This window comes from Bos grunniens, chromosome 4, assembly GCF_055505025.1.
Source record: "Bos grunniens cultivar Pamir isolate PY7600 chromosome 4, Bosgru_T2T1.0, whole genome shotgun sequence".
NCBI classification, from domain to species: Eukaryota; Metazoa; Chordata; class Mammalia; order Artiodactyla; family Bovidae; genus Bos; species Bos grunniens.
Genome location: NC_141168.1, coordinates 58,735,125 through 58,807,213, shown reverse-complemented (window position 1 = coordinate 58,807,213; position 72,089 = coordinate 58,735,125). Strand labels below are relative to the sequence as shown.

The window sequence follows — 72,089 nt, the reverse complement described above, 5'->3', positions numbered from 1 at the left end:
GGAGGACAGCTGAGATTGATCCTCTCTCCTGTATCAGCAGTCAGATTCTTTACTCCCCTCTTCTTCTGCAGGGAAATCTGTGAATTTCATATTAATTCAGAAACCTAGAATCCAAGACCTACCTTACTTCATCTATTTGAAATACCTCATCTATTTGAATACATTTTAAATGATGTATTCTCTAACTCATGACTGTATTTTTTCCTGATAAGGTGAACTTGACATTTAAATTCTACTCACTTTAAATTCTACTTTCTGTCGTCTACACCAAGTTCTGGTTTTAGTTACTCTATTTATAGTTTACAATCAGAAACATGCTCTCTAATTCACTGTTGTTTGAATTCAAATGTTTTTCATCTGATTCTACCATTCATGAGTTTCCCCCAAGGACATAAGGAAATTAGTTATACAGCTAATTTATTAAAAAATAGTGATTACTAGCTCAAATATTTAATTGTATTCATATTTAGAGGCATTTCAATGTCTGAGCCATTTATGTTAGATTTATGGAATTTCCTTCCTCTAACAGAATGATTCAGGTCTAAAGCAAAATTTTAAACAGTAACTGTCATTCAAAATTTATGCATTCAATCTCGCAAATGAAAAGGGACAGGAGAAAAAAAAGATATACAGGGATAGGGATTACAAAAGGAACCAAGAACACAAAAGAAAGTAATAGGTTTGGGCTAGAAAAATTAGACTAAAAGAAGACAGGATGGAGAAAAAGTTTATCATGAATACACAAAATGCATGGCATCCAGAAATACAAATTGAGGTCAAGTTTTTAAATTGTGATCAGTCCCAAGGTATAGATCTGTGACCCCAGGAAGAGTTAGCTGTAGCGATCCCTTCTACAATTCTACATCTTTGTGGGTTATTTCTATCTTTTTTCTATTCACCAGCCCTTACTGAAACACAATGACATCTCTTAGAGATGGAAGCTATCAGCAATGTAGCTTTCTACCTTTCCAAAAGGAGAACATAATATACTCCTGGTCTAGTGGTAATTTCTTGTTTTCCCTCGAATTATTTTATTATAGGACTCTTTATTATTATTTTATTATAGGACTCTGAAAATGATAGCTACGAAAATAGACAAGATGTCATCAATGAAGAATTCTTGATTCTGATTAAAAAATTGGAATAGGAAATGATGCAATACTAAGGGGGAAAAAAATAGTTTTCCTTTCCCCTCCTTGGCAAGTTAAATGCCCAGTTATCAAAGAACACAAGAGAATATTGCATACATAAGCAGAACTGTTTCTAAATAAAATGTCTAGAATGTAAATGCTGCATCAGTTCCTAATTAAGCATTCTGCAAATAAAGCCCTGCTCTTGATCTCCTGTTTTCATTGGAAACTTCCACTATCAGAGACAGTAAATGGAACGAAGCAGTGGAGCCACCCAGTGGCTAATGCGGTTAACCGCAGCAATAGAGCATTTCACGGTGCGTTTCGTCAGTTTCCTGTTTTACAAATGAGAGTATTTCCTCTTGAGAATATGGCACTGCTGCTGCACTAAGCACCTCTAAGAAGAAATTTAAAAGTGTAATAGTAAAGATGAAGTTCATAACTTGACTATCACTCTCAAATGAGGCTTTTGTCTAAACGATTGAAGAATCTGTGAGCAAAATAGTTTAAAAAATAGAATAAAAGAAAAATACCATCTAATTCTGTCTGAAATAGCTTTTTAAAACTACAGCTTCTAAAAACATCAAAATAGTTTTTTTTCAGTACCAATTTTGATTTCAGAATATATTTCTTATAGAAATTAAAACTTAAAACATGAAATTACCTTAACACTTAAAAGTGCCTGATTCTACTCAACTGTTAATAATACATTCATATTTAAAAATATAAGGATTTATGAAGAGAACTGATCATCCTTTTAAAATGTTTATTTATTCAAAAAATTTAAAAAGTCAAAAGTGAGAATAATGCCAACAGGGCTTTCTGCTGGCTCAAAGGATGAGATTTTAAAAATTAAAAATAATTTTTCTTATCAAAATAGTAAAACAAGTTTATTTAGAAAAATTAGAAAATAAAAGTAAGCAAAAAGAAATAAAACTCTCACCACAATTCGACTATTAATCCTCTGGTTTATATATTTCCAGAAAGTCTTCTTTACATATGGACTATGTAAGTGAAATGGGATATTAATGAACATAGTTTTTGCAATTTGGTTTCACTTAATGTCATTCTATTTCCATACTTATTTACCTGTATATAATTTTTAAAAAGCTGTATAATGTTCCAATGTGTGGCTATGCTATACTTTAACCAAACCTTCACTATCAGATTTTTAGCTTTAATTTTTTACTATTATATATAATAATATAAAACTACTCCTACATCTTTTTTTAAATTTGGGGAGAACTATTTAAAGTGAATAATCTAGTAGGTATACTTTGCAATAGTTTTGAAATTCTGCAGTATACTTAGATGAACGCTTTCAACAGTTATAAAGTAAGTTACAGTGTATCCACCACTATCCAAGTCAAGAAACAGAACATTACTGGCCCCCAGAATACATCCTCATCCCTTCTCAATTACAATCCTCTTTTAAGATTCTGACAAGCATCATCAAATTGTCCCTTTCCCCCAGGTGTCCATCTGAGAGAAGGATTGGGAAGTAACTGCAGTCCGTTGGTTCATGGACTTAGTAGAAAAATATTAAATTGAATTACATCAAATGACATGTCGGCAGTACTAAAGTTGTACTTTTGATTCACAGACAGTATTTGAAAATAAAATTCAGTTTTGAATTTCAGTTCACTGTGACTGACATTTCACACAGTTGTAGGCATTTTGGCCTCTACTGACCTATAAGGGAAGCTCCACCCACCCCAGTAAGTGTCCAGCAAAAGTGAGACACCACTTGGGTCTCATTACTACACAATTGGGCTGTTTTTTCAGTTCCTTGTCCTTTTCTTTGGGTCGATCATCTCAGTGTTTAGACAGATGCCGCGCTGGACTTTGATGTGGGTTTAAGAAGAAAGGGGTTGGGGGAATAGGAAAAGGGCCTGGGAAGGAAAGGCAGTGCAGCCTAATATTACTGGTACAGGACTTGGTTCTCCAAACTATCTGTATGAATGTACAACTGACCCTTGAACTAGGAGTGAGGGGTGGTGATTTAGAGTGCTTCTTCCCAGCCCCCACCCCACGCAGTGGAAAATCCACTTACAATTTACAGTTAGTTCTTAGTATCCACACTTCTGCATTCTTGGATTCAACCAGCCAGGAACTGGGGATTGTGTGTTTCTTTAAATTTTATTTATTTATTTTTCGTTGCACTGGGTCTTTGTTGCTGCGTCTCTGGAGCTATTCTCTAGTTGCAGCGCACGGGCTTCTCATGGTGGTGGCTTCTCCTGTTGTAAAGCACGGGTTCTAGGGTGGGGGACTTCAGAAGTTGCAGCACTTGGGCTCAGTAGTTGCAGCTTACAGGCTCTAGAACATGCAGGTTTCAGTAGTCATGGCACACACGCTTAGCGTGTGGCATGTGGAATCTTCCTGGTCCAGGAATCAAATCCCTGTACCCTGCATTGGCAGGCGGATTTCCAACCACTGGGCCACCAGGGAAGTCTGATCATGTATCACTGAAGTGCGTGGTTACTGAAAAAAATCCGAGTGTCAGTGGACCTGCAGTCCAAACCCATGTTGTTCAAGGGTCAACTGGGTATATATACCTGATACATGTGTATATATATAGTCTTTTACTTAGAATTCATTTCCTTTCACTTTTCTAGAGAAAAAAATTATCTGATGGCTTTGTAATTAAATTATATAACAGATATGGGTCATGAACAAAATGAGTGACATCTGTAGCTCTGAGATTTTCATGAAAATATATTTTAAGCATATGGTAATGGCAAAAGTGTAGTGAAATTAACAAACTTAAAATTTCCTTTTCTGACTCTAGTAGATTAAATAAGTTACTGCCAAGTGAAAGAAAAAGAGGTGTAATTAAAATTTTGATATCTTGTTATAGGCTTGGGAACCCTGGATATTAAGAGAGGGAATGACAGTGACATAAAAGTTTGATTTGAAAAAGTCACTATTTGTAAAATGCAGGAATATCCTTTGTAACTATTTAAACTCGAAATGAAAACCTTCAGATATCAATCTAAAAATAGAGGAGGAAGTTCATAGTTTAAAAAAAGTATTTCAGAGGCATAAGGACAACACTTTTGAAGACCATTATCTTAGGTCCTAAGACCAACTTGCAGCCAAGTGAAAAGAAGGTTTCTTTGTGATTTGTTTGGCCTTTCAGGTAGGATGGCGAGGCCTTCTTCTTTCTCCTCATCTTCTTCCGTCTTCTCTTCCCCCTCCTTTTCCTCTCTTCTACCTCCTTTTCATCCTTCATCATCAACAGTATCAAATGATTCTCACTTATGGAGGGATTACTATGTGCCAGTCACTGAGCTAAGTAGTCTGTATGCATTATTTTTAAAAAATTCTAACAGCATCCCATGAGGTAGAAATTACTATCCCCATCATATAGTGAAGGTACTGACTCCCAGTAATAAATGATAGAGCCACTTTTGAGCACAGATTGGGGCGATTCTAGAGCTTATGCTCTTGACTATTTCTATTTTGTTAAATAGTGGGGTTTGGGCAAAAGCCTCACTGTAGCATTGGCTAGCCTTGATTTCTATATGTGTATCTCCTATGGTGCGTGTGTTCTCAGTTGTTCAGTCATACTCTGCAACCCTATGGCTCCTCTGTGCATGGGATTCTCCAAGCAAGAATACAGAAGTGGGTTGCCATGCCCTTCTCCAGGGGATTTTTCCAACCCAGAGATGGAACCTGCGACTCCTGAGTCTCTTGGATTGCAGGCTGATTCTTTACCATCTGAGCCACTGAAGAGGCCCATATCATACGATGAAAGTGTTAGTCGCTCAGTCATGTTCAACTCTTTACAACTCCATGGATTTTCCCAACCCAGGGATTGAACCCGGGTCTTCCACATAGCAGGCAGGTTCTTTACCATCTGAGCCACACAGGGAATGATAAATAGATAGGATTTAAGTTAAAGATCCTGGGTCCTAGTCATTTCTTATATTCTTTCCACTAAAGATATTACTAGCAATTGAAGGGGGAAAAAATGAATTCCTAGTAGAAGGGGATTATTTGAAGGTGCTCAGATGTCTCCTTCCTCTGCAAATTTTACCTTACTTAGTCTTATATGATTGTCCTTGAAGAAAAACTAATCAGCTCTATGGAGGATAGTAATTTGAACCCTGAATCTTAATTTGATTTTTCTGGATTCTTTTCAACTCCTGTTAGCTGAAAGTAAGTTTTGATGGGAAACAGAGAAATCCTTAGGTCACTGGACAATCAGGGTAGGTCTGGGAGAAAAGGAGAAGGATGCAGAAAAGGGGAGATAAGACAGAAAGAAAGTAAACCTTCTTACTTCACAGTCTTAAATAGGGTCAAGTCCATATTCACATTTATAAATGTGAAGAAGTTTAGAAACAATATAAAAAACCGCATATAATAGATACATTGTTTTTGTCTGCTAATAGCCCATCTAAGACCCCTTACCTCTTTCCAAGTTCATGATTTTTCAGGACTGTCAGTCACTGTACCCTGCCTTCTACCCGACATGGTCATCATGTGACCAAGATGGGCCATTCAGAGTACTATGTCTTCAAGGACAAGATGATTCCTTACTGGTTTTTTCTTTTTTTGGCTGCACTGCACAGCATGTGGGATCTTAGTTCCCTGACCAGGGGTGGAACCTGTGCCCTCTGCATTACAAGGGCAGAGTCTTAACCACTGGACAGCCAGGGAAGTCCCCACAGACAAAATGATTAATCCAGGGTGGGCATCAGAGCCAAGCAAGGATAATCAGAATCCTTTAATGAGATCTGGTGTGTGAAAGTCTTAAATAAATAGATGAGATCTCTGTGTTGTGTGCTTAGTCACTCAGTCGTGTCTGGCTCTTTGTGACCTGGTGGACTGCAGCCCGTCAGGCTCCTCTGTCCACAGGGATGCTCCAGGCAAAAATACTGGAGTGGGTGCCATGCCCTCTTCCAGAGAATCTTCCCAACCCAGGGACTGAACCCAGGTCTCCTGCATTGCAGGTGGATTCTTTACCATGTGAGCCACCAGGGAAGCCCTTGAAATCTCTAGTGGCCATTTTTCCTACTATGGAGAAAGCCCAACAAGGAATGATATGGATAATATCAATGGTAAAATTATGTAGAATGGGAAAGACGATTCCTGAATCTATTCATGCCTTTTTGATAAACTATTATCACTTGCAACAAATGGACTAAATGATGTATTTTTGGCATATTTTAAGATGTTGGATGACCCCACATAATATATTAACACCAGGACTAAAGCAAGTTAAATAATAATAAATTCATGGGCTTCCCTTTGTGTCTCAGCTGGTAAAGAATCAACCTGCAATTCTTACTTACATTTATTTTCAATTGATTTAAAAATATAATGGGCCAATGTATATCAAAAGTTTAGATCCTTTGACTTAGTAATCATTCTTCTGGGACTATATTTCAAGTATCAGATCAGATCAGATCAGATCAGTCGCTCAGTCGTGTCTGACTTTTTGCGACCCCATGAATCGTAGCACGCCAGGCCTCCCTGTCCATCACCAACTTCCGGAGTTCACTCAGACTCACATCCATTGAGTCAGTGATGCCATCCAGCCATCTCATCCTCTGTTGTCCCCTTCTCCTCTTGCCCCCAATCCCTCCCAGCATCAGAGTCTTTTCCAATGGGTCAACTCTTCTCATGAGGTGGCCAAAGTACTGGAGCTTCAGCTTTAGCATCATTCCTTCCAAAGAAATCCCATTCAGTCCTTCAGAAGGGACTGGTTGGATCTCCTTGCAGTCCAAGTGACTCTCAAGAGTCTTCTCCAACACCACAGTTCAAAAGTATCAATTCTTCGGCGCTCAGCCTTCTTCACAGTCCAACTCTCACATCCATACATGACCACAGGAAAAACCATAGCCTTTACTAGACGAACCTTTGTTGGCAAAGTAATGTCTCTGCTTTTGAATATGCTATCTAGGTTGGACATAACCTTCCTTCCAAAGAGTAAGCGTCTTTTAATTTCATGGCTGCAGTCACCATCTGCAGTGATTTTGGAGCATAGAAAAATAAAGTCTGACACTGTTTCCACTGTTTCCTCATCTATTTGCCATGAAGTGATGGGACTGGATGCCATGATCTTCGTTTTCTGAATGTTGAGCTTTAAGCCAACTTTTTCACTCTCCTCTTTCACTTTCATCAAGAGGCTTTTTAGTTTCTCTTCACTTTCTGTCATAAGGGTGGTGTCATCTGCATATCTGAGGTTATTGATATTTCTCCCGGCAATCTTGATTCCAGCTTGTGTTTCTTCCAGTCCAGCGTTTCTCATGATGTACTCTGCATAGAAGTTAAATAAACAGGGTGACAATATACAGCCTTGACGAACTCCTTTTCCTATTTGGAACCAGTCTGTTGTTCCATGTCCAGTTCTAACTGTTGCTTCCTGACCTGCATACAAATTTCTCAAGAGGCAGCTCAGGTGGTCTGGTATTCCCTTCTCTTTCAGAATTTTCCACAGTTTATTGTGATCCACACAGTCAAAGGCTTTGGCATAGTCAATAAAGCAGAAATAGATGTTTTTCTGGAACTCTCTTGCTTTTTCCATGATCCAGCAGATGTTGGCAATTTGATCTCTGGTTCCTCTGCCTTTTCTAAAACCAGCTTGAACATCAGGAAGTTCACGGTTCACATATTGCTGAAGCCTGGCTTGGAGAATTTTGAGCATTACTTTACTAGCATGTGAGATGAGTGCAATTGTGTGGTAGTTTGAACATTCTTTGGCATTGCCTTTCTTTGGGATTGGAATGAAAACTGACCTTTCCAGTCCTGTGAGGGCTAAGCAAACCAGGATGTTTACAGAAGCATTCTTTATAATAATGAAAAACTATGAATCTACATATCTAAGACTTAAGAAATGATTAAATAAAAGTATGGCTTGTTGATACAGTATTTTATTTTGAAACTTCAGCACTGATAAATATGACTACGTAGAAATAAAAAAATAATCAAATGGAAATTAAAAACTTATAAAAACACTCATGAAAAAAGGAATTTCTAAAATTGTGTGTGCATACTATTACAACTTTATAAAACTACATACGTATGAATTAATTATAAATATGCACTCAGAGATAGTGGAAATCAGAGGAAATAAAAAATAATGATAGGTGCTAACTTAGCATGGTGCGGGTATACAAATTAGACTAGGATTTCCTATAAAGTTAAACAATGTTTTAAATAAAAGAAAACTGAAGCTGATAAAAACCCTATAAAATCATTTTTTAAAAAGGTCTCTGTTGCTAAGAAGACAAAACGAGGCCCGTATGTGGCTTCCCAGGTGGTGCGGGGTCACGAACCCACCTTCCAATGCAGGAGACTCGAGAGACGTGGGTTTGGTCTCTGTGTCAGGAGAGACCCATATCCAAAATGGAGGTTTCTAAATAAATTTTGGAAAAGAAAAAAAAAAGAAAAAAACCTTGGAGAACCAAGACATAAATGGTGGGGAGCAAAGATGACCATCTCCCACGTGGAACCTGAGAAAAAGTACTGATGTACACTGAACTTTGTTTTCCTTCATTAAGTCTATTTTCTCTCATACATATAAAATAAAATGCCACAAGAATATAGTAATTATAGGAGACTGTAGTCATATGTGCAGTGAAAAAAAAAATATTGATTAAAATCCTGAGTTTGGCAGAGGAGTTAGCAGGAAATGGTATGGCTAATCATTAAATGACAGAGGAGAGCGTATGAGATAAGAATTAGTACAATGCTGACATTTCTGTGGTTTTTCTTTCTTCTTCTGGGCAGATAACAAGCATGCTTATAGTTAATCAGAGAGGTTGCTTTTGGCTCCCTGGGATTCCTAGCAGATGTCTGAAGGGTGGTGTCCTCCGATCACTTAGGAACTTTGTCCCTGTGATGATTCTGTAATCCTTTTGTTGACCTCATGGGACATCTCAATTTGGCCCAGATTTTTGCCCTGTAGTTCTCTTAGACACTCTAGTGTCTGCTATTGCATACATGAAAGAGGACATAGACGGTTACTCCAAATCCCAGAGATGTGAAAGCCAGAAGTGGTGTTAAATAGAAACAAATAGGAAACACCATAAAATTCATGGGCTTTTGTATCAATAACTTTATCAATTATTACCTGAGTCACCTTGAACAAATTACTTAACTCATTTACATTTTCTGTAAAATGAATATTATAATTTAGTCAATAATATTCATTGTTATTAAAAGAAAAAGGCGTTGTGCTAGGCAATAGTGATAAAAAATTTAAGGCATAATATCTAGCCTCAGGGAGCTCACAGATTTATCAAGAGATAATTATCACATGGTAAGCGCAACAAATTTCACATGGAAGCACAAACCGTCTAAGGACGGGACAGGGAAAGTCTGAAAGTGAGGCCTCAGGGTTTATCTTGAACGGATTCAAAGAGATCACTAAAGAGATCACTATATAAATGCATCAAGCATACCCCACTCGATTAATTTGCTGTCCTCATTCTGGAGTGATCTTAGTTACAAATTCTTGCAACAGAGCTGAGCATTTTGTACTGGGCAACATCAAAGTTGTGAAACATAAATTCTTTCAGGGAGATAAAATCCTGCATTCTTTAAGAATGAGCGTTACAAAGACTATACTCAAGAAACTGTCTTATTACTCTCTAAAACCTGGAATTCAACAAATTGTCTTAGTCAAAGCTAGTTTGCTCTTTCAAAGACTCGGCCTTGTTTACAAACCCCAGGGAGTCATGACACAAAGAAAGAAACTAAGAAGGAGAAAAAGAAAAGTGAACTCAGACAAGATTTTTCTCAAGAACTTTGACCTTTTCTATTGACCAATTATGAAACTATTTAAAAACTGCTATGCATGTTTTTGGAAACACTTTTCAAGATAAGACAAAAAGTACAAAACCTCTGCAATGTGAAATACTTTGAATGAATGAAGTGGGTTTCCAGCACACAGTAATTGAAGTACTTGACCTAGCTGTCATTCCCTTTCCTTATCCATGTCAGTTAAATCAGTTATCCTGCTGATCCCAGATCTGGCCTCAGAATCTTAACACAACTGCTTGGGATACCACTACCAAAATAGAAAAATTGCTGTAGTTGCTGGAAGTGAAATGGGAGGGATGGTAGAGAGGATGATGAAAAAGGATGAGGTTGTCCTTAATGGCACAGTGAAAAACAGGCCTTAATAAGGGGGAAGTGGACATGCATGCCTGGCAGTGAGGTCCATCTTACCTCCTGGGGCATAGCTGGGCCTCTCTGAACTTACAGTCTCAGCTAGGCCTGAGGAAAGGCAGTGGATTGGTTTTAATGAACATATAAGCTGCAGGAAATGTGAGAAAAAGTTGGGAAAAGCTGAGGAAAGGAAGAATCATGTCAAATTACTGTTTACCTCTTGCCCTCAGCCCACTTTAATACAGCAGATCATAAACTCTTCCTCACTTTCCCCCCTTTTTTTTTGGTTGAGAAATAAACTGGCTGGGTTGTAGAAGGGCCTACTTCTCTTACTCTGTTTTGTTTTACAGTTATTTGTGAGTGTCTTACTTTCTTTTAAGTTGTAAACTCCTTGCAGGCAAGTACATCTTACCATTTCTTGTGTCCTTTATAATAGTGAGTAACACAAATATTACTGCAAAGGGTGAACAGTAAATATTTTTGCAGTTGAGCTAAGAATTGGTATTCATCTGCATACAGGGGTCTCTAATCCTACAAAACAGATCCTCATCCTTTCAGGGGAGGGTCTTCCAAATAGCACTATGCCTAGCGAATTCATCTCAGTGGCAGTGTCTCCTTTAGTCAGGCCAGGTCTACAAAAAGAGCAACAGAGAGCTTTACAAGGAGGTGGGGGCTCCCCTCACTCATGCATTTCTCAATGCCTTAGAGAAGTGAGCATCTTCTGGGCCTTCTAATGGAACGCTGAAGGGGGCAGGTGGGTGTGCAGGTAACACATGATACAGGTTAACATTCCTATCTTCCTAGGCCCTTGGATTCCTTTATTTACATGATGTAGGTGGCTGTGGTATCTCAGCTGCATTAAATGTAGGTTGAGTTTGAGTCCAGGTTTCAGTCATCCAATCAGTAAACTGTGAGAGCTCCCTTCAGCTTCATGAACTAACACATTAAACCTGGAATCTCTACAAAGTGCACTTATATCCAAAATCTGGCTTAATCTAGTGTTATATTTCAACCTCTGAGGTCTAACACCCTTAGGATATACTTCCTGTTTCTACTGATCTAGATTAGTTAAGTCTTGCAATTACTTTGGTGTGTAAGCTATTTCTTCCTGGGTCAATGTGTGTTCCTGTCCCCATGGAGCAGGCTGAGATCTAACCTGTTATAGGTCTAGGGGCAATAGGGGGTGGTTATGGTGTGTCTTGTGGAGAATGCTGCTGCTGCTGCTGCTAAGTCGCTTCAGTCGTGTCTGACTCTGTGGGACCCCATAGATGGCAGCCCACCAGGCTCCGCCATCCCTGGGATTCTCCAGGCAAGAACACTGGAGTGGGGTGCCATTGTCTTCTCCGCTTGTGGAGAATAAGAGGCCCTATTAAGACCTCTTCCCCAGGTAAAGTTATCACAGGGTTTTTAAGCAAAGGAAGGCTAGTCTCCAGAGGGCAAATGTCTTTCTTGAATACAGGGAGCTTAGAGTGACTTGTAGTTTCAAGATGTCAGCAAAGCGCAGTTCTTTATCTGTGTGCTTTAAGGCACAGCAAAGCTTTATCTCTAATAAAGCAGCTGCCCCATGCCAATTTTCAGAATCCTGTTGTTTCCCATTGCTTTAACTTTTATGTAAACATTTAAAAATTAGACACTTTATTTTAGTAATAAGAATAATGATGATAATAATAACATTAAAAAAATGCAGGTTGCATCCACTTTGGTTTTTCTTTCTCTTCCTTGGTACCCTTTTTCTTTTTGCCCAGTATATTTTGTTTTGCTCTGTATTCCTGGTCTTTCTTCTTTGTTCATTTTTTTCTGTTTTTACCTTTTTAAATTTTTTATACAATTTTTAAAGTTTACACTCCATTTACAGTTATTACCAAATATTGGCTATATTCCCCATACTGTACTACACATCCCTGTAGCTGATCTTTAGCCAATAGTTTGTACCTCCCACCCCCCCATCCCCCACTGGTAACCACTGATTTGTCATGTGAAAAATTTGATGGGACCATGAGTACAACTATCACTACAATTCAGCGATCCTTAAAATAAAATTTTGTGCTTGATTTTTTACAATATCACCCCTATGTCTGAAAGAACCAAATGATTCTTTTATAGTTATCATAGAGGCTTTCTGGTCATAGACTGTGACTTGCCCTGAGAGTTGAAAGACATGAGCTTGTCATTTTCTTTCTGTAAGTGCTAAAGGACACTCAGAAGACTATCCCATATCATCGTCCTTACAGACATATTAACTGCCATTAACAGTCAAGTGTAGCAACTATTTGGGCACTCATTTGCTTCAAGATTAACCACAGTTGAAAGTCTGGTTATTTGTAATGCCCTCATCTTACTTCTCAACAGGGAGGAGCCCAGCCAAAGGACCTGACCAAAGCAACCCTCAAATTCTTTGTGTGTTTATCTCCTGGGATCACTACTGATATCAATTCTGTATCAGTTAGGGTCCATTCAAGGGACAGAAATCAAACAATATTTTGAACACAGAAGGTTAAATATAAAGAATCACCACTTATAACAGGGAATTGAACTGATAAGGAGATGGCTAGTAAGGAATTAAGAGAATTCTAAAGATTACAGGAAAATCAGATATAGTGATCATCTACTGCCCTTAGGGCTGAGATAGACTCTCCTGAAGAAGAGCAGTAACTGTGGCTCATTTCACAGAGAAGTCTGCTGAGGATGCAAAGCTGCCTAAGGGGTCTGACAGGAAGCTGTTCAAGGACAGCTTTGTACTGGTGGTGCTCCATGTGAAGCCATTTGATGGGGTTCCAGGGACAGCTGCTCATGGCTGTTGCCTGCAAAGGCTCCTGGAGAAGCTATTCATGGGATATGCTACACACTGCTGGCCACAGGACATTGCTGGGATTGAGGGCTTCAGAAGCCACACACGCTGAAGAGCCTGTCTAAAGGAGCATACTACACTACACAGGTAGAGAAATCTCTTCTTCCTCCAGTGTCCCTCCAGTGCGCTTTGCTGACAAAGCTTAATATGATGAGAGCTGGAAAAGGAAAAATAAGGCGTGCCAAGCATGCACACTTCTATTATCTTAAAACAGTCAATGAAGAGTGTTTGGGGCCCTTGAGGCAATAACTGTGTAATTGGCTCAATAAGCCACTTCCTTTAATTGAAAACACCTTACAATGAAGACTAAATTTTGTGGTGTTTCTGAAAGACGTTACAAAGGGCCCCTTCAAGAAGCTGATAAAAACTGTGGACTCTCCCTCTGAATAAATGAACGTGTACACAGTACTACAGATAATTCAGGGTACATCTCTAGACTCAAATTAAGAATCCCCAAGTTAGGCCAATGACTACTCTCCATGTTCACTTTAGTAATTATTCTTAAAGTTATTTGAATGTAGTATAGCAAAGTTAATAATCCCAAACTCAGTTAAACTATATTTGTGTTTAGCAAAAAACATTTATAAACATTTGATAAATAAGCCAACACAGTTATGTGTATGTGTGTGTGCTCAGTCATGTCTGACTCTTTGTGACCCCAAGGACTGTAGCTCGCCAAGCTCCTCTGTCCATGGAATTTCCCAGGCGAGAATACTGGAGTGGGTTGCCACGTGCTCCTCCAGGGGATTTTCCCGACCCAGGGATTGAGCCCACATGTCTTACTTCTCCTGTATTGGCAGACAGATTCTTTACCACTAGTGTCACCTGGGAAGCCTGGCCAATAGAATTAGATAGTTGTGATTTTGAGGAGAGGAAACTGGTGAAAGAGCTCTGAGAAGTGAGAGCCTAAATGCCAGAGGAAAGGTACGCAGTTGTGAAACAACTGCCAGGTTATTGGGATTTGGACTTGGATGGCTGCATATAGGGAGAAGGCAATGGCACCCCACTCCAGTACTCTTGCCTGGAAAATCCCATGGACGGAGGAGCCTGGTGGGCTGTAGTCCATGGGGTCGCTAGGAGTCGGACACGACTGAGTGACTTCACTTTCACTTTTCACTTTCATGCACTGGAGAAGGAAATGGCAACCCACTCCAGTGTTCTTGCCTGGAGAATCCCAGGGACAGGGGAGCCTGGTGGGCTGCCATCTCTGGGGTCGCAGAGTCGAACACGACTGAAGCGACAGCAGCAGCAGTAGCTGTGTGACTTTGGGCAAGACACTTAGGCTTTCTGAGCTTTACTGCCCTCAATACCTCTCAGGGCTGTTCTGAAAATTCATTAAATGACCCATCACTCAAATCACCCATTTGGCATTTAATGCATGTATGGTTTTCTTCCTTCTTTTGTCTACAATATGGCTTATAATCAAACATCTGGAGCCAATTAAGATTTTGAAAGTGCAATGTTGAAATGAGCTAATTTTCCTAGGCTTCAAGTGTAGGATTTCACTTGTTTTTAAACAATAAATTTGATTGAGATTTGATTAGATGCTTTATGGCACAGCATCTTAAGGAAAAAGACAAGTCTGGTATAAGTAGAAATAGAAGGAATCAGAAGCCAGATGGCCAATACCATTTTTGAAATCTGTAACTGCAAGATCATCACTTAACTTTCCTCCCAAGAGGGTTATCAAAAATAAAAAACCAAAACACTGAAAACTACATTATTCAACATCATAAAGTATTTTAACTTCCAGAAAGGTATTCCAAGTAAGAAAAACTTGGTTAATAAGCACTTTTCTTTAAAATTTTAAAAGAAAGTGGAATCTCACAGGAGTCCATATAAGCTTCTCAAGCTGACCTCCTTCTCAATGAAAAGAATTGGAAGTAAATATCTCACAAATACTGGAAATTAATTTTATTACTTGCAAATAATTTTAAGTGTTTTGCTTGTCAACAAAGAAAATTACTCCATGGGCAGAAATCACCCTGAATTACTGAACTAATTACTAAGGTTATGTCTATTGAACAAACAGTTAATATTGTTAAGGTGGATTTGGTTTTAACAAATCACAAATCCAGTATTACCTATTAGTATCCCACCCTTAAGCACCTGAAAGTGGAAAAACTGACTGGCTCAAATTTGGGAAAGAAGTATGACAAGGCTGTATACTGTCACCTAGCTTATTTAACTTCTATGCAGAGTACATCATTCAAAATGCCAGGCAGGATGAATCACACGCTGGAATCAAGACTGCCAGGAGAAATGTCAACAACCTCAGATATGCAGATGATATTACTCTAAAGTCTCAGCAGGTAAAGAATCCGCGTGCAAAGCAGGAGACCTGGGTTCAGAAGATCTCCTGGAGGAGGGCATGGCAACCTACTGCAGTATTCTTGCCTGGAGAATCCACAGGGACACAGGAGCCTGGCGGGCTACAGCCTAGGGGTTGCAAAGAGTTGGAAACGACTGAGCAACTAAGCACAAGAACCACTCTAATGGCAGAAAGCAAAGAGGAACTGAAGAGCCTCTTGATGAGGGTCAATGAGAGTGAAAACGCTGGCTTAAAACTCAACACTGAAAAAAAATTAAGACCATGGAATCCAGTCCCATCACTTCATGGCAAATAGAAGGGGAAAAAGTGGAAACAATGACAGGTTTTACTTTCTTGGGCTCCAAAAATCACTGAAGACAGTGACTGCAGTCCTGAAATTAGAAGACGCTTGTTCCTTGGAAGAAAAGCTATGACAAACCTAGAAAGACTATTAAAAAGCAGACACATCACTTTGCTGACAAAGGCCTGTCCAGTCAAAGTTATGGTTTTTCCAGTAGTCATGTATGGATGTGAGAGTTGGACCATAAAGAAGGTGGCGTGCCGAAAAACTGATGCTTTTGAATGTGCTAGAGAAGACTCTTGAGAGTCCCTTGGATTGCAAGGAGATCAAATCAGTTAATCCTAAAGGAAATAAACCCTGACCATTCATTGGAAAGACTGTTGCTGAAACTGAAGCTCTAATACTTGGGCCACTTGATTTGAAGAGCTGACTCACTGGGAAAGACAGTGACACTGGGAAAGATCGAAGGCAAAAGGAGACGGGGGTGGCAGAGGATGGGATGGTTAGATGGGATCACTGACTCAATAGACGTGAATTTGAGCAAACTCTGGGAGATAGTGGAGGACAGAGGAGCCTGGTGTACTGCAGTCCATGGCGTTGCAAAGAGGCTGACATGACCTAGCAACTGAATAACGAGTAGTACGTAAACACTCTCACTGCACACTGTCTTTAGCAAATGGTAACTGAAATGTGTAGTTCTTTCACATTTCCCTTTCATATCTGCAACATGGACAAGGAACAAACAGCTCATAGCGGCCTCTAAGTAACTGCTGATTTGTATACATTCCATGCTAACTATTTTTCCTATTCCAAATACCAAGTTAAACACCACCAATCAATATTCTGGGGACTAACCTTTACTGATCAATGAAAAGAAATAGAGGAAAACAATAGAATGGGAAGGACTAGATTATCTCTTCAAGAAAATTAGAGACACCAAGGAAATATTTCATGCAAAGATGGGCACAATAAAGGACAGAAACAGTATGGACCTAACAGAAGCAGAAGATTTTAAGAGATGGCAAGAATACACAGAAGAACTGTAAAAAAGAGATCTTAACGACCCAGATAACCACGACGGTGATCACTCACTTAGAGCCAGGCATCCTGGAGTCTGAAGTCAAGTGGGCCTTAGAAAGCATCACTACAAACAAAGCTAGTGGAGGTGATGAAATTCCAGCTGAGCTATTTCAAGACCTAAAAGATGATGCTGTGAAAGTGCTGTACTTAATATGACAGCAAATTTGGAAACCTCAGCAGTGGCCAAAGGACTGAAAGAGGTCAGTTTTCATTCCAATCCCAAAGAAAGGCAATGCCAAGGAATGTTCAAACTACTGCACAATTTCACTTATCTCACATGCTAGCAAAGTAATGCTCAAAATTCTCCAAGTGAGGCTTCAACAGTATGTGAACCAAGAACTTCCAGATGTTCAAGCTGGATTTTAAAAAAAGGCAGAGGAACCAGAGATCAAATTGCCAACATTCATTTGATCATCGAAAAAGCAAGAGACTTTCAGAAAAACATCTACTTCTGCTTTAATGACTATGCCAAAGCTTTTGACTGTGTGGATCACAGCGATCTGTGGAAAATTCTTAAAGAGATGGGAATGCCAGACTACCTTAACTGCCTCCTGAGAAATCTGTATGCAGGTCAAGAAGCAACAGTTAGAACCAGACATGGAACAACAGACATTCCAAACTGGGAAAGGAGTACAACAAGGCTATATAATGTCACCCTGCTTATTTAACTTATATGCAGAGTACATCATGCAAAATGCCGGGCTGGATGAAGCACAAGGTGGAATCAAGATTGCCAGAAAATATCAATAACCTCAGATATACAGATGACACCACCCTTACAGCAGAAAGTGAAGAGGAAATGAAGAGCCTCTGGATGAAAGTGAAAGAGGAGAGGGAAAAAGCTGTCTTGAAACTCAACATTCAGAAAACTAAGATCATGGCATCTGGTCCCATCACTTCATGGCAAACAGATGGGGGAAACAATGGAAACAGTGACAGACTTTATTTTCTTGGGCTCCAAAATCACTGCAGATGGTGACTGCAGCCATGAAACTAAAAGATGCTTGCTCCTTGGAAGAAAAGCTATGAGAAACATAGCATATTAAAAAGCAGAGGTATTACTTTGCCAGCAACAGTCCATATAGTCAAAGCTATGGTTTTTCCAGTAGTCATATATGGATGTGAGAACTGGACGATAAAGAAAGCTGAATGTCAAAGAATTGATGCTTTTGAACTGTGGTGTTGGAGAAGACTCTTGAGAGTCCCTTGGACAGCAAGGAGATCCAACCAGTCAATCCTAAGGGAAATCTGTCCTGAATATTCATTGGAAGGACTGATGCTGAAGCTGAAGCTCCAATACTCTGGCCACCTGATGTGAAGAACTAACTCATGGTAAAGACCCCGATGCTGGGCAAGACTGAAGGCAGGAAAAGGGGATGACAGAGGACGAGATGGTTGGATGGCATCACCAAAGCTGTGGACATGAGTTTGAGCAAGCTCTGGGAGTTGGTGATGGACAGGGAAGCCTGGCGTGCTGCAGTCCAGTCCATGGGGTCGCAAAGAGCTGGACACGACTGAGTGACTGAACTGAACCTTTCATACATTGTTCTATACACATATACACATAATTAACAAAAATGGGATCATATTTACATACTGCTTTTATTGTGGCCAAGTTCAACAGCATCAAAAGCATTTTCAGGTATTTAATTTAGGTGGCTGTACATTTCATGCAAAGATGGGCTCGATAAAGGACAGAAATGGTATGGACCTAATAGAAGCAGAAGATATCAAGAAGAGGTGGCAAGAATACACAGAACTGTACAAAAAAGATCTTCACGACCCAGATAATCACGATGGTGTGATCACTGACCTAGAGCCAGACATCCTGGAATGTGAAGTCAAGTGGGCCTTAGAAAGCATCACTATAAACAAAGGTACTGGAGGTGATGGAATTCCAGTTGAGCTATTTCAAATCCTGAAAGATGATGCTGTGAAAGTGCTGCACTCAATATGCCAGCAAATTTGGAAAACTCAGCAGTGGCCACAGGACTGGAAAAGGTCAGTTTTCATTCCAATCCCAAAGAAAGGCAATGCCAAAGAATGCTAAAACTACCACACAAATGCACTCATCTCACATGCTAGTAAAGTAATGCTCAAAATTCTCCAAGCCAGGCTTCAGCAATATTTGAACCGTGAACTTCCTGATGTTCAAGCTGGTTTTAGAAAAGGCAGAGGAACCAGAGATCAAATTGCCAACATCCGCTGGATCATGGAAAAAGCAAGAGAGTTCCAGAAAAACATCTATTTCTGCTTTATTGACTATGCCAAAGCCTTTGACTGTGTGCATCACAATAAACTGTGGAAAATTCTGAAACAGATGGGAATACCTGCCTCTTGAGAAATTTGTATGCAGGTCAGGAAGCAACAGTTAGAACTGGACATGGAACAACAGACTGGTTCCAAATAGGAAAAGGAGTACGTCAAGGCTGTATATTGTTACCCTGCTTATTTAACTTCTATGCAGAGTACATCATGAGAAACGCTGGACTGGAAGAAACACAAGCTGGAATCAAGATTGCCGGGAGAAATATCAATAACCTCAGATATGCAGATGACACCACCCTTATGGCACAAAGTGAAGAGAAACTAAAAAGCCTCTTGATGAAAGTGAAAGAGGAGAGTGAAAAAATTGGCTTAAAGCTCAACATTCAGAAAATGAAGATCATGGCATCGGATCCCATCACTTCATGGGAAATAGATGGGGAAACAGTGGAAACAGTGTCAGACTTTCTTTTTCTGGGCTCCAAAATCACTGCAGATGGTGACTGCAGCCATGAAATTAAAAAACTTACTCCTTGGAAGGAAAGTTATGTCCAACCTAGATAGCATATTGAAAAGCAGAGACATCACTTTGCCAACAAAGGTCCATCTAGTCAAGGCTATGGTTTTTCCTGTGGTCATGTATGGATGTGAGAGTTGGACTGTGAAGAAGGCTGAGTGCCAAAGAATTGATGCTTTTGAACTGTGGTGTTGGAGAAGACTCTTGAGAGTCCCTTGGACTGCAAGGAGATCCAACCAGTCCATTCTGAAGGACTGAATGGGATTTCTTTGGAAGGAATGATACTAAAGCTGAAACTCCAGTACTTTGGCCACCTCATGGGAAGAGTTGACTCATTGGAAAAGACTCTGATGCTGGGAGGGATTGGGGGCAGGAGGAGAAGGGGATGACAGAGGATGAGATGGCTGGATGGCATCACTGACTCGATGGATGTGAGTCTGGGTGAACTCCGGGAGTTGGTGATGGACAGGGAGGCCTGGTGTGCTGCGATTCATGGGGTTGCAAAGAGTTGGACACAACTGAGCTACTGAACTGAACTCAAAGCAAAATAATAAAAAAATCATTTCTGTCAGATACTGTTATCATCTTTACAGTCATATTTCAATCTCTTGAATGTTCATTACATTTTAAAATGGTTTTGTCCATGTTAGTCAATCTTTGATGAATCCTACTTTAGTGTCTATCACAGTAAAATGTACAATCTGTCTTAATAAGCAAGGTATATTTCACTAATAATGTACACCTCAGTGTGCCAAGTGAGATGATCACATTACTCTAAAAGATTCCTGGAAGTCTGAGACATGAGCATTAGCGATATGAGCTGCAGGGTTGGATAGCAGTGTCCAAGCAGTTGTGTCAGGAAGACTTCCTGGCTTAAAAAGGAATTGGACATCAAAGAAGACTTACAGCAGTCACTTGGGACTTAAATGGTGGCTAATTATGCCATAAAGAATCCAGTCTCTTTCAACTGTTCTGGTCCGCCATCTTTGTATTTATAGGCCTTTGTTCTATCTGTTGCTTCATGACTGAGCTGTGGCTGCCCCACCACTGGCATCATATTCCTCCAGGAAGAAAGACAGGGGTAGGGCAAGGATGAGCTCTAGTCTACAGAACATGTTCACCTGAACACTCTCCTAGAAGCCCCAGTAGCAACTTCACCCTTCTTCTTATGGGCTATAATTGTGTCAAAAGGCTGCTGCTAGATGAAAGGGAGCCTGAAAAAGTATTTGAAGCTAGAATTAAGTTAAGGTTCTATTAAAATGACTAGATACCAGGCAGAAAAAGACCTGCTACAGAAAATACAAGTCCTAGCAAGTTGTTCTCATTCCATGACAAGAAATAAAAGAAACTTCACTCTTGAGGTGGAGGAGAGGATGTAAGGGATCCTGCTGCATCAGCCGTTGAGAGGAAGAATCTCCTCTTGGTCTAACTTTCCTGAAAGTCTTAGGAAGCTGAGAGGATTGGACCAGGTCTCCAAAGCCCCCTGCATTATGTTTGTAATTCACCTCTAAGTGGACGCCTGGAGCTGAGCAAATATGCATCTAACAAACTTAACTTACTGCACTGACTCTTAAACCTGTGCAGAGAATAGAGAGTAAGTCAGCTTGGGGCAGTAGCCTGAACCTTCGCGGTCCCAACGTCTCAGACATAAAACAGAAAAATCTGTCTTCATCTCTCACTGAACACACAATACCTGCTCAGTAAACATATACTTGTCAACTTCTGAGAAGATGAAGAGGAAGGACACGGAAATTAATATTTAGTTGACAGACTGCCATACGCCAAAACTGTACCAAATGGTTTACATAGCTCATTTACTCAACAGCACGCAGTCAGGTAGGCATCATCCTCCTCATTTAGAGAAACAAACTGAGGCTCAGAAAAGTTAACTCGGATCACAAGGAAATTACAGGTAGCCTTCAGGTTTAACTGAAAGCCTTCCCCATAAGCAACGTACCCATAGTCTCTCCTCCACTAAAGATCCAGGTACCGTGCCTTGCACACAGTTGACACAAGAAATTTTGGGCAGAAGTTTGATTCAGCATTCGACAACTCTAAGGATGGAGCAACACTTCCCAAGTCTTCGAGGTGTGGTCAAACCAGAATGTGCTAGTGCTAAGGCCCAAGTGCTGCTGGAGAAGCGGGGCGGAGGGAATGGTCTGCCCTGGCGGGCTCAACGCACCCACGCGGCCTCCGGGCGAGCCAAAATTTGGCCCAAGGTGTCGGGAGCCAGCCGTGGTGGGCGGCGGGCTGCGCCGACAGGACCTGGAAGGCCGCGTGCCGGGGCGAGCCGCCCGTGACGCATTTCCGCCCTGCGTTTTCCGGCTTAAAGGGACCCGGACCTTCTTCACAACAACAACAAAACCAGCGCGCTCGCGGCCGGCGCCCCGACTCTAGTCCCCGCCCTCCTGCCACCTGCCGCCTTCTCGGCCGCACCCGGCAGTGAGCCGCGGCTCCGCTGCCCGAGGGGTCGGGCGGAGAGCTGACCGCGCCCTTCGGCCAACTTCTCCAGCTGCCACCGCGCCGCCTCGCGAGACCCGGGGCCGGACCTTGGGCGCCGCCGATCAGCAGGAAGGGTGCGGCCGCCGCGGAGGACGCCCGGCCAGACTGTGCGATCGGTGGCCGTGCTTGGGCGCGGAGGGCAGCGGTGGCGGGACCCGCGGCCATCTCTCAGGTAGCCTTGCCTGTCACGGCTGGCGGCCCTGAGCGGCCCGTGCCCTTCTCTAACCCGCGTGGAGGGACCATCGCGTAGGGGCCTTGTTGCGTTTCAGGCTGGGGGTCGCGGCGGGGGCGGGGCGGTGGCTCGGGTTGTCTCGCCCTCACCCCTCCCTTCTCACCGCTTTCTCTCTCACCCGGGCCTCCTTCTGTAGTCCGGAGCCCGGCGGAGCCCGGCAGAGCCCGGACCTGGCGGGGAAAACTGCACCCACGGCCGGGCCCCCAGACCTCGCCGCCGCCGCTGCCCATCATCTTCGGTACCTGCAATGGCCTTTGTATCGCCCGATGACTGACTTGGACAAGGAATATTAAGAACACACTCGCTTCCGCTCCATCCCAGCTGCGCCGGCAGTAACCATCTCGGCTCATTTGGGCTTAACTGCTGCTCCTCTTGACTCTGTAAGACTTTGGGGGCACCATGGACCAAAATGGGATGGAGATTCCTGTGACCCTCATCATTAAAGCACCGAATCAGAAATACAGTGACCAGACTATTAGCTGCTTCTTGAACTGGACCGTGGGGAAACTAAAAACGCATCTGTCTAACGTGTACCCTAGCAAACCAGTAAGTGTCTAAAAGCTGGGCACAACTGCTCTGGCCAACAGCTTTTCGTGTCCTGTACTCCCTTACTCCCTGCTTATCCCCTCCCCTTTTGAGTCAAATAGGTCTCTTTTTGACTGTGAGGTATTTTGCATCCCGAGGTTATGTGTCTCTCTTGAGTGTCTGAACCATCATTAATGTCTTCCTGATGAGGTTCAGTTAATTAGTAAAGAGTATACAGAAATATCAAGGGACGTGAGAATTGGCAGGCATACAGTAGGACTGTTTTCCTTGTACTCAAAGTCATCAACCTAATGTGCGAATGACAGATGCATCCTTTAAGAAAAAAGATAAGCGCTACAACCCATATTAAAGCTTTTATTACTTATTAGAATAAAATTCCTTTTTACTTTAAACACCTGGCCCAGAAATTTGCTTTCTGCTGAAGAGCGAGTTTTTTCTTGGAAATAAGCATGTGACCTCTATAAAAGTTATAGTTTCCACACTAGTATATATGTTTTAAGAAGCAAAGAGTTTTTAGTTTGACTTTCTCCTGCCCCTCCCTCTCTCATTTTTCTCTTGTAGAGGACACAGAAATTTTCTTAATTTAGAAGAGAACAGTCCTTCCACCCCGCCACCATTTGGTACATCATTGTATTCCGTTCATATAGCCATTTGTAAATCAGTGTGGCAGTGTTTTCCATTCTGAATCATATCTGGATATTGCAAACATAATAAATAAAACAGTGCACCTCCATCTGTTCCCAAAGTTAGATTTGAAAGTTATCAACATAGTTGATAATTAAGTCTTGGAATAATTTAGAGAAGTATGTCATGTACAGTGTGTGAAAGTGAGGCTTTCTTGTTCTCCACTGTGTAAAAATTTCATTCCTGAATAAGTAGTTTTCAGCCATTACTAAACTTTTTTTTTTTTTTAATTAATGAAGAGGCTTGGATTTTTAGGGTGGCAAATATTTTTGGCATCTGGCAAATTTAAGCCAGCAGTAAGGATGTGTTGGAAGGCAACTGTGCTTTCCAGGTTTTACTTAACACTTGTTTTATGCACACAAGTAAGGAAGACACTTGATCTATATTAAGATATTAATGAATTAGTACTGTTTCAGTGTTACAGTATTAAGTTTAGTTAGGCGTTTAGGTTTCTAGAACAACTATAGAAATAGGGCAGTTATTGCAAAAACAGGAGATGTAGAAAAACAACTGTTAGTTGGCATTAGCTATGTTTGTCAGTATTTTTTCATACAAATATTCTTAGAAGGAAAAGTAAAAACCCTAATGTATTTAAGTACTTGAAACAAAATTGTTGGAACTCTTAATTCATTCACATCTTGAAAGCAAAGATTTACACAGGGGTAACAATTTCTTTTTAAAAATTTCTGTTTTGCGAAAGATTTCCTATTGCATATGATGAAGTAGAAAATAGCTTTTTAGGGTAGTTGGAATTGAAAGTCATGGATGTCCATAGTACTGTTCATAAAAGAGCCATTATTGAGCATATATCTTAAGTACTTACCTAAGATATATGCTCAAATATATACTTATGTGAGGATCTTTATGTGAGTAAACCAAAAGGGACTTGGTTTGTACTGTGATAGAACAAGAGTTATCACTTTTCTGAAACTTTTTCTTTTTAAGGAAGTGTATAAGAGAGGAGTGTAAAACACGTTTGTCTTAACCTGCACCTGAGATAAGCCTGTTTTTGCCAGGAGTTCTGCCCTCTTAGCACTAATCTCCAGTGGAGGGCTGTCAGTGCCCATCTGGATCAGTCAGCTGCTGGAGGATAGATAAGCTGCAAATTTCTCTACACCCCTCTCTCCTAACCCGCTTGCTTCTACGACATGCTGGAGGCAGTTTTGGAAGCTGTACCAAATAATATGCAGCCTGTTAATTACCTAGCCTTGTGGCAAACCTTTTTTTGTCCTCCAGCAGGTTTTCTCCAAGTGAAAATATCTAAAGTTTATTTCTAGGTTAATGAGAGTGGGGATGGTGTACATGTGTTTATTTTCATAGGACTTCACTGAAAACTTTGTAAGGTTATTAGATTTGACATACTTAACATTCTAACTTTTTTATCATCTAGAACTGATTTGAAGTATCACAGTTGTTGAACAGACCAACTGTTTAATGATACTCCAAAGCCATAGTTAGTCCTCAGCATAGGAATTGGAGTTCTTAAAGTTTACTTGTAAAGTTGTTATTTAGAACAGAGAAATTTAACAATATAAACAATATTATATTAATGATATAATATAAAGGAAGGTTAGGTTCTTATGACCACCCACAATGACTACTTAACATTGATTCTGTTTTAAAGTGTCTCAGGTGCTAGTTGGTGTTTAACAGATCATTTCTCATGCCTAATTCTTTGCATCTCTGCCTGGTGGAGGTGGGTGGACTTTGAAGCAGAGAAGAGTTTAGTGCCTGGTAGAAGCAACTGTTTCATAGCAAGAAGTAGAAAGTTTGTAGCTCTCGTCATTACTGCTCTTCCTGGGTCTGGTGGGTCAGGTAAGGTAGAGGCCTTGGTCCCTGTGAGCAGTGGCTTCTAGGAAAATAAATGAGAGCTGTTGGAAGAAGAATGGAGATTTAAAGTTGTTCTTTTAGGATCTCTACATGCTATTAATGGAATTCTGGCTAAACTTTGCAACAGTGTGTAAAATCTTAGGATTTTAGTTTTGTGGTCAGATACTGACTTCATTTAATTCAACCTCTCCTTCCCTCAATAAACCCAACCCACAACAAATATACTCCTCCTTCCAAAGCACATGTGCTTGGGCTTCATTGATTTATTTAATCAGGATTTATTGATCTGGCATATGAAGGTCTATATAGTAAGCAAAAAGGCTATACGAGTCCTTTGCTCTTAAGTAGCTCAGGTCTAGTGGGGGATACAGACATAGAATATCATGTGGCTAGTGTCATACAAGAAGGAGGTACTGAGTGCTGTAGGAACACAGGAAGGGAACAGTTCACTCGAGCTGAGATAAGGGAATGTGAAGCTGTTTTAGAAAAGATTCACAGAAACATTTTTCTTAAAGGATTGAGAACAGTTTTAGGGAGGTAAGATGATAGTTTCTTTTTTTAACTGTTCTTTCAGAGGTGTTGTTGCCCTGATGATTTTGAATGCTTTATATTATCTAGTACCTGGTAGTATAGTACTGTGTTAAAAGATTATGCAGAAGTTTAAACAGTCATTACAAAAAACCTCAGATCTGAAATTGAGCTCTGGTGGAGATTTATCTAACTTTGGTGTTGATACTTGGTTTAGAACATGGTTTAAGACCTGGTTAGTGCAGCAGTTCATGTTGATAGTGTATATAATTGTGAATCATATTCTAATATGACATTTGTCATCACTTAATGATTTTAGGTTTTCAGTTCTTAAACTTGGCCTGTAGTGTGAGATAATTACTCTGAAATTTAGGTAATTGCTACTAGTGGGTGAAGATAACCTATCAAGAGGACTTCTTTTACTTGAGCAGTTTCAGACTTTGATCTAGTTTAGACCAGGTATGTAAATATCAAAATGGTTGAACTTAAAGTTATTCAGTAGAATGGACTGTCCTAGACAAAACTTTAAAAATGGGAAATAAAAAGTAAGAATCTCTAAATCCAATTAGGCACCTTTTTCATTATCTTGTTTCTTACTGTTTGCTCTTATACACAAACTAAGATGAACATGACTTACCCTGAAATCAATTTTGAAGGGACGTGTATCTTTTTGTTTCCCATTTTTCTGTCTTGAACTCAGAGTGCCTGTTGAACATGTCTCTCAGTTCTGGAGAGATTTCCCCACTCTTGCTGCCTTTTCAAATTGTGCCTTTGCTCTGATTCTTTTAGAATTAAAGAAATAGGAATAGAACTAGTTGTATAGATTCTATTCTGAGAATGTAACATTGCATAATTGCCTACAGTTCAGATAGAAGTCTTACTTTCATTGTCAGTGGGAGTAGCTTTTATAATATAATTTGAGGTTTATATCTCCCTTATTTTTGTAATTCCCTATTACCTTACTTAGGAAGGTCATTTTTTATAAAAAAAAAAAAAAAAAAACTTGTAAAACATTGGCTATATTTCCTGTGTTGTACAATATATCCTTATAACTTAAATTTTATACATTATAATTTGTATTTCTTAGTCCCCTACCCTTTTATTACCTTCCCCCTTCCCTCTCTTCACTAGTAACCACTAGTTTGTTCTGTCTGTGAGTATGTTTCTTTTTTGTTATATTCACTAATTATATTTGTTATATTCACTAGTTTGCTATATTTTTAAATTACACATATAAGTGATATCATATAGTATTTATCTTTCTCTTTCTGACTTACTTCACTTATCATAACTAGACAGGTCATTTTAAAAATCTGCTTGCTTAATCACCTCAAAACTATTGATTTAAAGGGGCTATAATCCACCCTAATTTTTGTTTTATAAGATTTTTATCAAAGGTTGATGGAAAGTTAAAAGTTTTGAATGAATGATGACTAAAGTTTGTTTTATTATGCTCCTCTTGTAGCCTTTTTCTAATGTCTTTCTTGGAAAATAACAGTACTGTGAAGGTGATGTTTTGTTTAATCATGCATCAGTGCTTTTAAAAATAGAATTTTTCTAGAACTTTATTCCTTTACATAATAATTTTTTGGTGTGTGTGTGTTTGGGGGTGGGGTGGGTTGCAGTGGTGTGTTGGTTGTGGGATTTTAGTTCTTTGATCAGGAATTGAAACTGGCCCTCAGCAGTGACAGCATGGAGTCCTAACCACTGGACTGCCATGGAATTCCCATACATAATAAATACAGATTTGCTGGTCTTGAATGTTTTACTTAACTGTCATATTTGGTGCTCTGATTTTAAACTGACATTTACTAAGTGGTTGTTGTGTATACCAGTCATTCTACTAAGCATTTTATATATTTATCACATTTATTCCTCATAGGTTATGCTGTAAGTTTTATTATCAGCTCTCTGTTACAGATGAGGAAGCTGAGACTTGGTTATTTTTTTTTTTTGCCCAAAGTCATACAACTTTAAGTAGAATCAGAATTTGTATTTAGGTTGGTCTGGTCTGATTGCAAGCCTCAGATCTTAAACATATGTGGTTATATATAATAACATGAAGAAAGGCATTTAGGGCTTGGCTCTATCAGTTATATACTTGCAAATTAAAAAGAAGTAAGTAAACTGTAAAAAGACGTGTGTGTTCAGATGGTTTATCATCTAAAGACTACAGGTGAATGGGTAACATAGTTTTAATACTGTTCTAATGTATCAGTTTAGACTGTGGTTATTTTTGTTATTTTGATAAATTATAAAGAAGGTATAGGAACATAATATCTTAAGACTTCACAGTACATAGCTTTGCCTGTCTTTTCACATTCCTGCTTGTTTGTGTGACCCACAGCAGTCATACATTCTGGCATCTCTGTTGTATGTATACCTAATTTGGCCTTTGAGTAGAAACAGCTAAACACAGAATGTCCCTTTGGAGTTCTAGAGGAAATTATTGTTTAAGCTCTGTGAGCTTTTTTTGTTTACTGTCGTTGTAAGAGGATAAGAGGTAGAGGCAGTTTGATTAAGCTGTGCTTCCATTTACAGTCTCTCTAAATTTCCTGAAGCGTTAGATTGGGTGGATCTAGTGGAAATAAGAGGGAGATACATTTCAGTACAAATTCACAGAATTCATTTCCCATAGAAAATGATATTTTGTGCACTTCCTGGGAACTAGCTCTTTAAGGCTGTTTGACATTTGCAGCTGAATTATATGTAAGTACGGAAATGTTAATAGTCAACTGTTTTCAAAGAAATTGGACTGTAGTTCTTTGAACCAACATGTAAGTTGACTGTTGCATTTGCTAAGCTGTTTGATTATGTTGAAGTTGGATATACTAAGGACATGATTTTTTTAAGCCAAACATAATCATGAGAGACCCATTGAGTCCTTCACATAAAAAATCTAATCTTTTGATACCAACTACATGACTTTCTGGGCTTCCCAAGTGGCTCAGTGGTAAAGAATCTGCCTGCGAATGCAGGAGACACAGGTTTGATCCCTGGATTGGGAAGATCCCCTGGAGAAGGAAATGGCAACGCACTCCATTATTCTTGTCTGGAAAATCTCATGGACAGAGAAGCCTGGCGGGCTACAGGCCATAGGGTTGCAAAGAGTCAGACATGACCTAATGACTGATGAGCAAGCAAGCAACATGACTTGCCAGAAATAAAAAAGTGTTGTTCTCTTAGTAAACTCATGTTAGACTCTTATGAATATTTTAAATGCATTAGGGATACGTAGTATTTCATTTTGCTATCTAGTTAAACATTAAAAAGTCAGACACTTCAGATAAAATATATGTAAACCTTTTAGAAAGAAAACATCTTTTCCCAGTTTAGGATTTATTTTTGTATATTATACTAGCAGATGAACTTTCCTCACCTTGGTTTTTAGCAATCTCTGTTAATAGGTAGCTAAGTTTTGGGACCAGCTGATTAAGCAGCTGTTTATTTGGAGTGGTATAGTTCTGTCTCTGGGCTACTCAGAGTGCCAACAGGATGTTTCCAGCTTGGTAATTTAGCTGCCTCTGCTCTGCCATATATCACCAGGCTTCATCTAGGGTGGAGCAGTGGAGATGGTGAGAGTATTAATAGTATGTTGTACTAAGTCACTTCAGTCGTGTCCACCTCTGTGTGACCCTAAGGACTTCAGCCTGCCAGGCTCCTCTGTCCGTGGAATTCTCCAGGCAAGAATACTGGAATGGGTTGCTGTGCCCTCCTCCAGGGAATCTACCCGACCTGGGGATAGAACCTGTGTCTCTTATGTCTAACCTGCATTGACAGGTGGGTTCTTTAGCACTAGAGCCACCTGGGAAGCACTATTAATAGTATACCTGATAGGACTTGCTGACTATTGATGTAGGGTGTGAACAGAAGGAAGAATGGTGGTGCTGTTAACGGAAATAGTCAAGTGTATTTATATGTTACTCTGTGTAGACAGTATCTTAACAGAAGAAATTTTTAATTGACAATTTCATTAGTACTTTATTTTAAATTTACCAATCCTGAGTCTTCTGAATTCTTATATTTAAAGGACACCATGTAATGTTGTTTTAATTGAGAGAAAAATGAAACTTCTATTGTGCTAAGCTACTGAGATCTTGAGGTTTGTTATAGCAGTTAGTGTTACTTACCCTAACTAATAGAGAAATGAATTTTTAATCAAAGTAAAAAATACTGTTATTAGTAGGTCTGGATAAATAAAACTGTGTCACTTTTACAAGTTAAACTGAGTTTGAATTGAGATCTCAAAATCCATTCTTTTCCTAATACTGTAGCTTATAATCCAAACCAATTGAAAATTCAGTTGATGGTTGTGTGGTTTGTTACTGTGTCTAAGCACTGATTGTCCAGATATTTAAATTAAATTACTGATATTTAAACTGAATTTTTTCAGTGTTTTTTTTAGTGGAGAAAATGTCAAGTCTTATTTAATTTATGCATCTGAAAACTTTTAATCTATTATCAACCACAGTAAAATTAAATAATTCTTTTTCCTTTTCCTTCTGATTATCTGAAGGCATTTGAATATTCCATTTAAAGCAACAGTTTTAAAAATTGAGATATAATTCAGATACTATAAAATTTACCCTTTAACACGTACAAGTCAGTGGTTTTTAATACTTCACAAAGTTGTACAATCATCACCACTGTCTGGTGTTCTAATGTCCAGAACATTTTCATCACCCCATACTCACTAGCCATCACTCCTCGTTCTCTCTTTCCTCAGTCCTTGGTAACCACTAATCTACTTTTTGTCTCTATGTATTCACCTATTCTGAAAATTTCACATAAATGGAACTGTAATACATATGATCTTTTATGTCTTACTCTTACATTTAGCATGTTTACATGATTCATTCATGTTATAACATGTATGAGCTCTTCCTTACTTTTTATGACCAAATAATATTCCATTGTATGTATTAATCAGAGAAGGCAATGGCACCCTACTCCAGTACTTTTGCCTGGAAAATCCCATGGATGGAGAAGTCTGGTGGGTTGCAGTCCATGGGGTCGCTAAGAGTCAGACACGACTGAGTGACTTCCCTTTCACTTTTCACTTTCATGCACTGGAGAAGGAAATGGCAACCCACTCCAGTATTCTTGCCTGGAGAATCCCAGGGACGGGGGAGCCTGGTGGGCTGCCGTCTCTGGGGTCGCACAGAGTCGGACACGACTGAGCGACTTAGCAGCAGCAGCAGCAGTATGTATTAATAGATGTCACATTTTGTTTGTCCATTCATCAGTTGGTAGGCATTTGAGTTGTTTCTGCTTTTTTCCTCTGTGCATATTCTCTTACAGGCTTTTGTGTGGATATGTGTTTTCTCTTCTCTTTGGTATATACCTAGGGATGGATTGGATGTGTACTGAGTCATATGGTAGCTTTCTGAGGAACTGCCAAGCTTTTTAAGAGGCTATGCCATTTTATATTCCCACTAGTAATGTAAAAGGGTTCTTTCTTCACATTTTCATCCATACTTGTTTTTGCTTCATGTATTTTTTGGGTGGGGTACAATGTAATTTTGTTATGTTCTGCTTTTTTGAAAATTGATGGTCCCTTGCTGTGGAAAGATAAAAGTTTATTTGAAATAGACTATTTATTTAGAGAAAAGTTAATACTAAGATACCAACACACGATTGTTCCTTGATAATAACATGGTAATATCAGTACCATTTGCAGAAATGAACCAGATGAATTTAGCACCAGCAAGTATTTTAAGCTAGTATTGTGATTCATAGAGTAAATACTAACTAAATACTTCATTTTCTTTCTTAATGATTACATGTAAAATAACTGATACCATGAATTTCAAATAAGTTATGTCTTCCAAATCTATGTAAATGCTTTTGGACTCATAACACTTCATTTAATAGAGTGGCATTTAGCATCTCCTCTGCAGGACACATGGCTAGGCTATGGGAGCAGAGGGATGAGCTAGACAGACATGGACCCTCTTTTGTTCTTGACAGTCATATCCCACTTAGGGAAATAAACTCGTGCACATAATTACAGATTATGGTTTGTGTTATGAAGAAAACAAACTGGGTGTGTAAAAGACAATACTCTTCTTTAAGTTTGTAAATCAGGTAAGGCCTCTCTGAGAAGGTCATTTTAAAGTTAAGACCCAAAAGATGATTAAGAAAAAGTTAGGTGTGCAAGAGCTGGGAGAGAATACTACAGGAATGGTGTCTGAGTTGGTGACGAGCTTAGCATGTTTGGAGATCTAAGTGATTGCCCATTTGGCTAATGAGAGAGGAGGAAAGAATAAAATCAGAGGATGTGGGAAAGAGATGGAAAGCAGATCTGCTGGGACCACCTGGTTATGGTAAGGAATTAGAATTAAATCCAGACTGGTAGGGATCTACTAGAGAGAGACAGGAGTGATTCACATTTTTAAAAGATCACTCTGTTTACTGACTGTAGACCAGAGTGTGTGAAGACCAATTAAAGATGCTGTTTATTAATATTACAGAAGTTCAGGCAAGAGGTAACAGTTTAGATTAGAATAATGACAATGGAAATGGAAAGAAATGGACTGAGAGGGGCTTCTGGAGATAGAGTCCGTGAGATTTGCTGATGGTTAGATATGTTAGACAAGGTGAGAGAAAAATTGAGGATAACGCCCAGAGTTTTGGCTTAAACAGCTGGTGGCAAGTTGTTTAAGAAATAGGGAACAAGTAAGGGGAAAGATCTGGAGATTTGGGAACTGAGAACTGTTGTAGATGTTTTGACTTTGAGTTGCTTACTAAGATATCTGAAGGTGGGGACTTCACTTGTGGTCCAGTGGTTAAGATTCTGCATATCTTCTGCAGAGGGCATGAGTTTGATCCCTGGTCCTAGAACTAAGATCCCATGTGCTGCCCGGTGTGGCCAAAGGCAAAAAACAAACAACAACAACAACAACAAAAACTCAAAAAGATATCTGAAGGTGTTAGATGTCTAATAAATGGGTGGATATATGGATCTGGGTCTGAGAGGGAGAGAGGCCTTTGATAGAGAAGCAAATTTGCATCTCAGCTGAAGAAGCTTTCTTCACTTTTAAAATTGGATGAAAAATTTAGAAAAGGACTCTGGAGGGACAGTGACCAGTGATATGAGTGAAATGTACAAATGCCTGTTAATGGATTTTGTAAACTTTGATGGCTCTTCCAGAGGTGCACATGGTGAAAGCCATGGTCTTTTCTCCTCGCAAATGTCAGAAGCTTTTGCTAGGCACTTTTGGCCATGCTCTTCCTCATCCTGCTGAGGGACTTGCTTGGCCATTACCCAGCTTTTCTGTTCAGTGGGTATGAAAGAAAGAAAGTGAAGTTGCTCAGTTGTGTCGGACTCTGTGGCCCCATGGACTGTAGCCTGCCAGGCTCCTCCATCCATGGAATTTTCCAGGCAAGAGTACTGGAGTGGGTTGCCATTTCCTTCTCCAGGGAATCTTCCTGACCCAGGGATCGAACCTGGGTCTCCAGCATTGCAGGCAGATGTTTTTACCGTCTGAGCCACCAGGGAAGCCCGTGGGTATAGGCTTTAAAAAAATAGGACTTGGCAGTAAGGGATTATCAGTCTCTGGGCTTTTAGTAGTACTATTTCAGTCAGCTGTATTTTGGGTTAAATAGATTGTGTGCTGTTAGGTTTGAAAGTTTGATGAGTATTTGTATGTATTTCTGAAACTAGGACTCATAGTTTTAGGACTAGGAGTTCTCAAAATCTTTAATTTGGAGTTTTTAATTTTCACACAAGAATTATCATTATAGATAACTGAATGATTGCTTTATAGCTGACTCTCATGAGATTTTAGTACCTATATTCTAAACTAAGTGATCTTCCTAAATGTCTTTAATTTATATGGCTAAGTTTTTCAAGCATGGGCTTCTGGAGTCTGTGAGGTTGCTGACTGATAGTGGTCTGTATTGTTTCTGTGAAAAAATTGTTTTTAAACCTATCTACTAAATAGTTATGAGAGTAAACTAAGTTGGATTGCCACTGTACTTAATTTATATATATACATGTCAGTAGTCCAAATATTCTAGCATACTTTTATGTCCCATCTTGTTTAAAAATGATACTTGTGATAAAGTACATGATTAATTCCATTACTGCTACAGTTTAGTAGTAAAGTGGAGATTACCTATGTAGAAAGCAGCTAATACATAGTTTTCTTACATTTTGAAGTAGTTGATAAATACTTCTTTCATCCCATCCATTCAGTACATCCTTTCACTAAAAATCTGAAGGTAAGGAATTTATGCTTTGCACATGGACTTCTTGACTTTTTTTTTTAAACTAATTTCAAATATTTTTCTATGTAGAGAAGGTGAAATGAATTAAAAGTTTTCTTTTTGTTATTTATAAATGGCATTTTAAACTGATTCTTGAAAGCTCTTCAAACATGGAATAGGGCTTGCTTTTTTATTCATTAAATTGATAGTTATTGCAACTTTAACCAAACCTATTTAGCAGTATCCTAATCATGTTCTTATACATAATGAACAAAGGTAGTCTGCCACTGGTCATACAGCTTATCAATACTGTCACAAAATCTCATTAATCCTCATGAAACTGCATGATGTCAGAGAAGCAGTTGTTAGAGATTAGTATCAAATGCTCATTGAACATTTTCTGAGTGTTCTGCTCTGTTGTTAGAGGTTTGTGTGCATTTTTATTGTTGTGAAAATTCAACCTTGTGAAATGGGTACTATTATTGCCTTCATTTTTTAAATAAGAAAACTGAGGCAAAGAATGGTGGTAGTGGGATTGTGTACAAGTTTCTTAACACTTCTTCGCCTCTCTCTGCCATATTCTTCTCTAAGTTCAACTCCTTCACACAAGATTTTACCCCTTATGAGTTACTCAAGAACATTGTTCTGGAAATTTTCTGTTTTTCTCTCCTGCATCATCACTTTCCTGAGGATGGATTATTTCTATTGGCATACAAACATGTTATTTCTCTTTCCTTAAAAAAACAAAAACACAAAACAGTAAAACAAACAAGATCCTCTTTTGACTCCACTTCCCTTCCAGCTATTACTTTCATTCCCTTTCTGTCTTTAGTGCACAACTCCTTATAAATTGTGAATATTCACTATTTTTAACTGTACTCCTCTCCTTTTCTCTTAAATACATCCCAGTTAAGTTTTTACCCTACTGTTCCACCAAGATTGCTTTTATCAAGGTCACCAGGGAGCTCTATGTTGCAGGATATGGTGGGGGATATAGAGAAATGAATAGTATGAAAGAAGGATGTTATGAGTATATAACAAAAACCTAGAAACATTCAAATATCCATGTTGTAAATTTTAGTCTTTCTATGTAATGGAGCATTTAAAAAGAGTGGGGAAGACATCTTTATACTGCTAAGGAGTAATTGGCAGGGTAAAATAGGTGAGAAAACAAAGTACTAAAGAGTGAGTATCGTGTTCTACCTTTTATGTGAAAAAAGAAGGGAAACACAAGTGTGCTTATATCCACATTTGTTATGTTGTTGAAAAACCATGGAAGGGTATTTCAGAATTACAGAGGAAGAGGGTAGGGGACAGAAGCTAAACCTCTTTGTACCTTGTTCTATAATTTTTCCTTTGTTTCTCTGTATGTTATATATAATTTTAAAAATTAAATGGAAAAAAAATTCCTACACAGTTTAACAATGTCAGGATGTTAACCAAAATTACAAGTAATTTTGAAACACTATTTTGACTACATATCTTTAGTAGGATAGATCTAAGGACTGAAAAAGTGACAAGAAATCTTAAACCTCATCCAGAATTATTGCGATTATACATAGTAGGATAAAGCACATAAGTACTTTTGCTAATGGCATAATTTTGTTAATATCATTAGTAAAAAAGATTTTCAGGGTGACAGATGTGTAAATAAAATAAAAAACCGTATACCATTCAATTAAAATCAGAAAAATGAATATTCACTCTGGGTTTAAGTTTCTCCTTTGCAAAAATACATATTTTGTATCTCTCTTGAAGAATCTTAGAAATAATAGCAAGTGACCATAAGTAGCCTTAGGCCCCAGATTTTGTCTTTAGATGCCATTTCCTATTAAAAGGAATAAAGCCCCTGGAACTATGGCTTTCTCCAGGCCTGGCAAAAGAAATGTGGAAGGTGAACCTTATGTGCCCGAAAGCAAGGAAGCTCTTACATACTACAGAGGTCAAAATTATTTTCTAGCCCTAATGAAATAATGGATCTAGGCAGTTTGATCTAAGTTATTAAAAAGGTGAATATTTGATGGAGACTTCATAGGGATGAATCAGGCTGACAATATTTAAACACACTGATCGATCTTAACATGACTAAAAGTAGGTCACCCAGTCTACATGTGCTAATAATGATGTGATACAACAGGAAGTTCTCTTGTCAAACAAAAAAGAACCTGAAGTTAATCAACCCTCTAGATCTAACTGCATTTACAGAAGACTACAGGACAAACTATAGGATACCAGGACACAGTCAGTTACATCCAGACTGCAACATGTACCCAGGGAAAATTTTGAAAGAAGTAGAAGCTGTTAAAAGATTAAAAGAGACATAACAACCCAATTCCATGTGTGGACCTTGTTTGATTCTGATTTAGACAAACCATCAGATGGTAAAGAATCTGCCTGCAATGCGGAAGACCTGGGTTCGATCCCTGGGTTGGGGTGAGCCCCTGGAGAAGGGCATGGCAACCCACTCCAGTATTCTTGCCTGGAGAATCCCCATGGAGAGAGGAGCCTGACAGGGGCTGCAGTCCATGGGGTCACAGAGTCGGACACGACTGAGTGACTCAGCACAGCACAGCACACATCCCTAAAAAGACATTTTTGAGCAAGTGGGGAAAATTGAGCTGTACTGGATATTACTTAATAAGAAATTAATGTTAATTTTATTGAAGGTGGTAATATTGTGGTTAGCTACAAAAATAATTGCTACAGATACATGCTATTTTTTAAAACGTGAGAAGAAATGATATGGGGTGTTTGCTTTAAAACTCTTTTCCTTGCCAAAAATGAAATGGGGGTGGGTAAATGAAACAAGAATAGCAAAATGTTGATAATTGTTGGAGCTAGATATTTGGGAATTCCAAAGATGGTAAGGGGCTTCATTTTATTCTCTCCACTTTGTGTGTGTTTGAGAATTTTAATAGTAAAGTAAAATCATAAGAAAAGACTGATATTTTTTGTATCAAGTGATATGACATAGGAGTATCTATGAAATGTTTGAACTGATAGTTTATTATGGCTATAGTATTTATCAAAGGAACTTCTTTAGGTTGCAGCTGAAGTAATAAGTATATTGTAGAAACTTACAAAGCATCATCTAATTCATTTCTCCAGGGCTTAAATTAGTCTTTATCGCTTAGCGTTTAACTTACATAATTTACTATTGTGCCCCACTCACTGTTCATATGTATTGATTAAAGTTTCAAGACTTGTGATATGTAGTTTCTCAAAAAAATCCTGTGTTGTATTTGGTTGTTTATATATAAGAATTTGTATATGTGCATTTTCAGAATGGTGCACTCAAAAATACTTCTGGGGAAATTAAATTCTGCCTAAAAGCTAAGTATCTTGGAAGGACAACTATACCTTTGGTACCTAAGGACCCTTGAACCACAGGTCTTAACTACAAAATGGCTCTTTTTACTGTGGTTAATTTTAATGTAAGACTCTTTTTTATTAGCCATGTTGCATATATAGACTGTTTGAAAATTGTTACAGTTATTGTTTGGATTTGGCATGTTTAGTAATTGTCAATATAGCCAATATTTGTTTTAATAGAATTCAAGGAACGCTTGCCTGTTTCTCCATTATGAAATAGGAGGTCTTATGGGAACTGTACATAAATGTTTTTATTTTAAATACCTAATGCTTGTAGTGTGAGCACTTAGCAGATTTATTAGAAGTACAAAATAAGGCAGAGATAACCAGAATTTATTTTATATTTTGGGTTGTATATGGAGATGGCACTTGGATCTCCATGCCCTTGAGTTTGTTTTTCTTTAGTCTTGTGTTTTTGAAAAATGTACAAATGTGTTCATGAGAATGGCAAGAATAATAAAAACTAGAATAGTTATCTAAAACTGTAAACTATATCCAAATGGCTTTGAATTTAAAACTGATAAATTACCCTGCATGATGTTACTAAAGAAGAAAATAAATTTTATGTATACTTTTGATTAAAAATACTGACAAAATAATGCAGAATAACACTGGTGACCTTGGAATTTTATCCCATTGTTGACTGTTAATAGAAAGCCAGCCACCTTCTCATTAATAGTCTTGAAGGTTTTTAATGACAGTCACACATGCATTGCATTATGGCTGAAAGACCAACTTCCAATTTACTTACTTTCCCCCTGTTTTAAAGATAATTTGGTAATTATCTGTATTTTATTATATCTACAGTAGATATGTTACCATTTGCTGAACTTTTAATGTCTTAAATGGAATTTGGAAAAACCAAATTCTTAAATTATGTCAGTTTTCTGCGTATTTGTGCCTAAAGGGAATTTTACTTTACCCGTAGTAAGGCATCTTACTCCCAACTTTCAATTTGTATAATTAGAAAAAGTTGAATTTTTTTCTTTATCCCATTTCTTAGTTGACGAAGGATCAGAGATTGGTGTATTCGGGCAGACTGCTTCCCGATCATCTGCAGCTGAAAGACATTCTCAGAAAAGTAAGCTTTTCCACCACTATTCAATACCAGTTACTCAGAGTGCCGAGGAAATATGTTCTGAACTTTCTTTTGATATCCAACCAATTTAGTTCTTAGACACTTAAAATCAACCCTTTTGGGTAGCATAATAGGTGATTCTGATTAGTCAAAAGTTTTATATATCCATCTGATAGCTAAATCTGAAATAGCATTACACATTTGTGTTCAGGGATTTGTTATCTTGTGGAAGAAAGCCATATTGACTTATCATTAATGCAGGAGTAGAGTGCTCAAGTAGACTGGTAACAGTCCCCTCTCTTAAATCTGTTTTTGATGAAACTACATGACATTTTAATACAAGTTAACTTGGGTTAGGAGTTTAATTTTGGGACCTCAAATATTACAGAAGGAAGCCCACTTGGTCCATTAGCAAACTTTGAATCCTGGTACTTAGAGTTAAATATATTTTAATATAATTTTTTGATAGAATATTAGTTACTTTAATGGCAGCTTTTAGCTCATGTTTATTTATAGAATTTATACTTTTAGAATTTTTCTGCATTTGAGATTCTTTTTGCTTGTAAATGTAGCAGAATTGAATATGTAGCTGTTAGGTTTCACTTTAGATTTTTTATGTAACTCAGTGTTTTCTGGATATCCCTAATCTCTTTATGCTCTTGTGTATGTTTATGATCACCTGTGGGAAATTTTAAAAAACTTTACACTAGTGTATTCCTTCTGTTTAGATAGTTGACTTTGTAGCTTTGCTAGTGTGACTTCCTGCTGTCATTTTCATTTTAATCATGTAGTTTCAGGTTGCCAAAGTGGTTTAATAACATCTCTCCCTGTCTCTCTCTCCCTACTTCTCCCTCTATCTCAAAAATACTGGCTTTTGTAGCATATATCCTCCCCTCTTTCTTTTCTTAATAGACTTTATTTTTTAGGGTAGTTTTAGGTTCATAACAAAATTGGGAAGAAGGTATAAAGATTACCTATATAACTCCTACCTCCACACATACACAGCTACTCCCACTAACAGCATTCCACATAAGTCTACATTACAGTGCTACAGTAGTTAGAGTTGAAGCCTGTATTGACATCATCACCCCAAACCCTAGTTTACATTAGGGTTCACTGTTGGTGTTGTACTTTCTGTAGGCTTTAATAAATGTATAATGACAAGGATCCACCTTATAATATTGTACAGAATATTTACTACCCCCCAAATCCACTATGTTCCACCTCTTCATTTTCTTTCCTGGTTTTATCCTTAAAAACTTTTTTCACTATATGCTCTTTGAAATATAGATTTATTATTTTAACCCAAGGATAGCTAGAGTCTGAACATGCATACTTCTAAAAAGGATTTTACTGCCAGAAATCATTCCCAACCAGAATACTTAAAATGCTTTGGGATTTCCATGGTGGTCCAATGGTTAAGACCCTGTGCTATCCCTGATCAGTTGACCCTAACCCTAACCCTAATCCTTGATCAGGGAACTGAGATCCCACATGTGCCTCTATGGCCAATGCGTTCCCCCCCGCTCCCCCCGTCCCCACTAAAACAACAACAACAACAAACAAAAACCACCCAGCTTCAGTCAAAGGACTGTTGTGTCCCTTATCATAGAACATTTTGAACAGTATGTTTACAGTTCAAACAGATCATTGGACTGTATAACACTTTACTTCTTTCAGTTAAATGCTGTCATTAACTTTACCTGTTTAGTTATAAAATGTCTTATAGAAACATTTCCCAAAGGTGAATAAATACTATGAGGTAATTGTGGTTAATATGACCTTTGAAACTACGTTTGTAAGGATGACCATCTTACACTTGGATGCTTGTTTTACTGGTCTGTATTCCCAAGCTAAGGGGACATTGTAAATCAGGCATCCTTTCTCCCTGCTTTGCTTGGTGTACCTCATGTAATGCTATTTCTGGGAATGCCTTTAGTATTCTAACTCCTAGTAACTTCTTCCTCTAAACCCATAAACAGTTATAGTTCATGCATCTCAGTTTTGTGCAAAAGACTGATTTATGTATTTCTCTAATTGCTCTCTAATGTGCTAGTCTGTTCTTTTAAAAAATATTTATTTATTTATTTGTTTTTCGCTGCTGGGTCTTCGTTGCTGTGCCAACTTTTCTGCAGTTGTGGAGAGTGGGAGCTACTCTCTAGTTGCAGTGTGTGGGCTTCTCACTGCGGTGACTTGTCTTGTTGCCAAGCACAGGCTCTCGGGCGCGCGGGCTTCAGTAAATGCCGCTCTTGGGCTCTAGAGCACAGGCTCAGTAGTTGCGGTGCATGGGCTTAGTTGCTGTTTGTGGGATCTTCCCAGATCAGGGATCAAACCCGTGTCTCCTGCATTGGTAGGCAGATTGTTTACCACTGGGCCACCAGGGAAGCCCTAGTCTGTTCTTTTAAGAACATCATGAGTCTCCTTAGGGGAGGGCCTGACTCCTGCCCTTTCTTGGATTCACCTCAGAATTAAGCACAGTTCTTGTTTATGGAAGATGATGAATTCCCAGAGCTTTGTTTCTCTTTCTCACAACTGGGCATCTTTTTTTTATTATTTCCTGCTATGCACCACCCCCCTTTTAAAAAATCATTTTCTGATTTTTTCTTTTTTAAAATTGTTGCGCCATCCTTTGTTCTTCTCTGCCTCTCCTTACTCTACCTTATTTACTTGCTTTATGCCTATGATAGATATACTCATGAAATCATTAAGCTAAAATGCCAATTAATTATTTTTAGAGTATTTTCCTTCATATTTAGAGTATTTTCCTTCCTCATAGTTGTAGATTTATGGAGAAACATTTGGAATATTTACAGAATATAGTTCAAACATATGCTCTATGTCTGTGTATAAGTGTTAGAGATAAAACCAGTTTTTGACTTAAAAAATAAAATACTATTGCTAAAATTCAGACAGATGAGACTGTAGTGAGGCTATTTGAGTTTCCTTATCACTGTAAGTTTTCAAATAATGAAAACATTTACTATTCGAAGTTTGTAGGCCTAAGCTTCAGTGTGACTGTCACAGTGCTGATATTACTGTGTGTAGTACTTTTATACTGAAATACTAGGTTGCGTTGACAACTTTACAGCAGTGTTTGCTTCAGAACTCCTTGGTATACAAAATAATAATTTTTTCATGTAGTAGTTGCTGAGTATTGAGACCATTCTCTAAGCGTGGAGGAAGCACTGAATTCAGAAGGGTCCCAGTTTATGTGCGGGTGACAGCAGTGTGTTACTAACAAAAGGGCTGTGGTAGGAAGACACTTAAGTTTTGAGTATTTCTGCTTAGCCACTGACATTTTTGAGCTGTGTACTTTCCAGTACTACCCTTTAAATGTAATTTTCTTTAATTTTAGCAAGATGAGTATCATATGGTTCATCTAGTCTGTACTTCCCGGACTCCTCCCAGTTCTCCAAAATCCAGCACCAATAGAGAAAGTCATGAAGCACTGGCATCCAACAGCAATTCTGTGAGTTGTTTTGGGCAGAGTAAATGCTGAAGTTTTCTGATTATCCCTTCTTGCCTCTAAAAACTAAGTGGAAAACAGAACAACTGGATCTCATGGGTGGTGAGACTGGGTTGTGAACAGCTTAAGTTAGTCATTTAAACTTCATTTGTAGAGATCCAGTACACAGTGTAATCCCTTGAAGCCTGTTCCCCATGAGTTATAATTTGCAGGTCAAATTATAACTCATTATGGCAGGTCAGTAATAGAGCCAATTTTCAGTATTTAATTACTGAAATACTGAAAAGACAGAATTATGATATGGTTATATAATATAAACTCTACAGCCAATATTTCAGAAATGTTTAAGGTATTTTATATATTATATTTAATCAAGGTAGATTAAAGTATTTAAACTTTAAGTTTGCTAAATCTTCTTGAAGAAGATTGCTTATTCAATAATTGTTTTTTAAAATGACTGGATTTGAGTGTATATTCCGACTATGGGAAGAATAATTACTTGATGTACCCAGTTCTTTCAGACTTGAGTATTCATTTTTCCCTTTTTAGTTTTCCATCTGCCTAAAATTGTTTTGGAAATTTAAAAAACTAGTTGAACTTTTCAACTTAGACCTTTTTTACACAGTCCAAATTCTTTTATGTTAAATTACTCTTGGTTTCCCGTGGAAGCTTTGTGGGACACTTTCGGAGTGAAGGAAAAGGACTGGTCGAGTGGGGAGCTGTGTAAACTCCCCGGGGCGGGAACTTTTGTGCTGCTAAGTGTACTTGCCTTCTTGTCAGGAATCCAGCCAAAATTTTGAGGAGGGGATGAATGGCAGGGGTGAAAGCGAGAGACTGGTTGTTAACTGCGTCTTTAAGAAACCAGATCTTGTAGTTGCTCTCTTTAATTAGCATAGCCTCAATGGTAAGTATTTTCTAGTACTAGCCTGGGAATTCAGCTTTCTCTAAACTGAAAGTTGTTTTGTCCATAAACCTAAGGGTCTTTGTATGTTTCCCACCTTGCATAAGAAGGGACAAAACCCTGTACTGGCATAGAATTCTCTTTATAGTCTTTGAACAGTTGTGTTGCTCCAGTTTCTGTTGACAGAGAACTTTCTTTTCCCTTATCTAGTAGTTCCTCGGCCATGATTTCATTTCTTTATAATATATATTCAGTTTTTCAGAGGTGTGTTATAAAAAAACCTAAGAAGTATCAAAGGAGAATGAAATTGAATTCCTCTTAATTTTTTTATGGCTGATAAATTTCAGTGGGACTTGATAATGTCTTAAAAATCTGTTCATGAAAGTTGTCTAATAAGGTCAGAAATAATTAGTTCTAGAGAAATTAGGGTGTGCTGCCAAATGCCTAGGCCTTTCTTCTATTAATTTTTTTTAGTGAATACCATATTTTGATGATCCATTTACGAAATCTCGCCAAAAAAGAAGCCTTTCCAGGTTGTGTGCCTAATAATCAGCCTCCCTAGTAAGATACTTGGTGTCTGTTTGGTATGGAATAACATTTTAAAGCTTTTGTTAATTTTTCAAAGGTCTCACATGGCAGGACTAAGGAAGGTAGACATGTAAAAAGACATGCTGTAAATAGGAAGGCAGTACCAGTAATGTGATTTTAACACACTTGGAAGGATGTCGAAATTATCTTGTATCCAGTTTTTTAAAGTAGGTAATTTATATAAACTGTAATTGTGTTTTAAATTTACATAAAACACTTGACAAACTATTTTCAAACAGCAACAAATTGAGGTGGTCTTCAAGGGGTTATATTGATTGAAGCTGTTGAATCTGTAAGTTACTGACACCATTAATGCATTAGAATTTTAAAATTCTGTTTGGTATCTTGTTTATCTTGTTAAAAAAAAAAAGAACAGTATTTGTTGGTAGTATCTTTAATAGGATTTTAGGACTGAAAGGAATCTTGAAAATCTAGTTCAATCTCATTTCTTATAGGAAAGCTGTGACTTAGGGGTTAAGTGAATTGTAAGGTTATGTTCCTTGTTAATGTCAGAGATAACACCAAATTCTAGCACGCTCTTCAGTGTTTTAAACCAGTATATGACTAATGGCATGTTATACAGTAGCTGGTACATAGTAACTGTTTAAGTGATACAGTTATTAGTACCATTATTGAACACTTCCTATGTGTTAAGCATCATGAAAAGAGCTTTGCATGCATTAATTTTCACAAATTTTGTATGCTATTTTTGGTATATAATTACTACTCAGCCTTTTATAGTTGAGAAATGGACTATTATTGTATAATTAATGGATTTTGATTTTCTAAACTCTTTAGTCTCATGAGAATTAAATTATTTATACCTATATGTATAAATAAATAAATATACCTATTATGCTGGGCACGCAAGTCAAATCAGTAAATTTCTAGAATTCACTCTTTGCGGAGGGATTTCACAGATGCATTTTTAGTAATGTGTCTATAATATTGTGATTATAATGAGTTAAATCTCCTTGAAAAAAAATAATTACATTTTTGTTTGTAGAGTTCAGATCAGTCAGGATCATCAACTCCATCATCCAGTCAAGAAACCTTGACTTTAGCTACCAGTTCTTCCTCAGAAGGATTGAGGCAACGTACCCTTCCACAAGCACAGACTGACCCAGCACAGAGCCATCAGGTCCCATATGTAATGCAAGGGTGAGTGAAACTGTGGTAGCTTTGGTCCTCTTAAAAATCTATGACTCCAGACTTTCATGGTAGCCCCCTTCACTAATCAAAGTACATTTGAAATTTATTCATATACCTGATTATATGTTTTCTGAATTAGAGGGTTAGGTGTAGCAGTTTTGGGGGGGCTGTTCTGTGTGGTTTGTGGGATTGTAGTTCCCTGACCAGGGACTGAACCTGTGCCCTCTGCAGTGAGAGCACTGGACTGCAACTGAATTCCCTGGAGCAGTGCTTTCGAAAGCTGGTTGTACATTAAAATTGTCGGGGGTAGTACCTTTCAGTCTTTAATGTTTGTGCTAATCACCTGGAGATGTTGTTAAGATGCGGGTTCTGATTCAGTTGGTCTAACAGGGCCTGAGATTATGTATTTCCAGTGAGCTCGGCTGTGATGCTGATGCTTCTGATGCTTTGACCGTAGTTTGAATAGCAAGGATCTAGGTAACTAAAATTTTTGTTTTTACTCAGTCTTACTATGTTATGCTCAAGTGCTCAGTCGTGTCCAACTTTGTGACCCTAAGGACTATACCCTGCCAGGCTCTTCTGTCCATGGGATTTTACAGGCAAGAATACCGAAGTAGGCTGCTGTTTCCTCCTCCAGGGTATCTTCCTTACCCAGGGATTGAACTCGCGTGTCCTACATCTTGGGCATTGGCAGGTGGATTCTTTACCACTAAGCCATCAGGGAAGCCCCAGTCTCACTATAGATCTACTCAAACTAGTCTTCTGAAGAACAAATGGGTGAATAAGGTGTTCTTGGAAGAGTATAGAGCCCAGTAATCTGTTTTTTAAAAGTTCTACTGGTGTTTATGATCAGCCAGGCTTGGTAACTACCAAGACAGAGTATTGTGGTAAGTATTCTGGTGATGTATTATGAAGATATGCTAACCATTGCATGTTATCCAGAGACTTTCTTAAGAGGAGTTTACTCAAGAAGCTTGCTATGGCTGCCTTATATTTAGCAATTACAATAGGCCTCTTGGGTTAGGCAGTTCCAGGGGGAATGCAGCCAACAGCCACAGCAGCTGTGGACAGCTCAGAGAGGAGGATCTTGGGGAATACAGTTTAGATCTGGGTCATGTCTGAAACTGGAGTACTTTTGAAGTAAAGGAAACAGGAATAATAGTTACTGATAGTTGTTTTGCGTTGCATATTGTGCTGTGGTGTGTGTGACGGTGCTCCAGATCTATGATGCTGAGGCTGGAAATAAGCAAATGGCTAGGACCCCCCCAAAATGGTAGTAAGTGATGTAACCAAGGAGTAGCCACTAACTGTTATGCCAAAGAGGATGTAATAACATATGGCTACTTTTTACTTAGAACTTTATAAACTTAATTCAATTCTTAATGTAGAAAAACAAAGCTGAGTATATAGAAAAATATTAAAAAGACTCATTTGTCTCATATTCTTGAGTTTTTCTTCTAAAATTAAGTGTTTAGTGAGGCTGATTGTAGACTTTTATAAAGCATCTCATGAAACTATTTTTGTTTTCAGAAAATGATTATTACAAACCGGAACTTTGTTATTTGTAAAAAAGTATTGTCACGATTTACATGGTAGAATAGTGGCTTAAAATAGTTTGTCTTATGACAGTGATTCCTTTTCTGTCTTTTTTGCAGAATAAAACAGTTCAGTTCCTCTCAGTTTATACAGAGTGCTGTTACTAATATTTTACCAAATATGTTGGTAGTGATGGAAAGTGAGAATGGATATAATAAACCTTGAAGAATATATAATATGTTGAAAATAGTTATGTCTGTATAATAATATTTTTACCTCTTTCTCATACTTACAGTGAATATATTAATATATATATATATATTTTAACTCTTGATTTATTAAGGTAAAATATACATAAAATAAACCTTTTAAAGCATTTTTAAAGTGCACAGTTCACTAGCATTAAGTACGTACACAGTGAATATATACTCTGTAATAAAGTATATGAAGTTGCATGTTTTCAGAATAAGACCATGGATATCTTGGAAACAGATTAATAATTTCTTTAAACTAGTCTGTTGAGAAAATCAACAGACTTTGGAGCAAAGGCATTTAGCTCTTAGAAGTATATAAAACAGATTAGAAAAATTTGAAATAGTGTTTATTTTGCTAAAAATGAGTATTAAGATGAAGAGAGGTAAAATCCTTAAATAATGTTTAGTTTTAAATCAGGAGGGCAGTACAGCTTAGTGGATGTACAGATTCAGGAGTCAGCCTACCTTGCTTTGAATCCTAGCCCTGTCCACTGACTAGCTTGGGCAAGTCTCTTCTCTTCTTTGCTTCAGTTTGCTCATGATCTGCAGATAATAGTAGTTATTGTATAGGATTTCTGTGTGGATTAAGAGTTCATGTATGTAAAGAGTTAAGTGATATGTTAGCAATTATTTATAAATTCATTCATACTTATAAATGAATGCTGTATGTTCATTCAGCAAATATATTTATAGGCATTTGTGAGTCTGACACACTGAAACATCTGAATGAATGCCAGTACCGGGTGCTGGAAAATAAATCTGTATTTGGAAAGAGCACTTTGTGATTTACAAAGCAGTTTAAGTGAAAGTTCAATAAGTAGGTTATTTGGCTTAACAATGGTTGTGATTTAACCTAATCTTATAGTTGTAATCTTTTACTAATGAAGACTTTACATCCGTCTTTAAGTAAAATTTTATTTAATACAGCCTTGCCTTACTTGTGCAAGAGCAGTAATTTAGTGATCTTGAAGAATTCACCAACAAAATATAATCTCTCCACATCATTTTTAGACTCCAGCACAGCTTATATTTAGCTAGTCACATGTGTTTCCCACCATGTAGGTTAGTACTCTGTCTTTAAAATGGCTAAATTCTGATCACTGTTCCCTGAGTTTTTGAATCACTAGGTTTGGGGTAGTGTTTAGGACTCTGCCAACTTAACAGCATTCTGGGAACCTAGCTTTTCAAGAAATCCTAATGCAGGTGATTATTTGCCCATTAAGCTCTTGAGGAAACAATGAGAAGACCAAACAGAACATGTGCATCAGCACCTTGGCTGTCCATTTATAATGTCACATTTATGAATCTTGACTGACTGTTTTGGACTCAGTGTGTTACGCTGTCATGTTTATTTAACTCTAAAAACTGCTCACTGGTTCATAACAAATTGCCCACTGTTTTGTACACTTAATTTCCCTGCCTGAAATAGTAGCAGCCTTGTTTTATAATTAATAAAACTGAAAACCTACTCACTGTACTCTTCTATCATCTGATTTTTTAATAGCAAAACTGCTTATAACCCACCACCCAGAGATAACTATTACTAACATTTTTGTAGTTTCCTTCTAAATACTTTTCTAAGTATATTTTTAAAATAGAAACATCATACTGTTTTATTTTATAAACCTTTTTAAAAAGCAGAATGTAGTCTGGACATATTTCCAGATCAAATATAGATCTACAACATTTAAAGTTTGTATTAGCAATCAGTTTAGCTAAGGACCTGAAAGGCCTATGCACTGAGAACTAGAAGATAATGATGAAAGAAATTGAAGACACAAATAAATGAAAAGATATTCCATGCTTACGAGTTAGAAGAATTAATGCTGTTAAAATGTCCATACTACTCAAAGCAATCTTCAGTCGGTCTCTATCAAAATTCCAAATATTTTTCACAAAAGTGAACAGTTCTAAAAGTTGTACAGAACCACAAGATCCTAGATAGCTATAGCAGTCTTGAGAAAGAAGAACAAAGCTAAAGGCATCACACTCCCTGATTTCAAACTATACTATGGAGTGATAATAATTAAAACAATATGGTATTGGCATAAAAACAGACTAGTGGAACAGAATAGAGAACCCAGAAATAAACCCATACATACATAATCAATTAATTTATGACAAGAAGCAAGACTACAATGAGGAAATGACAGTCTCTTCAATACTTGGTGTTGGGAAAACTGCAACAAAATTAAGCTAGACTACTATTTTATATCCTACGTAAAATTAACTCAAAATAGGAATTCCCTGGCAGTCCAGTGGTTAGGACTAGGTACTTTCACTGGTGAGGGTGCAGGTTCAATCCCTGATTAGGAAACTAAGATTCTGCAAGCCACACAGCATGGCCAAAACAGAAAAAGTTAACTCAGAATGAATTTGATTTGAATGTAAGGCTTGAAACCATTAAAATCCTAGAATAATATAAAGCTCCTTGACACTGGACTTGGTGATGATTTTTTAGATTTGACAACAAAAGCAAAACTAAATAAATGGAATTACATTAGACTAAAAAGCTTTTGTACAGTAAAGGAAATCATCAACAAAATGAAAAGGCAACCCACTAAATAGGATAAAGTATTTACAAATCATATGCCTGATAAGGGGTTATATACAAAATATACAAAGAACGCACACAATAGCAGAAAACCAAATAATCCAGTTTAAAAGTAGGCAGAGCACCTGAATAGACTTTCTTTCAAGAAGGCATACAGATGGCCAGCAGTTATATGAAAATATGCCCAACGTCACTAATCATCAGACCAAGGCAGGTCAAAAACACAGTGAGGCACTACCTCACACCTGTCAGAATGGCTATTATTAAAAAGACAACAACTACTAAGTGTTGGTCAGGATTGTGGAGAAAAGGGAACCCTTGTGTACTGTTGTTGGCAATGTAAATTGGGGCATCCACTATGGGAAACATTATGGAGTTTCCTAAAAAAATTAATAACAGAACTACCATGTGATCCATCAGGTCCAGTTCTAAGTATCTGAAGAAAATGAAAATACTTAATTTGAAGAGACAGATGTACCCACATGTTCAGTGCAGCATTATTTATAATAACCATAATAAGGAAACAACCCAAGTGTCCCTAGGTAGAAAATGGATAAAGAACTTGGGGTGCATTTATACACAGTGGAACACTATTCAGCCATAAAAAGAAAAGCTATAGTTTATCTTTCAGTAACTGTTGTTGAGAGCCTGATTCACCATACCATTACAAATTCATACTTCCTAGAGCAATAAGTTGGAATGTCCTTGTTTTAATTTAGACATGATAAAGAGACATTCTTTTTATTCTGTTTTGTGAAGTGCTTATTTGTTGGCATGTTGGTATTTTAAAAAGTTCATTTGTGACAGTTCTTTATGTAAAAGAATATTACTAATTGATACTATTGAGTATTAATTATTTAGTATTAATTATTACTTAGCATAAGCTTGGCATTGTATTAAGCACTTATACATGCTTTATTTCATTGAACTTTATACCAACTCTGTGGCCCAGGTACTGTTCTCTCCCGATTTATGAACGAGGAGAAGGAGGCTAAAAGGTACATAGCCTGCCTTACTTCAGTAGTCAGTATCAGGACTAGAATTCAAATCCACATCTGACTGGAAAGTCTGTGTTAACTGTCTTGTTGAAGTGAATATTTTATCATTTGTTTCAGTATATTTTTCTGTGTTACCACTTGTATTTTGATTTCATTTATAATGGTGGTTCTCTCCCCTCTACTTTCCCATTTAAAACTTTTCTCTAGTCAGATCTGTTGGTCAGATTTGAAGCAATCTGACTGAATAAGCCAATTTGTCATATAAGGATCATGTGGCTTTCTTCAGGAAAAGTTTACTTAGAATTTGTGGTAGCTGGGCACTGAAGATAGGAAAATGAATTATGTAGTTGCCCTCAGTGGAAGCAGGTCAGATCGGCAAATAAATTGCCATTCACTGATGTGCTTCTATGGTTTTGACAAAATTCTTCAGGAGCCTGGAGGAGGGTGTGCTTGCAGGAGGTGGGAGAGCTTCATAGCTGGTAACATTGGGGCTGATTTTAAGGGAAGTTCAGCAAGGGAGAACAGAGTAGTGTGGAGAGTCTTGAAAAAGCATATTCTGGAAGTAAAGTGGGAATTCCATGCAGGTTTTCTTTGAAAGAATTTGTTTCTGATTGTTGAAGTTTCCAGTTCATCTCCTCTCCTTTATCATTCTTAACTTTAAAAGCATACTAATGAATCTCTATTATAAGGATTTTACCTAACATCCAGCTTCAGCAACAGTTAATAGACAACAGCTGTTCAACCCTTCCCTTGTTCCTCTTTTTTTTTCTCTTGGGCTGGAGTATTTTTAAAGTAATCCTAGACGTCATATCCCTTCATCTGTAAATACTGTATATCTGTAACAGATAAGGACTATAAGAATCACACTACTATTAGAACACGCAACAGAATTAAAAATTCTTTAATATCATTTATTACTCAATTCGTGTTCCATTTTCCCTGATTGTCCCAAATGTCTTTTTATGGTGGTTTTGATCGGATCAGTTTCAGAGATTGACTTACTGCCTTTGGTTGAGTAATTTTGTTTCTTAAGGCTCTTTTAATCTAATCCCTTTCCCTATCTTTTTTTACTTTATGCTTTTTCTGTTGTTCTATGTTCTAATTTCCCATAGTAATCTAGATTCAGCTCACTGCATCCATGTGGTATCATTAATATTTTCCTCTGTTTTCATAGATTGACTGTAAACTGGTAGTTAGATCTAGGGCCTGATTAAGTATTAAAAAGTTCAGCTTAAAAAAAATAATTTTATTTATTTTTGGCTGTGCTGGGTCTTTGTTGCTGTGTGGGCTTTTCTTTAGGTCCAGCAAGTGGGAGCTGCTCTAGTTATCATGTGCTGGCTTCTTGCTGTGGTGGCTTCTCTTGTTGCAGAGCACAGGCTCTAGGGTAAGTGGGTTTCAGTATTTGTGGCTCTAGGGTAAGTGGGTTTCAGTATTTGCAGCTCCCGGGTTCTGGAGCACAGGCTCAGTAATTGTGGCACATTGGCTTCGCTGCTCCGTGGCATGTGGGATTCTCCTGGATCAAGGGTAGAACCCATGTCTCCTGCATTGGCAGGCAGATTCTTTACTTCTATGTCATCATGGAAGCCCAAAGTTCAACTTTTAAAATTTATTTATTTTTACTTAAGCTTATATGGAAAATGTGATATTTATTAAATCACTTTTATAAAACAGTTTGACAATTGACTAACAATTAACAACATAACTAAAAATTTTAGAATCTTAACATCATAGAAGTTTGTTTCTTACTCATGTAGTAGTCTGATTCTAGGCTGTGATGTTAGTTGTTCTGTATATGTGGGATCAGGATCATCTTAGATAAGCCATAATGTCTTACTTGGGACTTTCCTTGTGGCTTGGATGATAAAGAGTCTACCTGCAATGCAGGAGACCTCGGTTTGATTCCTGGGTCAGGAAGATCTGGAGAAGGGAATGGCAACCCACTCCAGTGTTCTTGCCTGGAGAATCCCATGGACAGAGGAGCCTGGAGAGCTACAGTCCATGGGGCTGCAAAGAGTGGGACACGACTGAGTGACTAACACACATACACAGTGTCTTACTTGAGGAATGTTGAACATAAGTATTTTTTTTCAGTGAGTTTTAGTATGTTTTGTCAACGGATGACATAGTTCAGAAATAAAAATGTAGAGAAATGCTTTCAACTTCTTCTGGAGCATTAAAAGACATTTTCTTATTACTCTATTGCAGAAATGTAGACAACCAGCTTCCCGGGCAGGCTGTTCCGGCTGGATTCCCGGTGTATCCCGCTTTCAACCCACTGCAGATGCTGTGGTGGCAACAGATGTATGCTCATCAGTATTATATGCAATAGTAAGTCAGTTTGTGTTGATTTTTTTACACATGGTGTTATTTGCTTTATTTTCTTTTTCATCCTAAGTAAGTTGATTTGAGATTTCATTTACTGATGTATATGATTTGTTTTTAAAAATTATTTTAAATTATTTGGTTAAAGGAAAAAGGGTACATACACATCCTGTTCACATCAACTAAACCTATTCTCTGCTTCTTCCTCTCTTCCTTAATTATATTTGGCAGTATTCAGGTGCTTTCTTTAAGAGAACATTTTATCTATTTAAGAGGAGAAAACGTAGGAAAGTTTCACTGGAAGGCAACAAATCTGTGTGAAGATAGGATGTCAACTAAAAAAGGGAATAGAAAGAATCATACATCAGGGAGGCTCATATTAATGTCGGGTTCCCTTGTGGCTAATATGCCTTCTGGACTTTTCTGTATTTTAGTAAGTTTTGCTTCTGATCAGCGTGAAACATCCTTAGCATGGAATAGTTTCTTGGTTTTCTTTGCGCTGGGCTTCCTATGTATTCATTTAACATTTCTAGCTTCTCTTTAGTGTTCTCCTCTCCTTGTTTCTGTGATTCTGTTATCCTGTTCATTCTTTTTCTCTTTCTGATTACTCATTTTGTATTCTTTGATAGCCTGTTTTTTCCCCTTTTTCTAAATGGTAACATTCCTTGTTCAGTTAAGTATTTGTATACTTACCATGTGCCTTGCGATACACAGTCTGGTAGGGAAGATAGGATTTAGCTCCAGGCTAGTCCTCTTGGTTTTCCTTTTTCTGTGGCCTTAGTTGTTAGCTCTGTGTGATGGCTCCCAGTTCTTCATCTCCTGTGCCTCATCTTGTGCCTCCACTTAATTGTTGGAGAATTTCATAGAGAAATTTGCCTTTCCTTTAAATTCAGTTAGGTCTGAACTTCGACTGCATCATCTTGTTACGTGCATTCTCCTTCTTGACTTGTCAGTGATACTGTCTCTTCTTAATCATCCTCCAAGCCCTTAACATTAATCAGCTTTGATTCTAGCTTCTGTTATCCCTGAACTCAACAACTTACCAAGATGAATCAGTATGTTGTTTCTAGCTTCTGTCCTTCCCTTCCTATATTTTACTTCTGATGTTTTGCTTAGATATTTCTAATATTAGACCCACTTTAATGCAATCACTTCTCCTCCTTTTAGGCTCTTGACTGTATTTCATTGTACTACTTGCCAGGTTAACTTAACACATAATTGAGTCCATCATTCTCCATTCCCTAAAATACAGATGGCCCTCTTGCCTACAGTGTGAAGTCTGTATCCTTATTCTTCCTCTATGCTGCTGCTGAGTCGCTTCAGTTGTGTCTGACTGTGCATCCCCATAGACAGCAGCCCACGAGGCTCCCCCGTCCCTGGGATTCTCCAGGCAAGAACACTGGAGTGGGTTGCCATTTCCTTCTCCAGTGCATGAAAGGGAAAAGTGAAAGTGAAGTCGCTGTCGTGTCCGACTCTTAGCGACCCCATGGACTGCAGCCTACCAGGCTCCTCCATCCATGGGATTTTCCAGGCAAGAGTACTGGAGTGGGGTGCCATTGCCTTCTCTGATTCTTCCTCTATACCTTACCCCATAAAGCTAACCTGCTTTATTAACTTCATATCCTAATGCTCTCCTGAGTAATATCTTGGCTCCAGGCAGGCTCTTTATACCTTACCTGTTGTCACGGTAGTCGTTATTATAATTAGTCTCTTCGGTCATGTCCGATTCTTTGTGACCCTGTGTGCTGTAGCCCGCCAGGTTCCTCTGTCCATGGGATTCTCCAGGCAAGAATACTGGAGTGGGTTGCCATGCCCTTCTCCAGAGGATCTTCCTGACCCAGGGATTGAACCCGTCTCTTATTGGGCTGTAACACTAGCACCACCTGGGGAAGCCTTAGTGTTACACCTTATCTTTACACCTCTTGTCTTGTTTACAGCATCACCGGAACTGTGTAAGATAAGTGGGGCTTATTGTAGATAGGTACTGAATCATATAATCTTATGTACATCATTTGACTTCAGAGACTCAAGTTTTCACCTTTAATGAAATAACTCACTTATGAATCAGAATGTCCATGAGGTAGAAAGTATTCTGGAAATGAATATGGGGCTTCCCTTGTGGCTCAGCTGGTAAAGAATCTGCCTGCAATGAGGGAGACCTGGGTTCAATCCCTGGGTTGGGAATATCCCCTGGAGAAGGAAACAGCTACCCACTCCAGTATTCTGACTTGGAGAATTCCATGGATTGTATTGTCCATGGGACATGACTGAGTGACTTTCACTATAGATACAGTGTATCAGCATACTGGCTTAAATAAGCTTTTGTACCATGGAAAACTTCTATTTCATTTTGCTATCTTGATTTTAAAACTTTCTTGTAGAGAAAATTCAACATATATAAGACAGAATAAATAAAATGAACCCCTCTGTTCTCACCCCCCAGCTTTTAAACATTTATCAATTCATGACTGTCTGATTCTACAACTTTCCCCTCTTTGCTGAATAATTCAAAGCAAATTTCAGATATATTATCACTTTACTGGTAGTCTTTTACAGGAAAATTTATTCTGACTCTTAAGCAGTCAAATTATAAGCAAACTTCAGGACCACACATCTTTGTAACTTGACAAGGATCTACACCAGTGTTCTCCAGGTGGAGTTCTCAAAAGTCAGGATTGGGATTGAGGGATTGTTATCTGGGACCTAGTTAATATTTGAAAATACCAATACAAATCATTTATTACTGAGAGTGTACACACAGGGTAATGATTAATGTACTTATTTAGACAAATCTTTTCAAACATGGGTCTGAAGGGAGAAGTGGTGAGTGTGTGGGGGGCAGGCAATCAGTATTTATCCTATGTAGAAGAACAAAAGAGGCAATTAGGGAAAAGTTTTGGAGAAAGATTTGGTCACAGCCTTATAATTTAGTGAAAGAAAGAGTGATAACATGGCCATTTTTAATCTCTTCCATGTCTCCCCTTGCTGTCCTAGACTACCAGGCTGGGAGAACATCCTTTCCTGAGCTCCTACCATCCATGTTGGCTCTACTTTTGCACTGGGAATTATACTTACCTAGGAAATGTGGTATAGGAGTTGTGATATTTCATGTATGGTTTATGAAAAATACATATGGCTTCCCAGGAAGTTCTGAAAAATATAATGTAGTATGATAAATGTTTTTCTTTTTCTTTTTAATATTTATTTTGGTGACTATTTCAGTCAAGCTGCAGTTTCAGCTCAGGCCACATCAAATGCTAACCCAGCCCAGCCTGCTGCTACACAGCCTCTAAATTTGGCACATGTGCCTGGAGAAGAACCCCCACCAGCTCCAAACCTAGTGGCCCAAGAAAATCGACCCATGAATGAAAATGTTCAAATGAATGCACAGGGAGGTCCAGTGCTGAACGAAGAAGACTTCAATCGAGACTGGCTAGACTGGATGTACACGTTCTCACGAGCTGCAATTCTCCTTAGCATTGTATACTTCTATTCTTCTTTCAGTCGGTTTATCATGGTAATGGGAGCCATGCTACTGGTTTATTTGTGAGTGATGTTCATTCATTATAATTACTTTCTAAAACTGTTAAGCATGGAATCTGGCACGTGGAGGTCTGTTGTGAATACTGAGTGAAGGAATATGAATGTTGGGCTTCAGATACCTAGCATCAAGAGCAAAGCAAGTTATGTTTTGTAAGAACATTTATGAGAATTGTCTAGAAGCAGATTTTTTCCCTTTACTACTTATAAAAATTGTTAGTTCAGTTAGGTATGCTCTAGTAATCATTTAGAACTTGAGTATATGATGTAGTCTTGGAGAGGAGTTTCTTTTTAATTAATTATAGTTATCAATAGTAAGTCTGTTGGATATAGGTCAGATTTTTTTTCATAAGTAGACTCACTGTCCCTTGCTCCCCTTTTTTCTTAAGAAGCAAACAAATACCTTGTTGAATTTCATTTTGAAAAATATCAAAAAATGATTTTATGACTCCTGATATGTCTTACTAGCTCAGGATAGACTTTAAATTGATTCCTGCTTTCCTGTCATTGCTTTGAGAGGGGTAGTTCTTGACCTGAAGAAGGAAATTTGGTTTTTTCATTTATCATAGTTCAACCCATGAATGAAAATGTTCTAATCATTTTGCTGTTATAGGACACTAATATTTCATAGTGTTACGAGTAAAAACAGTTGTGACTTATTTTCTTTTCTGTTTATTTTACTGAGCAGACACCAAGCTGGATGGTTTCCTTTTAGGCAAGAAGGAGTTCAGCACCAGGCTCCCAACAATAATGCTGAAGTTAACAATGATGTACAGAATGCAAACAATCTAGAACTTGAAGAAATGGTATGCTTATGAAGTTTTCATATACTTAAATATAGGTGTTTCTTCAGCACTGTATGAGACCAATATAATAAAAGAATCCTGGGTATTTCATAGTATTGAAGAAAAGTTAACATGTTAATGTGTGGTTTAATCCCAGAGAACCTATAATACTGAGTCAGTCATATATTAGAATTAAGTGGAAAGAACTAACATCATTCTTCCTAAAAATAGCCTAGAAAGAAAGTTATGCTCATAGTGAGAAATTATTGCATTAAACTGGCAGTTATTCCTTTGAACTTGAACAAGGAGGAGTTTATCAGTTTTGGACTTGAGGAAGATCTCTAATGACCAGATAGTTCTACTTCCTTATTATATACTCATATTCCTTCTTTGGGAAGAATTTAACTCTCTCCTTTTCTGTAATGAGTTCATGGTAGCTGTTAAGATCACTTAGGAATATGTTTCTTGTTTTGTTTGAAAGGAGCGTCTTATGGATGATGGGCTTGAAGATGAGAGTGGAGAAGATGCAGGTGAAGATGCCAGTGCGATTCAAAGGCCTGGATTAATGGCGTCAGCCTGGTCTTTTATCACCACATTCTTTACTTCACTTATACCAGAGGGGCCTCCCCAGGTTGCCAATTAGACTTGAAAAACTGTGCCAGCTGCAAAGGAGGGTCTGAATTTAGGAAAGTGTTTTAAATAACAGTGCAATTTCAAAAAATTTATTACTTTCTTTTCATCATCATGTACAGAGGTGTTTTTTCTTTAAACTTCTCATGCATATGAATATTTTAAGCACAAATAGACTACTAAATATGTGATTTTTTTTTTTTTTAAGATTCTAACAGAACATAGCATAACAATATTGGTCTTCCAGGTTTTGTTAATTTCAATTATGTATATTATATCAAGACAGACTTGTGTGTCTTATTTCTTTAAAGAGCTGCTTCACATATAAATGTCTATAGCTTATAGCCCAGCCCTTCAATGTATAATTTGAATAAATATATCTATTTTCTGTGACTTGTCCTAAAAGTTTTAAACAGAATGACCTCATAGTTTTTAATGAAGAATATTAATTACCTAAAATGTGCTAGTAGCATCTTACCCAGCCATAAAGCAATAAACTTCTCAATAATCTTCATTTTGACATTTGAATAAATGGAAACTTTCTATTTTAAGGGCATGTATCCCATCAATTGGAATTAGTACCTTTAAAAAAAAGGCAGCTCTTCAATGGAATTAATAGTGATATAAAATGTTTGATATAGGCAGTACTTTTATAAAATAAGATTCTGGAAATCACTCCCTGTAATTTTTTTAAAATAAAAGGTCAATTATGGTAAAACTGTCTTGTGGTATGTTTATTTAAACTCTTCCATATTATACTGTCTCTATACAAAAATCTATGTAAATTTCAGTAGTTCTGGGGTTGCTGAAGTCTTCAAGGTCATTTTCACCTCTTTTTATTCCAGATGGATATCTTCTAGTTCTCAGGGAGTCTAAAACCTCTTTCAGTTCAGTCGCTCAGTCGTGTCCGACTCTTCGCAACCCCATGAATCACAGCACGCCAGGCCTCCCTGTCCATCACCAACTCCTGGAGTTCACCCAGACTCACGTCCATCGAGTCAGTGATGCCATCCAGCCATCTCATCCTCTGTCATCCCCTTCTCCTCCTGCCCCCAATCCCTCCCAGCATCAGAGTCTTTTCCAGTGAGTCAACTCTTCGCATGAGGTGGCCAAAGTACTGGAGTTTCAGCTTCAGTATCATTCCCTCCAAAGAAATCCCAGGGCTGATCTCCTTCAGAATGGACTGGTTGGATCTCCTTGTAGTCCAAGGGACTCTCAAGAGTCTTCTCCAACACCACAGTTCAAAAGCACCAATCTTCGGCGCTCAGCCTTCTTCACAGTCCAACTCTCACATCCATACATGACCACAGGAAAAACCATAGCCTTGACTAAACGGACCTTTGTTGGCAAAGTAATGTCTCTGCTTTTGAATATGCTATCTAGGTTGGTCATAACTTTCCTTCCAAGGAGTAAGCGTCTTTTAATTTCATGGCTGCAGTCGCCACCTCTTTATTTAAAAATCCCTGTGAAAGTCAATTTGATTTTTCTTAAGAAAGGAGTAAGTCTCTTATAGGGTAGCTAACTAAAATGGAATAAATGCAGATAGTAGAACTTACTATGGAAGAACTTTATCTTATGTGAAATGTATTATAAACGTATATATAGTACTGTTACAGTAGTATATGATGGCTGTTCACCAGGGTGAACTATGGTACATTTGTACACCGTTTGGGTTCATGATTAGGGATGGCTTGTTTCAAGGCTGTACAATCATTGCATCCAGAGGGAGCATGTGGATTTTAACCTGGGAACTAAATAAATAAACTGTCAGAGCCGAAAGAAATGTTCCATAGGTCAGATCCTAAAAATAGAGTCGATGGGTAGGGTATGAAAGCAGATGTAATTATGAGATTGAGCAGTCTCAATCTCGTCTCTTCAGTTAGGAGTTGGACAGGGGAGAACTGGAGCCACAGAATTCATAGAGGGGAGCATTATTGTGGGGGACACCTATCTGAAGGAAATGAGCAGGTCTCTGCATCCTAACTGCAGGTTGGGCCCTAAGGAGAAGGATTCTGTTCGTTGACCCCCTGTGAAAGGCTGTAGCTAAGCATTCTAATAAAAGTGAAATGTATTATACTACTCTATGTTAATTATTTTCCCTACATTGTTGATTCCCTCATATTAGTCTTACTTCCAGTAAGTCTTTGTCAGAAACTACAGCCCAGTGTCAGCTATGTTTTGGATGATTAAGGGAGGAGCTGTGTCCATGCTGGGGCCAGATGGTGCTTAGAAGGCAGTTGTAGCATGGAGACGGTTTCCAGACGGAAAAAGAGCCACACAGAAGCCCAGATACTGGTCTCTAGGCTAAGTGGTGACTAGCAACAGTCAGGATGGGATTGAAATACTTCCCAGGGCTAGACTTTCTACGTCTAGTCTAGTGTTAGTGGCTCAGTCGTGTCTGACTCTTCGCGACCCCATGGACTCTAGCCCGCCAGGCTCCTCTGTCCATGGGGTTTCCCAGGTAGGAATACTGGAGTGGGTAGCCATTCCCTTTTCCAGGGGATCTTCCTGACCCAGGGATCAAAACTGGGTCTCCCTCATTCTTTACCATCTGAGGAGATTCTGGGTCTCCTCAGATTCTTTCCATTTGAGGCACCAGGTCAAGCAGTATGGGTGAAAGCGTTGGTTTTTAATAGCTTGGTAAAAGGAAAGAGTGATCCTGAGGGCTGAAGAATTGGAAATATTTTCACCATAGTTTGATGTTACCATCTATCATCATTCTAACTAGTTCCTCTGGCTGCATCATCCCTATGGAAATTTGGCTTTTCAAAGTAGGGGAGGCAAGGCCAAATTTGGAGCCTCATTAGTGTAGACCCCGTGGCGTTTTTTGCTTCACTGAGAAGAGACTAAGGTGTGCTGCTCTGTATGTCTGCTCTCTGTACGTCTGGTGTATATTAGACCCTGAGGCCCGTTGTATCTGGAATTATGTTGATGGATGGAATGTGGTATTCCCAACTACTGATCTTCCTGAGAGTCCTGATGTGGCTAGCTGACTCACCCCTCAACATGGCATCACACACTCACTGCAACCTGGGAAACTGGCTGCATAGTGGATATAAAGCATATATATTGTATTTATATCTTACAAGGGCTTCCCGGGAAACTCAGCTGGTAAAGAAGCTGCCTGCAATTCAATTCCTGGGTCAGGAAGATCCCCTGCATAAGGGATAGGCTACCCACTCCAGTATTCTTGGGCTTCCCTGGTGACTCAGATGGTAAAGAGTCCCCTGCAATACAAAAGACCTGGGTTCGATTCCTGGGTTGGGAAGATCGCCTGGAAAAGGGAATGGCAACCCAATCCAGTGTTCTTGCCTGGAGAATTCCATGGACAGAGGAACCTGGTGGGCTACAGTCTGTGGGGTCGCAGAGTCGGACATGACTGACTTTTACTTCACTTATATCTTACACATAAATAAATGATATTTTGGTTGTTTTAATATTTAAACATTAAAAATTTTTTTTTAATTTGAAAAATTATGATAAGAATGTTTACCATGAAGTCTACTGTCAACAGATGTTTAAGTGTGTAATACAGAGTAGCATTTAAGAACATTTAAATAAGATGTAAAAACAAGAATAATGATACTTCTTGAATAAAAGTGTTGGGGAACAATGCGAGCCTTTTTAAATTAAAATACCATGGCATCTTTGAAATAAAAGTTTTTCTTATAAAAAGAGCTAAGAATAATTAGGTTTCCTATTCCAAAAGCACTTGGAGCTTCTCGACTGTCCAAGAGTCTTAGTAAGTGGAAGGCTTTTCCCAGCATCATGGGGCCTCAGCCCAAATAGGGAGGACAGTAGATCTGACTCCTTCCAGAGCACATCTCAGTGGTTACTGTCTCACATCACACTTGGGGGATAAGCCCTGGAGGCCCCAGTATAGGGTGCTAGTTTCAAGAGCCTTCTTGCCAAAGCTAACTTTGATCCTGCTGCTACATTCTAGCTCTTTTACTCCAATTGCTCTCTTTTCCAAAGTGAAAATATTGATGGCTACATAAACTATTTCATGTGGTGCAGTGAAATGGTGTGGTCCATTTTGCCCAGCTATTCCCAAGCCATAGGAAAGTTGGGAAAATTAAGATCTATATATCATCTTTACCATTTACCGTTCCTCACAGAGGGTGCATGGAGAAAGGCTGTCATTGTGTGTTAATTTATATAATAGAAACCATTATAATGTTTTAAAAATTGTTATTACTAACATCTGAACATTTGTTATATTTCTGGCTTTGTGCTAAATACTATACCTGAATTGAAAAAGCAACTCAAGATAAGTGCTATTGTTAGTTCCATTTTTCAGATAAGGTAACGAAGACTCATTAAATAGCTCACTTCAAGTCATATAGCTAGTAAGTAACAGAATGAAGTCTATTTTACTTCAGAACTTGAATTTTCTAAAAGTAATTTTTCAAATAAAGCACGTAGAGACTTCAGCTTCCAGTAATGGGTGATTAGCTTGTTTTACCCCAACCCCTCTGCTGAGAAAACTAGAAAAGTTAGGATATATTAAAGCATCAGAGAGCTATCAAGAAAGCAGGGGCCAGTACTCCACACAGATGAGACCTATGTTTGGTGCCACGTTTTACTCTTAGAAGCACCTTGTAATTCAAGAACAAGTGAGAGAAACAGCAAAATTTTTGGTAGACTTATAGGAAACAAAAATTAGAGTTCTGACTGCACCAAGAAGAAATGTCCTTTAAACATCCTGGGCTTTTTTTTATTGGATCCCCAAAGGCCTACCCCTTGAGTGAAGGAGAACTGGAAATTGATTCTATATGCACAAGGATTGAAGCCCAGCCTCAAGTGGTTTCAGTCCCTAACTGAATGAGGCAACTGGCCCCAACCCTAGTGGACAGTCAGAAGCAAAAGTAAACCCCTCTGAAGAAAGGTAACATCATGCAGTTTCTCAAATTGTCTCTATAATTGTTCAAAGTCTGTTAATCCCAATAAAACAATAACTAGCAATACAAACACATTAAGATTTGACCAAAAAGAAAATGAAACAGATAAACCTCAGAAAATTAATACATTTAGCATTATCTGCTAGAGACCTTATAATAACTGTGATCAAAATGTTAAAGGATTTACATGACAAGATGGAGAAACTTCAGAAGACAACTGGAAATTATATAAAAATAAAATTTCTAGAACTTAAAAATAATATGACTGAAGTTAAATCAGTAGATGGCTTTGATAGTCACAGTTTAAGAGAGAATTAGTGAACCAAAAGGTAAAAAATTTATTCAGAATGATGCTGTAGGAGAATAGGGCAGACAACACTTGAAGAGATAATGGCTAAGAATTTTTCAAAATTGATGAAAGACACTGAGCCACAGATAGTAGAAATATTATTGGCTTCCAAGCAGAATAAATACAAAGAAAATCATGACAAATTACTACAGAGTAAAACTGCTGAGAAACAAACTTTAAAAGTAGCCAGAGGAAAATGTAGCTTATTTTCAAAGGAGCAACAGTAAGTATGCCTAGTAAGTGATATTTTCAAAGAGCTTATAGAAAATAACAGCCAATATGGAAGATAACTTGCAGCAAAAATATCCTTTGAAAGACATTTTCAGGCAAATGAAAACAGAATTTGGCACCATTGGAAAGTACTAAAGGAAAATACTAATGGGTTTTTGGGCAGAAGGGAAATTATCACATATCACAGTTTGGAGGTGCAGAAAAAAACAGAAAAGCATTGGAAAGGTAAATCCGTGCATAAATCTAAAAGGATATTGCCATAAAATAATCAATTTATGCTTTATGGGGTCTTACATGTATAAAGAATTAAAATACATGACAAAAATAGCATATAACTCTGATGGGAGGTAAATAGGATTGAGTATCCTGACGTCCTTGAATTGTCTTGGAAATGATCAAGACACCAATTTATATGAGAAATGAATAAATCAGGGTGTGTGCTTTAATTTCTATGATACTTTTTAAAACCAATAAAAATGTAAAACTAACAGGACAGTAGAAAAGGAATATGAAATTTAAATTCAAATGAAGGCAAGAATGGAGAAAAAAAAAGTAGTTGGGAGCAAACAGAAAACAGAAAACCAGGAAGGTAGATTTAAATCCAAATGTAGCAATACATCGAGCATAAATGGACTAAATATTACAACTTAAAGACAAAACCTGGGGATTCCTTTGTATGTTATTTGTCACTTCTCTCTTGTTGATTTTAATATTTTTTGTCTTTGTGGTGGTTTAGTCGCTAAGTCGTGTCTGACTCGGTCCATGGACTGTGGCCGGGTGGGCTCCTCTGTCCATGGAATTCTCCAGGAAAGAATACTGGAGTGGGTTGCCATTTTCTTCTCCAGGGAATCTTCCTGACCCAGGAATCGAGCCCAGGTTTCCTGCACTGCAGTCGGATTCTTTACTGAGCAATGAGAGAAGCCGGCGAGCACCATGTGTGTCAGCGTGTTCCTCCTTGGGTTTGTCTTGCCTGCGATTCTGCACTTTCTAGACTAGGGTGACCGTTCCACGTCCCACCTTAGCGAGATTTTCAGCCATTGTATCTTTAAATATTTTCTCAGGTCCTTTTCCTCTCTATTCTCCTTTTTGGACCCCTATAATGCAAATATTGGTGTGTTTAGTGTTTCTTGTATCTTCTTGATCTGTATTGGATCATCTTTACTATCATTACTCTGAATTTTTTTTATGATGAGATTAGAAATCAACTACAAGGAGAACAAAACCCAATTCTACAAGACTTGAAAACAACATGCCTTAAGTACAATGTAAGGATAGCTGAAAGTAAGGTTGAAAGTAAAAAGATGGAAAAAGACTTCTCATGCAAGTATTAACCAACAGAAAACGGGTGTGCTTGGTATCCAAAGCAGACTCAAGGGTAAGAAGCATTGATAGAGTAAGAGGGTATGCAGTCACTCGGGCATTTTGCCACTCAGAAAGGCTTTGCACTCGCTTAGTGAAGGCGATGGCACCCCACCCCAGTACTTTTGCCTGGAAATCCCATGGGCGGAGGAGCCTGGTGGGCTGCAGTCCATGGGGTCGCGAAGAGTCGGACACGACTGAAGTGACTTAGCAGCAGCAGCAGCAGCAGCAGTGATGGACCAGGAAGCTAGCTTAGTCAAGAGGCATCAAATTATAAGTATCTGAAGATAGAATATGTGTGTCTGTGTGTTTTGCGGAAAACACAAGAGATAGAGTAGTAACATTCAAAAGGATGAGAAATGTGGAACGTGTAATATTTTCTTTTTTTTATCAGCAATATTTATTTAATATCTCATTATATACCAAGTATTAGAGTGTTCAAGCTGTGAAAGTAAACCAGTAAGACAAAATGGTGTTTTAGAAGGATGGTTTTACCACAAATTAATAGTTTTCTCCATAGATAGATATTTTTCAGTTGTGGTGCATTTTGGTGCTTTTTTTTTTCAGGTTGAGCAGTTTATTCTATTTTTTAATTAATTAATTAATTATTTTTACTTTACAATATTGTATTGGTTTTGCCATACATTGACTTGAATCCACCATGGGTGTACACATGTTCCCCATCCTGAACCCCCCTCCCACCTCCCTCCCCATCCCATCCCTCTGGGTCATCCCAGTGCACCAGCCCTGAGCACCCTGTATCCTGCATCAAACCTGGACATGCGATTCATTTCACATATGATATTGTACATGTTTCAATGCCATTCTCCCATACCATCCCACCCTCGCCCTCTCCCACAGAGTCCGAAAGACTGTTAAATACATCTGTGTCTCTTTTGCTGTCTCGCATATATGGTCATCGTTACCTTCTTTCTAAATTCCATATATATGCGTTAGTATACTGTATTGTGTTTTTTTTCTGGCTTACTTCACTCTGTATAATAGGATCACATTATCTTTGACAAAGGAGGCAAGAATATACAATGGAGATAAGACAATCTTTTTAACAAGTGGTGCTGGAAAGACTGGTCAACCACTTGTGAAAGAATGAAACTAGAACACTTTCTAACACCATACACAAAAATAAACTCAAAATGGATTAAAGATCTAAACATAAGACCAGAAACTATTAAACTCCTAGAGGAAAACATAGGCAAAACTCTCTCTGACATAAACCACAGCAGGATCCTCTATGACCCACCTCCCGGAATATTGGAAATAAAAGCAAAAATAAACAAATGAGACCTAATTAAAATTAAAAGCTTCTGCACAACAAAGGAAACTATAAGCAAGGTGAAAAGACAGCCTTCAGAATGGGAGAAAATAATAGCAAGTGAAGCAACGGACAAAGAATTAATCTCAAAAATATATAAGCAACTCCTGCAGCTCAATCCCAGAAAAATAAAAGACCCAATCAAAAAGTGGGCCAAAGAACTAAACAGACATTTCTCCAAAGAAGACATACAGATGGCTAACAAACACATGAAAAGATGCTCAACATCACTCATTATCAGAGAAATGCAAATCAAAACCACAATGAGGTACCATTTCATGCCAGTCAGAATGGCTACTATCCAAAAGTCTACAAGCAATAAATGCTGGAGAGGGTGTGGAGAAAAGGGAACCCTCTTACACGGTTGGTGGGAATGCAAATTAGTTCAGCCACTATGGAGAACAGTGTGGAGATTCCTTAAAAAACTGGAAATAGAACTGCCATATGACCCAGCAATCCCACTGCTGGGCATACACACTGAGGAAACCAGAAGGGAAAGAGACACGTGTACCCCAATGTTCATCGCAGCACTGTTTATAATAGCCAGGACATCAGCAGACGAATGGATAAGAAAGCTGTGGTACATATACACGATGGAATATTACTCAGCCATTAAAAAGAATACATTTGAATCAGTTCTAATGAGGTGGATGAAACTGGAGCCTATTATACAGAGTGAAGTGAGCCAGAAAGGAAAACATTTTCTTTTACAAATCAAGTAAACTGGTTTGGAGCCTATCCAGCCTCACCCCTGCTTTTTGTGATCAGCAGGTGGCGCTAGTGGTAAAGAACGCGCCTGCCAAGGCAGGAGGTATCAGAGACACTGGTTTGATTCCTGGGTTGGGAAGATCTGGAGGAGGGCACGGGCAACCCACTCCAGTATCTTTGCCTGGAGAATCCCATGCACAGAGGAGCCTGGTGGGCTACAGTCCATAGGGTCGCAAAGAGTCGGTCTCAATTGAAGAGACTACCCATGCACATGTACACATCATTATGAAATGTTACTGATAATAGATCCACACATCAAATGTGTATTGTTCTAAGTGCTTTGCAGATATTAACTGATTTAATCCTCACAACAATCCTAGGGGGTGGGTATCTTTATTAATATTTCTATTTTACAGATGGAAAACCAAGCAACTGGCAGAGTTGGTATTCAAAACAAGGCAGCCCCAGTGCCAGAGTCCCTGGTCTAAATTCTATGCAATATGGACTGTGAAATTTACAGTCTGTCCAACGTTTTGGAAAAACATTGAACTTCTCATGAGTTATCCCTTTCATTTTGATGATTCCAGGTTGTCATGGAAATTGTGCACAAGGAGATAGAGAGGAGTGTGAGAAGGAACACATGTTTATCCGGGATTTACTGTGAACCCAGGACTCATCAAGGTATAACTACCTTACATGTAGATATTATGAGCCCCCATTTTAATATGAGAAAACTAATGTTCAGAGACATTTCAGAGACTTAACAAAGTCACTTTAAGTAAGAGCAGGGAAGGGATTCTATCTTGGTCCATTTGTCTCCATCGCCTCTTTCAAAGAAACCACAGTCGCTTGTTTATGTGGCTTCTAACACTATGAAGTTAGAGCACATGTATGCTTGTTAAGTTGCTTCAGTCGTGTCTGATTGCTTGTAACCATATGTACTGTAGCTCGCCAGGCTTCCCTGTTCATGGTATTCTCTAGGCAAGAAGTCACAATTCAGTTCAGTTCAGTACAGTCGCTCAGTCATGTCCGACTCTTTGCGACCCCATGAATCGCAGCACGCCAGGCCTCCCTGTCCATCACCAACTCCCGGAGTTCACTCAGACTCACGTCCATCGAGTCAGTGATGCCATCCAGCCATCTCATCCTCTGTCGTCCCCTTCTCCTCCTGCCCCCAATCCCTCCCAGCATCAGAGTCTTTTCCAATGAGTCCGCTCTTCGCATGAGGTGGCCAAAGTACTGGAGTTTCAGCTTTAGTATCAGTCCTTTCAAAGAACACTCAGGACTGATCTCCTTTAGAACGGACTGGTGGATCTCCTTGCAGTCCAAGGGACTCTCAAGAGTCTTCTCCAACACCACAGTTCAAAAGCATCAATTCTTCGGTGCTATTGATTGAATCTTGGCGAGTTGCTTCTTCAAGGTTGTCAACCTCTGCTAAAGGACTTGTTAAACCGTCGGGAAGTGTGACTGGCGCGGCAGGGACGGTGGTGTTATACTTTACTGCTTTGACCACTAGATGGAGTTGTAACACCACGTATCTCTTCTGCTGTGGGTCTGGAGGAAGGTGATTTCAGAGTCTGGGAGCATGGGAGGACACGAGGCTACTTCAAAGCAGCAAGAGAAAGAATAGAAAAAAGGAACCTGTCTCTTGGCTTTCACATTCTGATCCTTGATGTTAAGCTCTGAGAAGGCTGGAGAGTGTGACCCTCAGTCAGCTTCAGGATATGTAGTACTGACAGCCTGGGCTTTTTTCAGACAGTCTTGAGTTGAACTCTTCGCTTCGCCAAGCCCTGGTGAGTGGACTTGGGCACGTACTCTCATTGACAATGGGCTCCCCTATCTCAGAAGTTCCTGCCAGTGAGGAGAGGTCTCTGGGCATCAAAGAACTTTGGCACTGCAATAGATGTTTATAAAACTGTAGGTCCAAAAACTCAGTAATCCTACGGGGGTATGGCCTGCCCCTGCTCAACCACTCTCCTATCCTCCTCCTGCCCCTTCTGTGGACTTGCTTGAGGTTACAGAGTCATCTGGGATTAGACTATTTCAAGGCTCTTCCCTGATGTGCTGGCAACTATCTGGAGAGCTTCCTTTAATAAAATTCTTTTGGGGAGATAGTCATAAATTTGATGGGTTTAACTGTTTTCCTTTGACCCTGCAAAAGTGTTAAGAGCATGAAAAGCAGAGAAAGACTAAGGAACTGCCTCGCATCAGAGACATGGCAACTAAATGCAATGTAGGATCTTGGACTGTGATTCTGGAACAGAAAAAGGATATCAGTGGGACAACTGGTGACATTTGAATATAGTCTGTAGATTAGTTAATAATGGTGGCTCAGACAGCAAAGAATCTGACTGTAATGCGGAAGACCTGGGTTTGGTCCCTGGATTGGGAAGATCCTCTGGAGAAAGAAATGGCAACCCACTCCAGTATTCTTGCCTGGAGAATTCCATGGAGGGAGAAGCCTGGCTGGTTACAGTCCATGGGGTCACAAAGAGTCAGACATGATTAAGTGACTAACACTTTCACTTTTGCTTCAAGTTAGTTTCTTGGTTTTGATTACTGTACTGTGGCTATGTAAAATGTCAACATTTGGGGAAGAGGGGTGAATGGGAATTCTTGTATTATTATTCTTGTATTATTTTGTAACTGTCAAGTCTGAAATTATTAAGTCTCAAAGCTCAGTAGGAAAAAATTATTAATATGAAAACATTACCTTAACACTATTATAGAATATTTCAAACATACAGAACAATATAGAGGATAAAAATAACCACTTGTATAGGTGATTCAAGGGTGTGCTATGTGTGTGGGGGGCAACACACAAATGAGTGGTTCCTGAAGGAGTTAAGCTTTGTGGTCATACTGTCTTTCTATATGCACAGTTGGCTCCTGATGATTTGAATCAGATCACTGTTTTTCAGGCAGTGAAAGTGTTAGTCTTTCAATCGTGTTTGACTCTTTGCGACCCCATGGACCACAGCCTGTCAGGCTCCTCTGTTCATGGAATTCTCCAGGCAAGAATACTGGAATGTGTAGCCATTCCCTTCTTCAGGGAATCTTCCTGAGCCAGGAATCAAACCCAGGTCTCCTGCATTCCCTGAGCCACCAGGGAAACTTTTTGACAGTCTCTACTTCACGATACATTAGCAGAAAATTCAGTGATGAGATGACAGTATTTGATAATGAGGCGGCACCTTATGCCGTAAGTCTTATTTAGTAATTCTCTTGGGAAATATTTTTCTTCCATCCTCATCTTTTATTGTGCCTGTGTGCTCAGCTGCTTAGTAGTATCTGACTCTTAGCGACCCTGTGGACTGTAGCCCTGCTCCTCTGTCCATGGGATTCTCCAGGGATATAATCATTAGTGGCTAAAACTAAAACGTATAGATGAAAATGGCCTCAGTTACTTAATGTTTCATTGACTTTTAACTTAAAACTTTATTTCTGGCTGTGCTGGGTCATTGTTTCTGGGTGGGATCTCTCTAGTTGGCTGCAAGCAGGGGCTGCTCTGTAGTTGTGGTGCGTGGGCTTCTCATTGCTGTGGCTTCTCTCGTTGGGAAGCATGGGCTCTATGGTGCTTGGGCTTCGGTAGAGTGGCTCCTGGACTCCAGGGTACAGGCTTAAGAGTTGTGGTGCACAGGCTTAGTTGCTCCGTGGCATGTGGGCTCCTCCTGGATCAGGGATCGAATCTGTCTCTCCTATTGGCAGGTGGATTCTTTGCCAGTGAGCTACCAGGGAAGCTCTGACCTTTAACTTAAAAAAATAAACTTTTAGAAGTTTTAGATTTACAGAAAAAAATCGCAAAGAAAGTGCAAAGAGTTCCCACATATCTTGCAGCCAATTTCCCTTATTATTAACCCTTTACATTGGTATGGTAAATTTGTTGCAAGAAATGAATCAGTATCAATATATTGTTATTAACGGAAGCCCATATTTTATCTCCTTAATTTACCTCATGTCCCTTTTTTATTTCAGAATCCTTTCTAGGCTATCACAGTAAATTTAGTCTTCATGTCTACCTACTACTACCTACTACTCTGGGCTGTGACTATTTCTTAGATGATTTTTGTAACTTTCTGATGACCTTGACAGTTCTGAGGAGTACTGGTCAGGTATTTTGTAGGGTGTTCCTCCTCTGGGAGTCGTCTGAGATTTTTCTCATAATTATATTGGAGTCACGTATTTTTTTTTTTGGAATAGGCACAGAGGTGAAATGACATTTTCGTCACATCATATCAGAAGCACACACGACCAACACGGCCTGTCAGTCTTGCTGTTGATCTTGATCACCTGGCTAACGTAGCGTTTGTCATATTTCCCCACTGTGAATTCACTCTTATCTCCTCCCTTTGTATTCTGTGTTCTTCGAAGGGAAGTCACTGTGTGAAGTCCACATTTAAGGAGTTGGGAGTTTGGCTCCATCACTATGAGAGCAGAGAACCTACATAAACTATTTAGAATTTTTCTGCATGGGAGATTTGTCTCTTCTCGCCTACTTATTTTTTTCAATCATTTATATGTCAGTATGAATTCATGAATACTTATGTATTTTATACTTTGAGTTTTTTAAAGCCTTTTTATTTTGTTTTGGGGTGTAGCTGATTAATGATGTGATGGTTTCAGGTGAACAGCAAAGGGACTCGCCCTTCATATACGCGTATCCATTCTCCCCCAAACTCCCCTCCCATCCGGATTGCCATGTAACATTGGGCAGAGTTCCATGTGCTATACAGTACCTCCTTGATGGTTATCCATTTTAAGTATAGCAGTGTGTGCACGTCCATTCTAAACTCCCTAACTAGCCCTTCTCCCCATCATTCCTCTGGCAACTGTAAGTTCGTTCTAAGTCTGTTTCTGATTTGTAAGTAAGTTCATTTTGGATCATTTCTTTTTTAGATTCCATATATAATAGATATCATATGATAGTTCTCTTTCTCTGATTTACTTCACTCAGTATGACAATCTCGAGGTCCATCTATGTTGCTACAAATGTTATTATTTCATTCTTTTTAATGGCTGAGTAATATTTCATTATATATTTACATATATGTATACATACATATACATATATACATATGCATACACACACACACACACACACACACACACACAGCACAACTTCTTTGGGTTTTAATCCAAAACTTCTTTATTTTGTTGCTAAGACTGTCCCAGCCTTGGCCATTGGGAGCACATTCAGTTGGCAAGACTGAAATTTGAGAGGTGGGTTGGGCAGGATGTGGATGTGGGAATATACACAGAGATGTGTTAACTGAAATGGGTGCCACAGAAAGATGGCTGGTAAGTAATTTAAAAGCAGTCCAGGTTCGATGCAGGATACTGGATGCTTGGGGCTGGTGCATTGGGATGACCCAGGGGGATGGTATGGGGAGGGAGAAGGGAGGGGGGTTCAGGATGGGGAACATGTGTACACCCGTGGTGGATTCATGTTGATGTATGGCAAAACCAATACAATATTGTAAAGTAATTAACCTCCAATTAAAATAAATACCTTTATATTAAAAAAAATAAGAATAAAAAATGCTTAAAAAAAAAAGTTACCACCTTAATGTCAAAACCAAAGATTAATATGTATTAAAATTGCAAAATTGCACTTAGGTTGGGATAAAGCCTGCAGAGAAAGTTACATATTGCAGTAGGCTGTTTTGTTCCTCAGATTCTTAGGGAAACAATGGCCGATTTCTCAACTAAGCACCTGTATACACCTTGCTTCCCTTTGCTGCTCCTCTTGTTTTGTGTGCACTAGACTGTGCTTGACTCTCTACTGTGCCCGTGAGGTCCCTGGCCCTCAGTAGGCGTCCAGGTGCAGAAAGATACTTACTGCAGCATTGCTAATAGTAGTAAAAATGGGAAACAATATGAATGGCTAAAAAGGGCAGGGTTAACAAACCTTGTTTGAAGAAAACAAG

General features: G+C 38.6%; 1 protein-coding gene across 6 annotated transcripts; it reads left to right on the top strand.

The window, feature by feature from the left end:
* The first annotated feature begins 22,150 nt into the window (after positions 1-22,150).
* On the top strand, positions 22,151-57,999 carry HERPUD2 (HERPUD family member 2). 6 transcript variants are annotated; one of them, XM_086396528.1, is made up of 9 exons: positions 22,151-22,246; positions 22,443-22,852; positions 38,481-38,558; positions 41,911-42,024; positions 44,517-44,671; positions 52,210-52,332; positions 55,549-55,872; positions 56,555-56,672; positions 57,133-57,999. In XM_086396528.1, the coding sequence occupies exons 2-9, from the start codon at positions 22,706-22,708 to the stop codon at positions 57,292-57,294; spliced, it is 1,221 nt and encodes a 406-aa protein (XP_086252654.1). In that variant the 5' UTR covers positions 22,151-22,246; positions 22,443-22,705; the 3' UTR covers positions 57,295-57,999. The 6 variants fall into 6 exon arrangements, with proteins under 6 accessions (XP_086252654.1, XP_086252655.1, XP_086252657.1 ...); XM_086396529.1 differs by lacking the exon at positions 38,481-38,558; XM_086396531.1 differs by lacking the exon at positions 44,517-44,671.
* Positions 58,000-72,089: the final 14,090 nt, after the last annotated feature.

Coding starts and splice junctions, on each gene's coding strand:
- HERPUD2 (XM_086396528.1), top strand. CDS start 22,706: ATGGACCAAAATGGGATGGAGATTCCTGTGACCCTCATCATTAAAGCA. Junction 38,559..41,910: donor TGAAAGACATTCTCAGAAAA/GTAAGCTTTTCC, acceptor CTTTAATTTTAG/CAAGATGAGTATCATATGGT. Junction 44,672..52,209: donor GTCCCATATGTAATGCAAGG/GTGAGTGAAACT, acceptor ACTCTATTGCAG/AAATGTAGACAACCAGCTTC.